We start from the raw sequence: 72,089 nt of genomic DNA on the forward strand, positions 1-72,089 counted from the left end.
CTAAGTGATCAGCACAGAGCCATAAAGACAACACATTAACTCTTTTTGATACAGCTGCCCCAGCGCAGCTCGAAGATATTTTGGTGCATTTATTTCAGGCATATGTTAGGTTAAAGACACTTATTACAATAGATCTGTCTGAGATCTGATTTTTGTAGATATTTTGCTTATAAAAACCACCCTAATTTACTGTTTAAAGGGTTGGTTGGTTAAAGCACTCCAAGAGAGACTCGCTCTGTATATCTGATATGCTTTCTTTAATCAAAGACTGCTGAAAGCTTGGAAAAAAGACTGCGTGCTGTGTATTAATGTTTGAAGGATGAATTATGGAATTCTTGTACTGCAACATAACTCAATAAGTGTCTCTTACCTCTGTTTTCATTGATATATGCTCATATTATACATGTATCACCATCTAAATAGCAGAAAGAAAGATTAGCTTAGAACTTGCTTGGCTGCACTCTATGCTCAATTTCTGCTGTTTCTTTATGTTTTCATCTGAATTGGTAATGAATATGATTTCCCTTTGGCTCATATTCCCCCTAATTCACTCATGTTTGACAGTTATCTATGGATTCTTGACTGCTCCTAGATAGAGCTCATTCACCTTCCCTATGTTAAGCTGAATGAGAAATTCTTAATTGCTTCTCATTCCTTAGCCCTCATTCCATCCTTTTAGCTTGAATCATTGTTTCATGTGCAACTAGCTTGCTCCATGTTCTTCTTGTGACCAAGAAAACGCACTAGCAGTCCTAATCCTTGACTCCATGCCCAATGGTTTGAAACTCTCACACTATACTTACCTCTCTACTTGGAAGCCTCATCCATCCCACCAAACTCAAACAAAACCCCTTGAACTCAATAACTAGACTAAAATCATCATCAACAAAGTTAACTTATAAAAAGAGAGCCCTCTCTAATTGCAGGTAGGCTAGGACCTGCAGTCCAAAGATTGGTTTGTGGTTACCTCGGCCGTATTCCCTTGGGCGTCAAAGGGAACAACCTGAGTGATAACAGGGCCTCCCACTCAAGTGAAGAAGCAAGAAAGACGAGCGAAGGGAATAGGGTTGTTCTAAAGCCTATTATAGTCACATGTGCGAAGAGAAGGAGGTTGTCTTTGCTATCATAACAACCCTCCCATTACAGTCATACACGTTCTTTGTTTGGTGAAAATAAGGAAGGGGTCATCATAAGGAAAGTGTCTCATCAAAGGTATCTCTTCTAGAGCAAGTGCAACAAGATCTATCAACAGTTGGAAGGAGGACGAAGTGCCAAGAAAAGAAGTGACAGAAGAAGGAAGTGTCGGGGAACAAAGTGAAAAAAGGAGGAAGGACTTGACTTGTGCTTGGAGGATATTATTGTCAAGGATCTAGGGCTTGTCATTGATCAATAAGAAGCTTTTGTTAGAGTCGGTCTGGTCAGCCCTCCGTCAGAGATCAAAACTCTTTGTGCATTTCAATTTTAGGTGTCCCGCTTCATTCACTCAGCTGCATTCTGCTAGGGGCATGCCATGATCTGACGGAGAAAGTCATGCTAATCATTTCCCCTCATGTCTGGCTCCTGCTGGCTCAGGTCTTTTGTCAATAATCACCAAAGTCCATGACAGTCAAGGTCTGGTCCTTTAAAGGAAAAAAGTCATTTTCTACGTTTAGATCTAGGAATTCATCAATTTGGTCTTTGAAACATGTCCCTTACACAGCTATGGTTCAGAGAGTTTCATCGTCATGTGGATAGACTTCGACTCTTCTTCAAAACTCTGTTTTGAAGAAAAGTCAAACAGTGTTATTTATGACAAAATTTTCCAAAAAAGTCGCCAGTTGATTTTTCAGATGCATTCATGGTTTCGTGGCCCAAATGTCCTGTCATACAGTCCCTGCAAAGAGTGCCGAAAATTTCATCATTTGAGCCAAAATTTCAAAGGGAAAGTGAAAATCAGTGTGTTTTAAAGTTAGTGAAAAAGGTGCAAAACACAACATTAGACAAATGGGTTTTCAAGGAAGCAAAAATTAAACACATCTCTTCCAAGGCTATATATACATGTTTTCATCCAAATCAGGGGCATTGTGCTATTACAAGCCTTGGAGAGACGTTGCAAAGGTGTGAGTGTGAAATTGTGAGCGTTTCAGTGAGTTGGAGGTGGTTTTAGAGGGTGTGGCGCTTATACCCAGGAGCGCGGCGCACACAGAGGGCGCGGTGCACACGCAGCCTGCCCACCATTGAAAATTACCACAGGCGCGGCGCATACCCAGCGCGCGGCGCACATAGACCAAGGGCCGAAAAACATTGCCAAATCACTCCAAATTTTTTGTGGAGCTCTGCTATTTGAAAGGTAGGCAACCTACCTCCACTTTTGCATCAAATTTGAAAGGAATAGCATGGTTTTATGATTATAAATCAAATGCAATTTTTTTTTTATAAAGCAAACAAAAGAAGACATCAAGAAAACCATGATGCTAGGGTTTGTGCTACAGTGACAGTGCTGCCAAGGTGTTTTTCCTACCCTACCCCTATTACTCATTCCCCTATGCTATTGTCCCCATAATCACTACCCTAACCCTACCAAAATCATACTCCCTTTCCCCTCTTCCTATTGCTCAAAAAACCCAAACCCTACCTTGCAAACAACACAAACCCTACCCTATCAAAATACCCCAAAACCCCTTGTATATCCCTAAATACAATTTTCCTATAAACCCCTATTCCCATTATATTGTCCCCCATCCTAATGCTCCCTCTTTAATTGTCCCCTTGGTGGCAGATTGTCAAAGCAAACTCCAGCTTCACTATAATCAAAGGGCAGCCTAAATTCAGTGTGCAAACAACAGTCATGGCATCCGAGGTTTCGTCAGAATATGAGGAGGAGACCCACAGTGATACAGCTTCAGGAGAACAGGCCCCCAAGAGACATCACCGGAGTGGCAAACATGTTAGAGATGAGCCAAACACCCTCATCGAGTTGCAGGCATGCCCTCTTGCTATGTCTTGTTTCCAACACTTAGCATGTTTTGAATTTTGTCAGAGGGTGGCAAATGTCAGAGTTCATCATGAGCTGGCCCGTCTTTTTGCACTTCACCTACACGGAGGACAGTCTATCTTGGCTGGGGTCACTTTCACATTGACACCCGAAACCATATCAGTGGCAACAGGCATACCGAACATTGGAGAACAGTGGCATAAGAAGAAGAAGGTGGAGAGGCATCATTATGAGCCTTACATTAAGGCCAGCTATTTGAGCCATCTCACGAGAGTTTTTCCATTCAGATTTTTGAGAGATGAGTATGCTCCGCTCATGAAATTGATCATGAAGTACTTCAGTTGTGAGGGGAGGTTTTCTCGCCTTTATGCCTATCACATCAGGTTGCTCATGCACTTTACCAGGGTGCGGATGATGAACCTCCCATTTTTCATATGCAGGAACATAGAGAGGATGAAGAATTTCATGCAACACAAGACCCCTCGACAGCAGCTCAATAGTGTTTATCACTTTGCTCTTATCCGGATTTTGGTTGACCACCAGTTGGGATTGCAGGGTATTGCTTGGGAGGACTTCATCTCCCGTGACTTCTTCAACGCTCCACAGGTAGTATCAGAGGCAGAGCATGAGATAGGTGGCCCATCTCATCAGTATGAGCGACATGAGACTGCTACTATACCAATATACATCACCTATCAGAAAGGCAGTAGACCTTTGTTTGTAGCAGCAAAGCGAGTGTTATCTCCACCCGGGGTGGAAGGGGCCTCGCTTCCGACATCAGCATCACAGGAGTAGGGCAGAGGTAAGGAGCCAGTGCATGATGAGGGGCCTTCAGGTGAGCCATCAGGTGAACGAGAGACAGAATTCGTTCTCCTTCAGGATGATGAGACAGATACAGAACCTACAAATGCAGAGCTTAGAGAGGTCATCCAGGAGCAGCAGTCAGAGATTGAGGACTTGTCCCTTGACTTGGAGAGGGCCAAGTGGAACATGAAGTACCTGGAGCAGAGAAACAAGCAGCTTGAGGATCATCAAATGATCATGGAGCTACAAAACATTCGTGAACATCGCCAAGCTGCACAAAGGAGAGGAGTTGAGCTCACACCATTGGAGCAAGAAATCAATGAGGACCAGTGTTATAGTCATTTTTGTGCCTTACAACTCCAAGCATGAAATGTCCATAAACCAAGGGCTCCTAAGTCCCTAAAAGTGTTGTTCTAACCCCTAAAGGAACAAGGTCAACAGATTACAGCTTCTCCCAGAAGTTCTCCACCTGAAACTGCTCAGAATAAGTCAAAACAGGATCATTTCAGCTGCTCCACTGGCTAGGTGCGTTGCATTGCACCTAAATACACTGGCTAGGTGCGTTGCAACGCACCTAAATACACTGTGAGGGTGTGTTGGGCGAGAAATGACAAATGGCAGTGTCATTCCGCGAGGTGGAGAGACAATGGAAGCTTCCAGAATATTCTCCTATGACACTTGCCTCACTGAATTCGACCAAGGATGAGTAAGAGGCCTTCAGTCTCCAAGTGGAAGCAAGAACTGACAGAGAGAAGACACTAATCAAATCACAAGCTGACTCATCCTCCTTACACATATCTATATATGGATCCCTCATCCCAGAGATCCAGAGGCTGGAATTTTGCACATTGTAAGGAATTGCTGTTGGTTTTGAGACAAACATCAGAGTATTGGGTGATTTATGCTTTGTTGGAGGTGAAGAGGGGCTTCTTTGCTGGGAGGTTGGTGCTGGGTCAGGAACCATCGGTTGTAACTCCTCCTGGATCTTCTTGTTTATCAATAAAAACTATTTGAGTTTTTCCTCCATGCTTTTGTATCATTGATGCTTGTTACATTTGTATGGTTAACTTAAATCTGATCCTAAGTTGTTTATGAATATAGATCCATGTCTTTGTATAGTGTTCTTCTTCTGTGATCTTACAGGTACTTGGTGAAGCTGGGCAAGTAAGGGAGCAGGTAGCTGGAAGCTATCAAAGAAGAGAGTGATTGGATCAAAGGATTAGCGCAAGACACACGTTGGTTCTTTCTATTCCTCTCTATCTATAGTTCATAAAGGAAATACAAAAGTAGTTTTTCTATGTTTGTTTCTAAGGCAGCTGTCACACCTTAGTGGGATAGAGCAGTTCTAAATAGACACTTTTCCTGGTAACAAAATGGCGACTCCACTGGGGAATGTCTAATTAGTTTGTTTGTGTATCTTTTTGTTGTTTGTTTCATAAACTCATAAGTATCATTCGAAATGCATTTGCCATAACAAATGCAAAGTAGACATCTGCTGCTTCAATCCATTCACTGGATTTGTTTATTATTTGAACAGCTGATTCAAAAACTATCTGATTGCCCTTGTGATAGCTCTTAGACCCTCCTTAGATCTACCCCTGATTGTGCATTACTGATTGCTTTTACTCGGCCAAAAACCAAAGACTGAACTGCAAACTGTGACCCAGAACCCGGACAGATTCTCGTTTCTGGCCCAGCGCAGGTACTGTTAAGAGATCCTGCATTTCAGCGCACTTCCCGAAAGGGAAACCTGCGCTGCATTGCAGTTTCTCTGTGTTACAGGTGCGCTGATCAGACTAGCCCTGTGCAGCTGTGGTTCTTGTGCTTCATTCTTTCCAGTTCTGTCTCTGAATTTTGCTGCCTGTGATCAGTATATGTCTGTTTAAAACCCCTTTTCCTTGCTGTTATTCTGCCTCCTTTGTACAAAAGAACTGTAGATGTTTTTGTGTGTTTGTTGAGTCGTTTACAGTTTTCCATTGCAAAAGTAGAATAGTCGTACTGTCGTCCTTTGATTTGGATCTGTCGCAAGTGTCGATTTCGATCATAGGAGAAAGTTTGATTGCTGTTGATGGTCGATTATACTGTTACTATTGCCTTTGGTCTGAATTTGTGATTTTCTAGTGTCAAAACGAGTATTCATTTCAAAATCGTAAAGTGTCGTAATCGTCTCTATCTTTTGATTTCGAAAAGAAGCTTGTTTGTGTTTGTCGCTTGAAAACAAATTTAGATTTGTACATCAACTTTCTTTTTAGCATCAATACTAAGAAAGTCGAAAACAAATACATGCATGTGCATTTGCATATAGACAGTCTGTTTGGCTTGATTTAGGAAAGTGCATTTACAGTGTGCTCTTTGCTCTTTGTGAAAAGATTGTGTCTTTCTTTTCCTCTAGTAGCTAGGATTTTCATTGCGCAAAAGAGATAAAAGTTTGTTTATCATCTTTAGATTGCATTTTAGGAATTACATCTACATCTCGTGGTGAACCCAAAAGGAAAACTTCATAAGCAAGATCAACTTAAAATAAATTCAATGAATCTAACAACGCTTTGGAACTTAACGCACAACATTTAGAGGTCTAGGCTAGAGACGTATTCCGGCGTCGTAAAGCCTGGTAACTGTTGTCCTCACTGATGGTTGGGTGATTCCTCCACTTTGAGACGATAAGTGCCAGTATGGACTTGTGCTCCCACGTACCGTTGAGTATATTTTGGGAGACCCCTATAGGCTTAAATCCTTTATCCATAGGAAGCCGTGTCTGCCACCCTACCGATCGCAATGCACTGAACACAACATTCGGGAAGATTGACTGCCGTACCGTAAAAAGTATTCTGCAGTTTTGCGATTGGTTTGGTACTCCCTCTACCTAGATCTCCAGAGCGGTCCCTTTCGTTCCTTTTCAGACTCCTTAACGGAAAAGGTCCATCTGAGCACTTATCACTTCAGGCTCATTAAAAATCGAAGGAGACTAGAGTCATCTTTTGTTTTTTCTCGACTCTTAAAAACTGAAAAAACAAGTTGTGTCAAAGCGTATAAAATTTATTTTAAACGGAATATTCATTACCCTTTCCTACGTTGATCTTGGGTTGAGAAAATGGAGTCTACCAACCAAGGAATTCCCCTTGGAGGAAATCCTAGTCCCTTCTCCTCTTGCGGAGATGTTGGTGCACCCCATATGGCTACATTGTCGCTTCCAGGGCTGACAATTGGTTTGCCTGTATGGCTCTTCTCAACCTCTGTCGTTCAGAACACCACTATTCCTGAATAATCAAATCAGCAATTAGACGAGTCCAGAGTTGCCCACCATCCTTCTACTTCCTCTAATTCTTCCTCTCCTCCTTCCTCTTCGCTTGATGGGGCTGGTAAAGCCAAAAGTAAAGTTCCTAAGGAGAAGAAGGAAAAGAAGAAGAAAGAGAAGAAGAAGAAGGAGCCAAAGGCGAATGGGGGAAAACGAGTGTCGTCTAACGAAAATCCACACACTGCATCGACCACGCCTAAATCGCCATGTGTCATTTGCAAAGGAGACCACTTTCACAGAGATTGTCCTTGCATCCCTCGGATATTAAGGGACTGGTCTCCTCATTTTCACAAATCGGTGTCGTCAACCTCTGATGATCATGTTGAAAGCACACCATCAACTAGTGAAAGTGAAGCCCCAGGACAAAAAGGGAAATGTAGATTTCCTTGTAAACTGTGCGAAGGCGATCATGCCGTCCACCGTTGTCCCTTCTTAGACGAAGCTAAAAGAGTTTTGGATGATCGTTCGGTTTCACCGTTACGACTTCCTCTTGGATATAAAAAACTCTTGCTGAGTCCATCACTAGTTGAAAATCCGGCTGGCCCGCTCAGGTGGTCGGCTGAAGCACCTATCATTGAAGATAAACCATCTGGATCCATACCAGACGAAAGTCAAAAGGTCGAGGCGGCAGTTGACCCGGTCTTGCCTTCAGAGGTTTCATCTTCAGATGATACAGTCTCTGAAGAGAACAAGGATGACATCGTCCAAATTCTCTTCATAAACACAGACTTCGACGAACAAGGGGGCAATTTACCCGTTCCTTTACCGCAGGAAGGAAGTTCGTCAGAGCCGTACCCGGCCGTTTATTCGGTCCCACCTCCAAGCAACCTAGTTGTCTCCTTCGACTGGAATCAACTAGGCAGATCCTGTTTACCAGCAAGTGTACCATTCCGAATTATCGTTCAAATATATAGAATGGTTATGGCTGGTACCATCATAGATGAGGGGGCTTCTGTGAGTATCCTTTCCTCAACTGCTTGGAAAGCACTTGGTTCACCATCGCTTTTGCCTGAGATGAGAAATCTGACAGGCTTTGATAAAGGAACTGGTCGAACTTTAGGGATCCTTCCCGATGTGCCCATAACATTGAGAAGGAAAACAATTCGCATGAACGTAATGGTAGTTCAAGGACCCCTGGATTACAATCTACTCCTTGGACGAGACTATATTTATTGCATGGGAGCAATTGTCTCCTCACTCTTTAGAGTAATGTGTTTTCCGCACGAAGGAAGAGTGGTCAAGCTCGTGGACCAACTTTCATTTCCCGGATCACGCATAGCAAATAGTCATATACCATCCCTGAATGGTCTTTTCATGCAAGAAATGTCTCAATCTCCAGTCCGTCCTCCCGATGAGCGCGAGTAATTCGGAGGGATATGACTGAAACCCAGGGGGCATGCATCTTGGTCTGCTTCGGCAGGAAAACTTCGGGTATAAGGTAGGTTTCCGTGAGAGAATATGACCTCCGTACTCCCATCCATGAGTGGAAGAGGGAGTTGGACTGTAACAAGATTCTCTTGTCAAAGTTATGTGAGTGGATTGTCTCACCTTTGTCTATTTCGGTAGACATCGCCGGAGAAATGTTTTGTTTGCGCTGTGAATAGAACAATCTTTGGTAACCTGTAAGAGGTAGGCCTCTCTCGGTAAAACAAATGTTTTGGCGGAGAGAAGTAGAGGTAACCTTGAAACTCTGTTTTATACCTGGGGGCATGCAAACCTTTTGGAATGCAAGCAAAGAGCGATTATTTATCTGTTTTTTTGGATTAGTCGTTTCCTAACTTGCATAAAGAAAGGATGTGGGGCAAAACTCTAAAAGTTGCCGTTTTTATATGAGACATTCTTATCATACGACTGGATTAATCGAGCAGTTTTAGCACATAGTTCAAGCTCGTTAAAAAATAAACATAAGACATGAGCAAATTTTTCCACCCGCATTTAAGCTCATTAAAAAATGAACTATTCCCCGGTAAATAACCACCGAATGTAGTACTTCAGCCATTAAAGCCTTGGTCGTGTTTGCACCATCACCTCCACTTTTTCATTGGCCGATCATTCACCTCCATTTGATTGTTTACCCATTTTGAGGAACAGCTGTGAAGAGTGATTTCACTAGCCATCCTTGTGACACTGTCGTGATTGGAAAATTCCAAACCTTACCTGGAATCAGCTGCTACCCGTTTTATCACTCGTTCCTCAAAAGACGAGTCTTCTTTAAGCTCTTTTCAACTGACTTGTAAAATATGAAAAGATTGTCGAGTCCTTGGCCTTCCAGCTCGTTAAAGGGACATGAAGTGCTATCCCTCATCTAGATTTTAATCTTTTTGGACCTGAGGGATTATTGCACAAAAAGATCAAGCGCTTGTTTTGTTCGGCTCGTTAAAACTATCAAAAATTCATCCCTTCTGTATTGTTTTATACTTTTTCAGACTTAAGGGATTAGATGACGAAAAAGGAATTTTGGAGTTACCTTTACGTACCTTTTCAGACTCTCTAAAATTGAAAAGGACCGAGTTATCTTTGTCGTTAAACTCGTTAAAAAGATTAATAGCGACAAACTTGTCTTTAGACGAGAACGAGTTTCACTATCGCTAGGCTCGTTAAAACATAGCGATGGGTTTGCCCAAAAGGCAAATTATAGAACAAGCATATGTTATCCTCCTCAAGCTTGACAAAAATAAAGAGGTATTGGTCAGCAATGACTGGGGAAAAATTGGGAAGAAAACTCAAATAATCTTTATTGGTAGCAAGTCGCTCTTGAACATGACACTTCCACTCCGTGTCCGAGTCGGGTTGGGTTGTTTCATTCACCGGTCACATCGCCATGGTCACACCATACCATCCACATTTGGGGTTAATGCTACCAATCCATCACATCAGTGTCGCCGACATGTTCAAGAGAAGTCATCCAGAGAAGCCACCTGTGTCTCACCCACTACCATACATTATACTCCATTCTTTCATCACCGCCACCCTGAACCGTATATCATCAAATCGTTTTCACCTCCATCAAAATCATTTGCTCCGTTCCGTGTCATTGATGTGGGATTCATTAAGGCCCTCCTGTGACGGATCACTTCTTGTCGACATCAGCTCATTATCTAAGAAGTTGGTCTAGGAACACCCCATTCAGTACTTTGAAGCTTGCATGCCTCAATGGCAAGTTTCTCACTTCCGGCGACAGGTTTACATCAATGACCTTCGACTGAAAGATTTTGCGTGGTGTTCGACGCCAAGTCCTTTATTCACACCACGTGAATTGTACTGCAGTACCTTGAGGATCATTATCATTATTGGTGATTCCTCTTGCGCTTGTTAACAGTTTACATCATTGACTGGTAATCAAGCGATGTCTTTCCATGTTCGACTTCAGGACATTTCTCACATGGATCGACTTGTACTTCGAGTGAAGATCGGACGAGATTGAAGACCCCGGATCTAGTTTCATCCATCCGGGCTGCGATATATATTCAGGGAAATAAAGACATTAAATGTACAAGCATTGCAGCACAGATAATCATCCTACCAAAAGGATGATGGCTCTATCAGAATCATCAGTCTACATTCAGACGATTGTCTGTCCTATGTACATAAAAATGAATTTATAAAGCTGAGCATGGGAATGCCCGCCTCAGCTAGATCATGAAAACAGTATGAAGATAATGTATTGTATTGTATCTTATTACAGGTCTCCTCCCAGCATTGAAAGAACTTCGGATCCTCATAATAAAGCATTTCACCTGACACTAAAAGGTTAACGGCCTCATACTTTAGGGGGCAACTGTTATAGACATTTTTGTGCCTTACAACTCCAAGCATGAAATGTCCATAAACCAAGGGCTCCTAAGTCCCTAAAAGTGTTGTTCTAACCCCTAAAGGAACAAGGTCAACAGATTACAGCTTCTCCCAGAAGTTCTCCACCTGAAACTGCTCAGAATAAGTCAAAACAGGATCATTTCAGCTGCTCCACTGGCTAGGTGCGTTGCATTGCACCTAAATACACTGGCTAGGTGCATTGCAACGCACCTAAATACACTGTGAGGGTGCGTTGGGCGAGAAATGACAAATGGCAGTGTCATTCCGCGAGGTGGAGAGACAATGGAAGCTTCCAGAATCTTCTCCTATGACACTTGCCTCACTGAATTCGACCAAGGATGAGTAAGAGGCCTTCAGTCTCCAAGTGGAAGCAAGAACTGACAGAGAGAAGACACTAATCAAATCACAAGCTGACTCATCCTCCTTACACATATCTATATATGGATCCCTCATCCCAGAGATCCAGAGGCTGGAATTTTGCACATTGTAAGGAATTGCTGTTGGTTTTGAGACAAACATCAGAGTATTGGGTGATTTATGCTTTGTTGGAGGTGAAGAGGGGCTTCTTTGCTGGGAGGTTGGTGCTGGGTCAGGAACCATCGGTTGTAACTCCTCCTGGATCTTCTTGTTTATCAATAAAAACTATTTGAGTTTTTCCTCCATGCTTTTGTATCATTGATGCTTGTTACATTTGTATGATTAACTTAAATCTGATCCTAAGTTGTTTATGAATATAGATCCATGTCTTTGTATAGTGTTCTTCTTCTGTGATCTTACAGGTACTTGGTGAAGCTGGGCAAGTAAGGGAGCAGGTAGTTGGAAGCTGTCAAAGAAGAGAGTGATTGGATCAAAGGATTAGCGCAAGACACAGGTTGGTTCTTTCTATTCCTCTCTATCTATAGTTCATAAAGGAAATACAAAAGTAGTTTTTCTCTGTTTGTTTCTAAGGCAACTGTCACACCTTAGTGGGATAGAGCAGTTCTAAATAGACACTTTTTCCGGTAACAACCAGGAGGCCAATCTCGAGAGAGTCAACATCCACCTGGAGGGACTATTGGAGAAGGCCAACAGAGACAAAACCATACTGAGGAGGATGGTTTATCATTACTCGGCACGAAACATGAGTGCAAAGGCCCGGATAAGGAGTTTGAAAGCGACATTGAGGAAAGCAACAAGAAAGGCAAAAGAGGAAAAGAGCAAGATCGGCTTCGAATCTTGTCTGAGGCTTCCTTGGCCATCATAACACCCCATAGGGAACCTCCAGCCCAAATTTCAAGAAATTTGGGGAATTTTTTGTCACATGGTAATTTTTTGGGCAAAAAACAGGGATTTTCTCCCTGTGGCGCGGCGCTAAAATTCTAGAGCTCCAAATGAGGAATGGCTTGCATTTTTGGATTTAGCATGGAAAATCACGACTACTGGTGTCCAGGCAAGAAATTTTGGCAAGGTATGAGTCTCCAAAAGGTCAAAAAACACCCAAAAATGGCCTCTCTGCCACTTTTTTGACACATAGGAAGCAGTCTTGGGAGAATGAAGATTTGGAGGGGCAAATGAGCACCAAATTCAAAAATTCTAGTGGGGTTAGAAAGTAGACAGGACAGGCTTTCCAACAAGCCCACTTGGGTACATTTTGGACACCTGCAAGTGCCCCAAAACAGGCCCCAAAGTAGCACGGCGCACAGAGAAAATGGCACGGCGCATAGAGGAAAAATTGCCCAATTTGCTTCCGTTTCGCGAAATTTCGGTTCGCGACTTCTCCAAGTGGGCCCGCTCATCTACACTTCGGTTTTTTGGCACCAAATGTGGCATTTAAAGTGTTTTTTCTCCAGATTGGCTTCTATCCAAGTGGCAAAGGAAGGTAAACGGTCACCTAAAGCCAAATGTCATGTTTGTAGCGCTACACCTGTAGCTGATGGTTGGCTCTCCATCTCCATTTTGCAATGATTCAAGTAACTCCCGAACCCTTGGGCATTCTATATCTTCCTTACACATTCTATATATTGTATGCAAGTTGTTTGCAAAGGGTTGGTTGGCTTGTAACTTCTGGGAGACTGTGGGAAAGAAACTCTATTTCTTCGCTGTGTATTTTTGACAAAGAATTAATGAAAGGCAGCGGCTCTGTTTCATGAGATTCTTGTGGTTGTGAGTGTAGCAAATGTGCCTCTTATGTTTTCATATGTATTTAGTTATGTTTCATAATTCAATTCATGTTCATTTCCAGTGAAATTTTCTGAGTGAGATTAGGTAGAATTCAATTTTATTGCTCCGCCTATGGGAAAATTTCATGTTCAGTGTTTTTCTTCTGTTGAAAAGGATTCATATAACTATGCCCTTTTCACTTTCTTCAGCAATCTATTCATGTCGCGTTGCCTCAAACTAAATTGTTACATTTTCCACCTACCTTGCCTCATGGAATAATCTGTGCCTTTGTATTAAATTCTCTGCTCCTTGCTGACCGTTGGTCCCATACCATCCCAGAAGCTCGGTCATTCATGAAAATTGTTTCCCAAATCCCTATTCACTTATTAGCCTAAGGTAAATATTTCATTGTAAGTCATCTCAGAAAGTTTTCGATTATCTATTCACTGAGCGTGACTCGGAGAGAGCCCTCTCCTGTTCTGGTAGGGCTAGCTACCAGAATGAGCGTGGTTTGTGGTTACCCTAATTTTTGCCTTCCTTCAGCCTAATGCAAATTTAGGTACTAACATAGTGGCGACTCCGCTGGGGACAAACTAAAATCAAATCCCCTTGTTTCATAATAATTCTAAGCTTCCGGATGATGAGCTTAGGATTGGAAAGGCTGAGTAAGTTGGTTGTGTCCTGTGATTTTTCTCAATAGCACGCTGGCTTCGAGACGATATACCAGAGCCAATCCAGACCCGGATCCTCCTCATATCTACGAAAACCCCAATTTGATCCCGAGACTCCATCAAGAAAGCACCATAACTCCCGTGTTCAAATCCCATTCATGTCCCGACATTTTTGAGTATCTTGAAGAGCTTGAGTTTGACGAATGGTTTGAGATATCATTGTTTGAGTCTAAATCCGAAAGGGCTGTTGATTATACTGTCCCCAATCCGCAATTTCTTGTAGACCTCGAAACAGAAAGAGCTAATAGGTTAATTGATAATTATATTGCAACACAGCCCCAAACTCCAGTTGCAAGCCCCTTACAAACTGTTCACACTCCTCCAACACCTCCAAGGCCAAATCCACCGAGAATGATGGCTGCCCGTTTCGCACCCCTTGTTCTGCCCCAAGTTCTAGATGATATGCCAACAGATTATCAAAGTAAAATCCCATTTTTTGATGGCACTCCTAATAGCATTACTGCTCAGCAACATGTAGACAAAATGGCAGACTTCTATGAACTCCATGAGATCGATGTGGAGAACGTGGCAATGAGACTCTTTGTACAGACATTTGCAGGTGATGTGAGGAAATGGTTCAGAGGTTTGCCGGCAGCAAGTATCACTACCTTGGCTGAACTACAAAGACAATTTTTAAACCGGTGGGAAGTGAAAAAGAATCCCCTTCAAATTCTGGCCGAATATGAACAAATCAAACGAAACGCTGGTGAGTCGGTCCAAGATTATTGTGTTAGATTTAATGTAGTCTATACCGAAATTCCAGATCATCTCAAGCCACTTGTAGGACTAGCTCTAATGAAGTTTCCAGATGGTTTTGATGCTGACATGGCCTACCAATTAAGAGAGAGAGAACTGGCCACCATGGAAGACATGCAGAAAATTGCGGTCAGCGTTGAAGCAAATGTGCTGTCCAAAAGAGCTAGAGCAAAAGCAGAAAAGAAAATCACTGTGAAAGAAGAATCTTCTTCAACGGATCAACTACTAAAAAAGGTAGAGCAGATGCTTGAAAGGGTGAAGCTCGACAAGCCTGAGCCACAAGTTAGGAATCCTAACTTCCGTGGCCAACAGCAGCCACAATATAGAATAAGACAGAGAGATCAGCGAACCCAAGAGCAGACAGCACAACAACCGGTACAAACACCTTTGCAGCAGAATTTTGTGCATGGACCAGAGTTAGATGAGGACGGGAATGTAATAGGCGAAGAAAACCACCTCTTTACTCCAGATGAGCTGCCTACTTACATTACCGAAGAAGAAGAGTGTGCGGTGAGTTCAGCTGCACACCAAGACACAGATTTTATTCTAGCTAGCGACACTATTTTGGAAGAAGAATTAGAAGAATATCAAAGGGGATATATGAATGCTTTGTCCGCACAACAGCAACGATATTCACTTAGAAACAGAGATGTGCCGGCCAAACCAATTCAGAAAAAGAAGGAGGTTGAAGCAGCAAAGAACGATTCATCAGCTACACAAAGAAAAGGAAAGGAGGCAGTTGGTCCGGAGAGCAGCAAATCAAAATCAGCAGAACAATCACAGTAGCAAGCTACATCAAAAGAAAAAGAAAAGAAAGAGATCCCAGTCAAAGAGGTAGAAAAGACTCCCGCTTTTAGCTTAGAGAATGAGATTTCTAAGTTAAAGGTATCCATCCCCTTGACTGAAATAATGAAGAACAACAGTTATAGAGGACAGATTTCTAAAATGTTGAATTTGGACCCAATGTCCGACATGGTAAATGTAGAAGATGATCAGCCCGAAATTATTTTTGGACCAGCATCGAATGGTGAGTCTCCTGATAGCGATGTGCCACCCTTCTATATCAGTTTACAATTGCATGATTTTGTGTTACACAATGCCATGTTCAATTCCGGAGCTTCTCACAATCTCATGCCCAAGGCTATCATGGATAAGCTTGGTCTGGACATCACCCGGCAATATCATGATCTCTATTCATTCGATTCCAGCAGAGTAAGATGTATAGGACTCATCAAAGACTTGGTTGTGAGTTTGGATCAGCTTCCCATGAAAAATGTTTTGATGGATGTGGTGGTAGCAGATATTCCTCCAAGGTTTGGCATGCTTCTTTCCAGGTCTTGGGTAGCGAAATTGAAAGGGACACTACAACTGGATTTCTCCTATGCAACAATCCTGGTGTTTGGACAAATGAGGAAGTTATATCGGGAACAAAAAATGAAATATATGATCACAAGCAAGGAGAAACCTATAAATCATCCTATTAACTATGTACATACAGATTTAGAGTCTTTTGTTTTGTTTTCAGATAGTTTAAATGATATAGATAGTCAGATAGTAGAAGCAGATGACATTCCGGAAATAACAAAAAATTTCAGAGAAATTTTGAAGAAAGAAGGACAAGAAAAGTAGGAAAATGTTGGGCAATCAGCTGAAAGTAATGGACAGCAAGCAGACAAGGCACAACAAACAGATTTCCAGCACTTACAAGAGGAGGAAGAAGGCTTGTGGACCATGGATTTTGATGGAGCAGTAGGAAATGATGGCGCTGGAATTGGAATTTGGGTACGCAGTCCTTTCTCCGCCCCAAACAAAGTGCCTAGCAGCGTGAGGGTTTGCTCTTACAAGCTGGCCTTTGAATGTTCAAACAATGAAGCTGAGTATGAAGCTCTGATTGTTGGCCTGAAGATTCTTAGAAATCTGAATGCAAAAAGGATTTCGGTATATGGTGACTCCGAATTGGTAATAAAGCAGGTCAGAGGTGAGTATCAAGCAAAACATCCTAGGATGCGGGCCTGTCGCAATGCAATTTTAGACATCTTAAAGTTATTTTCAGAATACACCTTGACATGTGTGCCTCGTATAAAAAATAGTATTGCTGATGCTCTTGCGAAGGTAGCAAGCAGTTTGAAGATCCCCATGAACTTTAGCAATAAATTTGAAATCCATGTCAAGCATTGTCCAACCATTCCAGACAATCAGCGATATTGGCAAGTGTTTCAAGAAGATGAGGAGATTAAGGATTTTCTGCTAAACAAAGGCAAGTTCAAAGAAACCTCAATTGATGTAGAAAACGATGAGGGCAAAGGGAATGGTACAGATGAAGTGCAAATCAATGAAATGGACGTGTTGCAGCTGAAGAATAACGTCATTCCTAAAGGCTTGATACCTCTAGAAGAACTTTTTGATCAGGATGATGTAGCCCGCAAGCCAACATTACAACCAACATAGAAGGGTGTAGAAGAGGTCAACATCGGAACAATTGCCAATCCTAAGTTGGTAAAATTGTCTAAAGCATTTTTGCCAAAGATCAAGGGCAAATACATCAGTTTGATGGCTTCATTTGCAGATGTGTTCTGATTTAAAAACCTATGACACCAATATTATTCAGCATAGAATACCCATCAAGCCCAATCAAAAACCATTTAGACAGAAGCTGAGAAGGATAAATCCAAAGTTGCTGCCATCTATCGAAAAGGAGGTAAACAGGCTGTACAAGTCAGGTATCATTGTGCCCATCAGATTTTCAGATTGGATCTCCAACTTAGTGCCTGTACGCAAGAAGACCGGTGAGATCCGCCTATGCATTGATTTCAGGAATCTAAATAAAGTCTCATTGAAGGACAACTATCCACTGCCCAAGATGGACCATATACTTCAGCGAGTAGTGGGGGCATCTCGTATGTCACTGCTTGATGGTTATTCCCGATATAACCAAATTTTTGTCCATGAGGATGACTGAGACAAGACGACATTCACCACTCCATGGGGAACCTTTCATTATGCTAAAATGCCTTTTGGTTTAAAGAATGCAGGTGCCACATTTCAGCGTGCAATGGACTTGGCTTTTGCGAATGAGAAGGATGTGTTTTTGGTGGTGTACCTGGATGATTTGACGGTATTTTCCAAATCTGATGAAGAGCACATGCATCACCTAAAAACTGTCTTTCAAAAGTGCAGAAAATATGGTCTATCGCTGAATCCTAAGAAGAGCTTGTTCGCCATGGAGGAAGGAAAATTACTTGGGCACATCATTTCAAAGGATGGCATTCGTATTGACCCAGCACGTGTGCAAGCAATTCAACAAATCGATCTGCCCCAGAATAAAAAAGAGATACAATCGTTCAATGGTAAGATGAATTTTCTGCGTCGCTTTGTACCTAATCTTGCTGAACACTTAAGAGAGATGACCAACATGCTCAAGAAGGACAACCAAGTGAAATGGACAGAGGAGGCTGTAAAATCTTTCAATTTGGTCAAATTGGCCCTTTCTTCAGCTCCAGTTCTAGTCAGCCCGGACTACACTCAGGATTTCATATTGTTTTCATTTGCTTCTGAACACACTATGGCAGCAGTATTATTGCAGAAAAGAGGTGATCACGAAAGACCCATTGCATTGTTTCGCATGGCTATAAGAGATGCAACTTTAAAGTACAACATCATTGAGAAGCAAGCCCTAGCATTGGTGAAGGCATTGAAGGATTTCCAGGTATATATCCTACATTCTCACATTTTGGCCTTTGTTCCTAATGCTGCTGTAAAAGATGTTTTAGTGCAGATCGATTCGGAAGGGAGAAGAGGCAAATGGATTGCGGCTTTGCTGGAATATGATGTGGAAATAAAGCCCACAAAGCTGGTCAAAGGACAGGGATTGGTGAAGTTAATGGCTGAATCAAATTTGCATGCTTTAGACATAAATCTGATCGCTGCCATGTCCGATGAGAATGAGGAAGGAACGTCAATTCAGGTATCTGAAATGTTTGCTTTGTCCCCATGGTATTCAGATATAATATATGTGCTGAAAAATCTGTCACCACCGCTCGGCATAACTAGAAACAAAGCGAGAACACTCAAATTGAAGGCTGCCAAGTTTTGCATTTTGAATTCTGCACTGTATTGGAAAGATCCCGGTGGCATTTTGTTAAATTTTTTGGTGGAAGAGGAGGCAAAGAAAGTCATGAAGGATTTCCACAGAGGAGAGTGTGGTGGTCACCTTTTTTGGAAGTCAACAACGAACAAAATTTTGAGAGCAGCGTACTACCGGCCTACTTTGTTTGCTGATGTGTATAAGATGGTCAAACGCTGTTATAAATGTCAGATTTTCAAAGGAAAACAGAAATTACAGCCTTTGCCACTTAAGCCTATTGAGGTGAGTGCTCATTTCCAGCAGTGGGGGTTGGATTTCATTGGGTAAATTCATCCCGCTTCTTCCGGACAGCATAGATGGATCCTTATAGCGACATACTATTTCACAAAATGGATCGAGGCAGCTCCCACCAGACAAGCTACAGATACGGTAATCATTTCATTTCTTGAAAATAACATCTTGTCTCGCTTGGTTGTCCAAATAAGTTAATCACCGATAATGCAGCAACTTTCAAATCAAAGAGGATGGTAGAATTTTGTCATAAGTATCACATCATTTTGGGTCATTCAACTGCCTATCATCCGCAAGGCAATGGATTGGCGGAATCTTCGAATAAATAATTGGTCAACGTCATCAAGAAGCTGCTGGAAATAAATAAAAAGAGCTGGAATAAGAGGTTGGTCCATGCGCTTTGGGCAGATAGGATCACTAAGAAAAAATCCATTGGTATGTCACTGTTTGAGCTTGTTTATGGAGTTGACACAATATTTCCTGCCTCTCTTGCTGCCCCGGTAGTCAGAATTCTTCAGGAGGCCGGAAGTGAAGAAGATCCCATGCAGAGAAGGTTGAATCAAATGAACCACTTGCAGCAAACAAGAGAAGAAGTTTTCAAGAACACATCCAAATTGCAGGAGAAAATAAAGAAAATCTATGACAGAAAAGCAAAGGCAGAGGAGAAAATAAAGAAAATATATGACAGAAAAGAAAAGGCAGATAAATTTCGGTTGGATGATGTGGTGCTGAAGTGGAATGCAAGGAATGAAGAGAAAGGTAAGCATGGAAAGTTCGAAAATCTTTGGAAAGGTCCTTTCAAAATTGCAGCATATAGGGGTCAGAATGCCTTTCTTCTGAAGGAAATGAACGGGGAAGATTGTCTAGGAGGGCTGATCAATGGTCGGCTGATCAAGCGGTACCACTGCTGATTTATTAACGCTGCTTCCACTATCATTGTAAATACCATTTTTATTTCAGTTTGGTTTCAGTCTGTCAAGTTAGTTTTGAGTTATTTCAATGTCAAGTTTGAGTCAATTTCTTAGTCATTTCAGTTTCATAAATAAGTTAGAGTCCTGTGCTGTTTATCGAAATGATGACTCCATAGCCTAATGGACAAAAAGGCACTGTCTAGCTCCTCAAGATATTTGTTGTTCTTGGCACCTCCAAGGAGCTACCGTCCCCCATTGGAGCCAATGTTAGAGTCAGTCTGGTCAGCCCTCTGTTAGAGATAAAAACTCTTTGTGCATTTCAATTTTAGGTGTCCCGCTCCATTCACTCAGCTACATTTCACTAGGGGCATGCCATGATCTGACGGAGAACGTCATGCTAATCATTTCCCCTCATGTTTGGCTCCTATTGGCTCAGGTCTTTTGTCAATAATCACCAAAGTCCATGACAGTCAAGGTCTGGTCCTTTAAAGGACAAAAGTCATTTTCTACGTTTAGATCTAGGAATTCATCAATTTGGTCTTTGAAACATGTCCAGTAAAGCCATGCAGGCCAGAGGGAGGCGCTTACACAGCTATGGTTTAGAGAGCTTCATAGTCATGTGGATAGACTTCGACTCTTCTTCAAAACTTTGTTTTGAAGAAAAGTCAAACAGTGTCATTTATGACAAAATTTTCCAAAAAAGTCGCCAGTTGAATTTTCAGATGCAGTCATGGTTTCGTGGCCCAAATGTCCTGTCATACAGTCCCTGCAAAGAGTGCCGAAAATTTCATCATTTGAGCCAAAATTTCAAAGGGAAAGTGAAAATCAGTGTGTTTTAAAGTCAGTGAAAAAAGTGCAAAACACAACATTATAAAAATGGGTTTTCAAGGAAGCAAAAATTAAATAGATCTCTTCCAAGGCTATATATACATGTTTTCATCCAAATCAGGGGCATTGTGGTATTACAAGCCTTGGAGAGACGTTGCAAAGGTGTGAGTGTGAAATTGTGAGCGTTTGAGTGAGTTGGAGGTGGTTTTAGAGGGTGCGACGCATATACCCAGGAGCGCGGCGCACACGCAGCCTGCCCACTGTTGAAAATTACCACAGGCGCGGCGCACTGGGTTTTGCGCGTGGCGCACACAGACCAAGGGCCGAAAAACATTGCCAAATCACTCCAAATTTTTGTGGAGCTCTGCTATTTGAAAGGTAGGCAACCTACCTCCACTTTTGCATCAAATTTGAAAGGAATAGCATGGTTTTATGATTATAAATCAAATGCAATTTTTTTTTTTTATAAAGCAAACAAAAGAAGACATCAAGAAAACCATGATGCTAGGGTTTGTGCTACAGTGACAGTGCTGCCAAGGTGTTTTTCCTACCCTACCCCTATTACTCATTCCCCTATGCTATTGTCCCCATAATCACTACCCTAAACCTACCAAAATCATACTCCCTTTCCCCTCTTCCTATTGCTCAAAAAACCCAAACCCTACCTTGCAAACAACACAAACCCTACCCTATCAAAATACCCCAAAACCCCTTGTATATCCCTAAATACAATTTTCCTATAAACCCCTATTCCCATTATATTGCCCCCCATCCTAATGCTCCCTCTTTAATTGTCCCCTTGGTGGCAGATTGTCAAAGCAAACTCCAGCTTCACTATAATCAAAGGGCAGCCTAAATTCAGTGTGCAAACAACAGTCATAGCATCCGAGGTTTCGTCAGAATATGAGGAGGAGACCCACAATGATACAACTTCAGGAGAACATGCCCCTAGGAGACATCACCGGAGTGGCAAACATGTTAGAGATGAGCCAAACACCCTCACCGAGTTGCAGGCATGCCCTCTTGCTATGTCTTGTTTCCAGCACTTAGCATGTTTTGAATTTTGTCAGAGGGTGGCAAATGTCAGAGTTCATCATGAGCTGGCCCGTTTTTTTGCACTTCACCTACACGGAGGACAGTCTATCTTGGCTGGGGTCACTTTCACATTGACACCCGAAACCATATCAGTGGCAACAAGCATACCGAACATTGGAGAACAGTGGCATAAGAAGAAGAAGGTGGAGAGGCATCATTATGAGCCTTACATTAAGGCCAGCTATTTGAGCCATCTCACGAGAGTTTTTCCATTCAGATTTTTGAGAGATGAGTATGCTCCGCTCATGAAATTGATCATGAAGTACTTCAGTTGTGAGGGGAGGTTTTCTCGCCTTTATGCCTATCACATCAAGTTTCTCATGCACTTTACCAGGGTGCGGATGATGAACCTCCCATTTTTCATCTGCGGGAACATAGAGAGGATGAAGAATTTCATGCAGCACAAGACCCCTCGACAACAGCTCAACAGTGTTTATCACTTTGCTCTTATCCGGATTTTGGTGGACCATTAGTTGGGATTGCAGGGTATTGCTTGGGAGGACTTCATCTCCTGTGACTTGTTCAATGCTCCACAGGTAGTATCAGAGGCAGAGCATGAGATAGGTGGCCCATCTCATCAGTATGAGCAACATGAGACTGCTACTATGCCAGTATACATCACCTATCAGAAAGGCAGTAGACCTTTGTTTGTAGCAGCAAAGCGAGTGTTATCTCCACCCGGGGTGGAAGGGGCCTCGCTTCTGACATCAGCATCACAGGAGTAGGGCAGAGGTAAGGAGCCAGTGTATGATGAGGGGCCTTCAGGTGAGCCATCAGGTGAATGAGAGACAAAATTCGTTCTCCTTCAGGATGATGAGACAGATACAGAACCTACAAATGCAGAGCTTAGAGAGGTCATCCAGGAGCAGCAGTCAGAGATTGAGGACTTGTCCCTTGACTTGGAGAGGGCCAAGTGGAACATGAAGTACCTGGAGTAGAGAAACAAGCAGCTTGAGGATCAGCGAACGATCATGGAGCTACAAAACATTCGTGAACATCGCCAAGCTGCACAAAGGAGAGGAGTTGAGCTCACGCCATTGGAGCAAGAAATCAATGAGGACCGGGAGGCCAATCTCGAGAGAGTCAACATCCACCTGGAGAGACTGCTGGAGAAGGCCAACAGAGACAAAACCATACTGAGGAGGATGGTTTATCATTACAGGGCACGAAACATGAGTGCAAAGGCCCGGATAAGGAGTTTGAAAGCAAAATTGAGGAAAGCAACAAGAAAGGCAAAAGAGGCAAAAGAGCAAGATCGGCTTCGAATCTTGGCTGAGGCTTCCTTGGCCCATCATAACACCCCATAGGGAACCTCTAGCCCAAATTTCAAGAAATTTGGGGAATTTTTGGTCACATGGTAATTTTTTGGGCAAAAAACAGGGATTTTCTCCCTGTGCCGCGGCGCTAAAATTCTAGAGCTCCAAATGAGGAATGGCTTGCATTTTTGGATTCAGCATGGAAAATCACGACTACTGGTGTCCGGGCAAGAAATTTTGGCAAGGTATGAGTCTCCAAAAGGTCAAAAAACACCCAAAAATGGCCTCTCTGCCACTTTTTTGACACACAGGAAGCAATCTTGGGAGAATGAAGATTTGGAGGGGCAAATGAGCACCAAATTAAAAAATTCCAGTGGGGTTAGAAAGTAGACAGGACATGCTTTCCAACAAGCCTACTTGGGCACATTTTGGACACCTACAAGTTCCCCAAAATAGGCCCCAAAGTAGCACGGCGCACAGAGGAAAAATTGCCCAATTTGCTTCCGTTTCGTGAAATTTCGGTTCGCGACTTCTCCAAGTGGGCCCGCTCATCTACACTTCGGTTTTTTGGCACCAAAGGCGGAATTTGAAGTGTTTTTTCTCCAGATTGGCTTCTATCCAAGTGGCGAAGGAAGGCAAACAGTTACCCAAAGCCAAATGTCATGTTTGTAGCGCTGCACCTGTAGCTGATGGTTGGCTCTCCATCTCCATTTTGCGATGATTCGAGTAACTCCCCAACCCTTGGGCATTCTATCTCTTCCTTACACATTCTATATATTGTATGCAAGTTATTTTCAAAGGGTTGGTTGGCTTGTAACTTCTGGGAGACTGTGGGAAAGAAACTCTGTTTCTTCACTATGTATTTTTGACAGAGAATTAATGAAAGGCAGCGGCTTTGTTTCATGAGATTCTTGTGGTTGTGAGTGTAGAAAATGTGTCTCTTATGTTTTCATATGTATTTAGTTATGTTTCATAATTCAATTCATGTTCATTTCCAGTGAAATTTTCTGAGTGAGATTAGGTAGAATTCAATTTTATTGCTCTGCCTGTGGGAAAATTTCATGTTCAGTGTTTTTCTTCTCTTGAAAAGGATTCATATAACTATGCCCTTTTCACTTTCTTCAACAATCTATTCATGCCGCGTTGCCTCAAACTAAATTGTTACATTTTCTGCCTACCTTGCCTCACGGAATAATCTGTGCCTTTGTATTAAATTCTCTGCTCCTTGTTGACTGTTGGTCCCATACCATCCCAGAAGCTCGGTCATTCATGAAAATTGTTTCCCAAATCCCTATTCACTTACTAGCCTAAGGTAGATATTTCATTGTAAGTCATCTCAGACCATTTTCGATTATCTATTCACTGAGCGTGACTCGGAGAGAGCCCTCCCCTGTTCTAGTAGGGCTAGCTACCAGACTGAGCGTGGTTTGTGGTTACCCTAATTTTTTCCTTCCTTTAGCCTAAGGCAGATTTAGGTGCTAACAGCTTCAATAAGAGAAACTTACTAAAGGGTTTTCTTCTCAAGAGAAGAGAGGTTTTGGCCCTGACAGAGAGCCAACATCTTGTATTCTTGTTCTTATGTTTTTGGTAACAGTTTGATGAAGTACACATACATGCATTAATAATAAGAAGAAGAAGATTAAGCTAACAAGAAAAGTAAAAGGACTCCACAAATTATTATCAGGTCAATAATAATCACATTATACCTAATTGCCCTTGATTCTTAAACATTTTATCGGAGCTAAGGTGACACATCAAGGAAAGGGCATCTCAAGAACACTCATCAAGGAAGGACATCTACAATAGTTGAAGCATCTAGCCAAAAGTCTCAATCACTTCAAGGACAAGAAGGTCTACCATCCAGGAAGACTACAAAGAAAGAAGAAGGGCCTTACATGAAGGCACCTACAAGAAGAGAAAATCAAGGAAGGACCTACATCAAGCTACAATTCATCAAGCAAATCTCATCATCAAGCAAGTCCACTTGCAGAAAGAAACTTGAAGAATATTAAAATTTAAGAAGGCAAGCCATCAAGTCTTCAAGGAGAAAACAAGTCCACTACATCTCAAAATCTATCAAGTAAGTATACGCCCCCTTTTGAATATACATCAGTATTTTTTCAAGGAAAGCAACAAATTGGTAGGTACCAATGACTTTCTTGCATGGAAGAAGAGGACTGATTTACTTCTCAAGGAGAATGAACTTCTAAACACATCAAAGGGAATATCACTATTACTGCTAAGGAACAAACTCAAGCCTTAGCCAAGTATAATAAGGATGAGACAAGAGCTCAAAGAATTCTAATAGAATCTATCAAAGACTCTCTCATTCCTTATGTCTCAAAACTTGAAACATCAAAAGAAATCTATGATAAAATAGTAGAGATATTCTCAGTAAGCACAACTACATAAGTGATATCTCTTCGAAATAAGTTGTACAAGATGAAGATGTCAAAGGAAGGAATAGCTCCATATTTCATGAAGATCTCTGAGATGAGGAATCAACTTCAAGAGCTAGGGGAAGTCATGTCTGATAGAGAAATTACAACCGTAGTACTCAATTGTCTACCCGAGGATTAGGGAAACTTCACCTCAAGCATATATGCAAAGAAGGAAGCCACCCCACTAAGTGAAATGTGGTCTCTATGCAAGATAGAGGAAACAAGACCCAAAGCAAAGGAAGATTTGGGATCAAAGGAGCAAGCTTTTGCTACCATGGCTAAGAGAAAGGGAAAATTTGGCAAATTTGGTCCACGAAGAACAAACAACAAAGATATGTCCAAAATCCAATGCTATGGATGCCAAGAATATGGACAATACAAAAGGAATTGTCCTAAATTGAAGAAGGACAACAACAACAAAAGAAAAAAGGAAGAAACTCATGTGACTCAAGAAATGAAAGAAGAAGACAAGAAGCAAAAGAAGGAAGATCCTTTGGATCTCTACTGTGATTAAGTCTACTTATTTACTTAAAGTCTTCTTTCAAATTTTTGAGTAGTAGGATCATGTAGGAATACAATAAAAATACATGGCTAGTAAAATCTTCTAGAATCTAGAAGCATGATGTACATAGAGTTCAAAATACTCATGTAGAAGGAGCATTTATAAATAGAACAAAATGCATGGTTAGAAATATCTTCTAGAATATAGGAGCATGTTAGATATAGCTCAAGATATTCATGTAGAAGGAGCATACCTAGTATAGGACCTCATCCACAATAAAATAAAATTGATCATGATTAAAAATATTAGAAGACCTCCATCATCAAAACAAAGAAACATTTGTAGTGTAAGGCTCTTCAATATCCTATGATGGAAGATTCGAAAGAAGATTCGTAAACAAAAGCAGATGTCTCATTTGGAGTCCCATTCATGGGATTCAAGAAAAGGATGATATCCAGTAAAGCTACGATGAAGCGAGAAGGGCCACATCATGGACAATCAATTGAAGATAAGATGATCAAAGGAGAATCAAGATGAGATATGTATGCATCAAAGTTTAGTCATGTTATCTTATGTATATTATTGGTTCATGGAAATAGTTCTATGACATGATCAAGTATGAAAGAATATCTTTCACCAATGACATGCTCGAAGGCATGTAATACAATGCAATGAAGGTCAACAAAAGGAAAATAAGGAGTATACGATTTATGACTAAGAAGCAAGAAGAAATGTTGACTAGTCCAAGATGAATAAGTGCTCCCACAAGGAGTAGAAGGTGGTTGACCAATCTATCCATGAAGAAGCAAATGAAGAAAGAGATCAAGCATGTGAAGAACACCATGATCACAAAGAATCACTATCTGACAAAGATCCATTGAAGACATCCCCTGAAAGAAGACATGACAACCCTTACTAAGAAAGGAAAAGATCAAAAGACCCTTGACACCTATGAAGGTCTTGGAGATATCAAACGTGTAGATAAATTATTCTACTCTACGAAGATGTCATGATGAAGAAGCCATCCAACAAAAGCACCATTTAATGTTGAAGCAATATCAGGATGAAGTCATGAAGGGCTACTAGATCGAAGCATGTAAACAAGCAAGTACAATGAAGCATCCATGAGAAGAGTATTCTGAAGCATGGAAAAATGACAAAGGAGTAGCTAGATGACAAGACAACCTGATATATGACAAGAAGGCTACTTTCCACGAAGGAAGCAATGACATGACAAACCAGGAAGGAAAGTGATCAATGGATGGTGCCCTACTAGGAAGAAGTTCGAACAAAGACTTCATGACATCAAAGAAAAGAAGGAGATCAAGCAGTTGGAGGATCCACAAAGAAGAAGTTGTTGATGAATGGACAAGTTCCTAGCTAAGAGGGATTTATAACAAGTTCCCAATTACAAAAGAACTTGGACAAGCACCTTGTTAGAGGATACTTGGGCATGTCTTCCTCAGTTAAGAGGGAGAGATAGACACAACATTCTTGTCTTCACTTGGGAAGAAAGAATGGGATGATTGGGTAATCATCTGGCATCTGATCCTCTTTGAGGATGTGTAGGGCATCCAAGACAAAAGTAGGCAAGAGGACCTTTGAGGGATGGGAACCCAAGATAAGAATAGTCCTAGAAGGTCATACTCAGTGAATACCAACATGGGTATGTACCTTGAGAGACAATGACTAAGGTGTCTATAATTCATTGGTCTTGCCAAAATTGTGCTTTGACCTATTGAGAGATAAAGAAGTCAGTCAAGGCCTTGGTGTGGAAACAATGTTGGTTACTATGATGCTATAACATATGGATTGCCAATCTGATTTCTCTTATGTGAATTCTTCAAGATTGAAAAATAGCCAAACACCTTGTAATGTTGTATGAATACCTCCCTAGTTAATAGGGAGTGTTCAAGGAAATGTAACTAGGTTCGGTCTTTATTAACTTACTTTTGATATTCGTATTTATTCAAGAAAAGAAATATTATTTTTATAATATATGTCAATGAGTTTCTTGCTCATTGAAATAGGTATAGCACATGTTAAAGTGCTATAGGTGAATCAAAGAGTCAAAAGAATTATCTTGAATACCTTAAGGGCATGTTACTATATGTATACTTATGTATTATAGTCAAATAAGTCACCTCCAAGCAAAGTCAAGTCTCCTCCAAGCATGTGACACCACCGAAGAAGCAATCTGAGCTATATATGTCAAGTCGGCCAGTAGTCTTCTAGTTGGCCTAAAGGAGGGATAGTCCTCTATATATAGAGGTTGTCCACTCCATCATAATGTCAAGCAATCACCTCTGAAATCAGCGAAGGTAGGAAGCCGAGAAAAAGGGTAAAGAAGGACACAAAAAGGGTCTCCAAGTGCAGCAAAGGAGGAGGAAGAAATATCGAGCCTTGGAAATCTATTTTAGGGCTAAAAGACAATCACATGTGCGAAGGAGAGGGTCTCTTTGCTATTAGAGCAGCCCTCTATCACAGTCACATAAACCTCATGATTTGGGCTAAGAATATAGGCATAAAGGACCTCCCACTCAAGCGAAGAAGCAATGAAGAAGAGCGAAGGTAATAGGGTTTTTCTAAAGCCTATTACAGTCACACGTGCGAAGAGAAGGAGGTTGTCTCTACTGTCATAACAACCCTTCCATTACAGTCATACACATTCTTTGTTTGGTGAAAAGAAGGAAGGGGTCATCATAAGGAAAGGGTCTCATCAAAGGTATCTCTTCTAGAGCAAGTGCAATAAGATCTAACAACAGCTGGAAGGAGGACGAAGTGTTGGGAAACGAAGTGCTGGAAGAAGGAAGTACCAGGGAACAAAGTGTAGAAAGGAGGAAGGACTTGACTTGTGCTTGGGGGATATTCTTATCAAGGGTCTAGGGTTTGGCATTGATCGGTAAGAAGCTTCAATAAGAGAAACTTACCAAAGGATTTTCCTCTTAAGAGAAGAGATATTTTAGCCCTGGCAGAGAGCCAATATCTTGTGTTCTCATTCTTATGTTTTTGGTATCAGTTTGATGAAGTACACACATGAATTAATAACAATAAGAAGAAGATTAAGCTAACAAGAAAAGTAAAACGACTCCACAAATTGTTATCAGGTCAAGAAGAATCACACTACACCTAATTGCCCTTGATGCTTCAACATCATCGTTCATTAAATAGACCAAAAAATGGAAAGGGTTCCGCATGCACACATTCCATGTGTCAACATGCAACTTTTATCTCTTTATTTAAAGTTTTACTTAATATAATATTTCTCTTAATTTAACTCTTTCTTATTTTATTCCTTTTTACTTTTTGTTAACTTTACTTATTTTTACTATTTTTATAGCTCTTTTAACTCTTTCTTATTTTATTCATTTTTACTTTTTGTCAACTTTAATTAATTTTATAGTTTACTTTTATATATATTTATTTAGAACTCCACTTTATTATTTACTATTTTATTTATTTATTATGATTATATTTTATTTATTATTTATTATTTGTTTACTATTATTATCTTTTATTTATTTATTTACTATTTATTTACCATTATTATATTTTCTTTATTGTTTATTATTTTTTACTTATATTTTAATATTTATATTATATTATTTATTATTATTAGGGGGCATTACAACAAGTGGTACCAAACTTCTTTGAAGGCATTGGTTACATACCCTCTTTCTAGAGACTTTTGGTTGACCATATCAGCCAAGGGAGACCTGAATTCTCATAGTGGGAGAGTGCATTCTATCAAGAAAATAATTATGAGAAGTTGGTGAATAGAGAGGAGAGTAGGAGAGGAAAAAGTCACAAGTGCATATGGGTGAGTCAAGAACTCACACAATAGATCATAATAGAACAAACAGGGAAGAAAAGCGAGAGAGAGGAGAGAAAAGAGCAAAACCGCGAATCATGTACGTTAAGGAGAGTGAATTTCACATTTTATACCATAAATTGAATCTCATAAATCTTTGAGAGAATCTTAAGCATCATATCTAACTTGGGGGTGGCCAATTGCAAGAAAGACTGTAATGTAGTTAAGCCTACGATTGGGTGTAGGGTGGCTCTCCCTTCTTTAGTTTCCACCAAGCTTTTGTAAACTAGATAAGTGTATCTAAATCTTTAATAGTGAAATGAAATTGTTATTCCATGTTTCATAATTATGGCTATGCTAGATTTTTGTGGATGTGTGTAATGATAATTGTGGTGAATGAATTTGCCAATAGTTGTAGATTCTTTATTACATAATACTATATGCAAAGATAAACTTCCATATAGGCTATGTGTGATAAATATGGGTTGCTTGTTAATGAAATGGTAGATTTGGTTGTATTATTAAGAGTTTCATGAGATTTGTCATGTTGAAATATTTTGTTTATTGGTAATTTTAAGCTAGAGATTGATTATAATGGTTCTTGAATATGTAAAAGTGATGAGTGAAATGTATATTACTTCTTCCATGAAAGTTTGAGGCTTCCCCTAATCTGTCCTCATATCTGACATTGGTTGCCATCATAACCCTATTTGCTCCACTGAACAATAACACCACTGATATGAATACTTGTTTCATGTGTTGGTTTCTTTCTCATAGTTTTAGTGCATTAATACCATGTTAATTTCTTGAAGGTTTTGTAGTTGATTTAATTTTCATTAAGTGTTCACACATGCATGTAATTAAAAATTAAATACACAAAACCTTTAACCAAATTTGCAGTGGAAAATTTAACAGAACCTGTTGGCTTGTTGGGACCTAACCCAGGTTCGGAGTTGATTTAGCCAAACAAATCCCGGCACTACTGGCCCTTTCAACAACAGTCTGTGGAGCGCAGACTGAGGTCTCACCCAAAGTAGTATGGGAGGGTGCTAGAACAAGGTTTCCGCACCCTAGAGATGTCTGGTGGTTTCAAGTGGTCCGCGTTTCAACCCTGCGCGCACGTCACTACGTGCAGTCACTCATCCCTGACGGCATGAGATGTTGCTTCACACAGCCCTACTTGGGGGCCAAATGCTGTTATTACCCAATGTCGTACTAGTATTCCATGGTTAGTTGATTAACTTAGCTTATTTGCATGTGTAAAGCATACTTAGCAATATAATTCATTCATACAAGTGCGCGCAGTAAATAAATAATATAATTGCAATTCATATCAATAGACAATAACCCAAGAATATATACACGGATTTAAGATAAAACTTCTCTTTATTATTATCTTCCTTTGGTCATAGACTCAACTCTGCCCTGCGCACTCAACTGCGGACAACTAGGTCTCTATGCGCTCAGCTGCAGAGCCTTCTCCTACCCTACGACCCAAGACACACTTTACACTTGCTCTGTGCTTCTAATTTCTATCTCATGCTTCCTTAGATGTCTCTTTACCACTCAGAGCCTCGCTCTATTTATACAATCCCATGGTCCACGGACCATGGGTAGGTCGACATTATATTACAAGATTAGGGCGGACAACCCTATGACTCTAACATACTTTCGCGTCCACAATTCGTGGAGATTTACAACCATATTAGACCAAAAATTGGGCTCTAAGCCCCAAAACATGTCGTGGGGGGGATTCCATGCCCAACAGGCCCCTAACACAAACATAGTGACTTGCCCTCGAGTCACTCTGCTGGTGTGGTGAACTTGGCACGAAGTTCCTCCAACTGCCCTCGCACTGTGATGATGTCAACAGTGCACTGAGCCGCTGCTTGCTATTTTGAAAATGCAACAAGATGATGGAGCTTAGTGAAAAGAAGTCGCCTTCACTAAGTGGGCCCGCAGGCTATTTTTGGCGCAAAGTCTATTTTTAGACTATGTCTATTTTTAGACGGATCATGGTCTATGAGTTGTAGGATGTTATTTATGGATGATTGGTCATGTTGGTAAAAATAGATAGACCTCTATTTTTAGACATATGGGCGGAGTCTATTTTTAGACTGCCAGTCAAAAAAATAGAACAGTCGAATATTATTAGCTCTTAATAATATTTGGACTATAAACATTATCTTATCCTCTTGCAGCACTTCAGTTCGAGCTACGGATGTGGCACATGCAACTGCCAGAAGGGAATACACTTTTCCTATGGGTTAGTTGAGCTATTGCATGATGGACTTTAGTTAGAACTCAAGTGATTGAGTTTGGTGGAGTTGATTGAGGAGTTGATGGAGTTGTGTTCAGTTTGACTTAGTTGAACTAGTTGTATTTAGTCTAATTGCGAAATACACTGGTGATGAGTGATGTGAATTAATTATTAATTAATTCACTAATTATTAACTCATAAATCAACTAAAGAATACATCAGTTAACTCAGTGCATGGACAATTCAGTGGAGACAAGTGTTAGAGGTGGGTGAAAGGGTGAGACTACTATCAGTTGTGACTATAGCTATGCATGAGATTTGCACAATCATTGATTCAGATTGCCAATGAGGATTGCGCAGCACAAGCCAAGGGAATTGAACTTGGATCTGATCTAATTCTCAACTTGGATTGCGCAGTAGAGGCAGGCAAACAGTGGAGGAGATTTGAACTCGTGACTTGTTCAGATCTGAGCTAGTTTGTGTGTAGCATGTGGAGATAATACTGAGTACTTGCGAGGAGTATTGTACTATGTATTGTTACATGTTCTCTATCATTATAATATACAGATAGTTGGGGGTTTTCAGCTGTATGCTTTCCCCATTACATACTGTGTTGATATGTGTGATTGATGTTTCAATGTGTGCATGCGATTTTTTTTTAATTCCACAAATTGATGATCAATGGTGGAGGAGGTTATGTATTATGCATGCATTCCGCAAATAGTGTATAATCAAGATAATCTTTGTGAATAAGTGTTATATTATTCAAATTTCTACATGTTGGATATGTTGCATCCTCTATTCTGAGAGCTCCGTGTCTAGGGTGCTTCTCTGCATTAACATGCATCCCCTGTATGTGTGCCAACTTTCCTTCGATGTTGGCTGTGATAATGAAAGCCTCATCGATCCATGGTTGGATGTGCACTTTGAGAACTGCCTCCTTATGGTGCGTCACATCCATCTGTTCCTTTAGTTCCATGGCTTGCTACATCCTTGCAAGCTGCTGAGTGAATTAGTGTTTGTGCAGTTCCTCTGACACTGTTGTATTGCTGCTGCAGTTCGCGCACCTCTGTCTCCAGACATTGGATGTTGGGGTCCTCCTACAGAGTTGTGAGGACCTCAAGTGCTTGCTCCAACAAAGTGGTACAATCTTGTACTGCACCTCCAATTTCTTCCAATCCTGTTGTGATAGTGCTAGCGCACTGTTCTTGGGCCTCCGGGGGAGTGGAAGGTTGCGCCTTTAATGCCAGCTCGAAAATCTGAAGATTCAGCTCCAGCTGAACCTTGGTCATTTCTTCTCTAGCCTCGCGTAATCCTGTTGCCAATCTATGGATCTGTATCTCTACTAGTAGATCTGCTGGGATGGCCAGCACCGAGACACATGTGCAAGCGTCAGCTACCACCTGCACCAACTATTGGTTCTGTGACACCAATTCGTCGCGTTGCAAACTGAGCTCTGTTGTGATGTGGATAGGCTCCTCCAGCCATAGATAGCCATCATGCACCAGGCAGAGTAGCTGCCTGATGACGAAAATTGTGATTGGTGCGTGGTGGAAATGTGGCATCCATAATATATTCAGCAGCCTGGCCTTCTCCACATCGCGCAGTTGATGAGCCCCAGAAATGGGTAACTTTATGGGCTCATTTTGCCTATTATTCTCATTTAATCCACCATTCTTCATAGTTTTATGCATGCTTTTGAATATATTTATGTTAATTGAGTGAATGGGAATAGTCACTTGACCACAAAGTCTAATACGTGCTTGTTGCAGATTTTTGGACATTTTTTGGACCAAGATCAGGCATTTATGAGCAAATTGGTAGCCAAATACGAAGGAACAAGGCTGAGGATTTATAGGAGGGGTGTCTCCTGCACTAAATGACCCCTTCCTCGAGTTCTCCACCATCAGCTTAGAGTTCAACAACCCACCAAAGATGATTTCCAGGGGCAGCCGAGCAGGTCTAGTGAAGTGGCTGATTAACTGCAGTTTTGGGCAACTAAGCTCCTAAAATTAAGGAGGATTGTTGGGAGTCCTTGTTTGCATAAGTAGGAAGGCTTCAAGCCTTAGTAGTTTAGCCAATGAACAATTTATTTTCGCACTTTAGTGCAGCCCTGTATCAACACATTTTCGAGTTCTTCTTGCATATAGTTTTTTTTGTGATGTAACGGTTATTTTTTTATTAATGAAGATGAATCCTGCTTTGCACCATCTTTGAGCTTTCTTAGGAGGCTGCAGCTCTTGGGGTTGGGCCCAACCCAAGTGCCAGTACCTCTTTTGTGTACTTTTATGTGTTTTTCTTGCATTCATAGAATAATTTCTGTTATTTAGGTTAAAATCTTGCTCTGTTACATAGGTTGTTTTTGATGATTAAGATAGTTGTTCATGCTTTAGGTTGATTTGATAGTTTGGTACCAGAAAAGATCCGCAAAAAGGCTATCAAGTAGTTCTTGATCTCATTTCTCCCTCCTTGGGACAATGAACTGAGACCAAGGCACACTTGCTGCCACAAAAACATTGTTTTTGCCTTCCAATGCAATTGCTAGTGTTAGATTTTAAGTTGGAAAAGTTGATATCAGTTGTGCTTTCATGTTTAGATCTGATATTGCTTAGTTTCCATATCTTTCTTGCATAATTTCCTACCTATAATTTTTTGTTCATCACATTTCTAGTTTTCTAGGTCAGTATTAGGTCAAAATAGATAAATCTCTGTTTTTTTGTCTTTGCTTGGATCAATTTTGAATAGGAGTGTGCAGAGAACTTGTAAGACACTCAAACCTATCCTTCCTTCACCATGCAACCTGTTCCAGTCTCTTTCTCAAGGTTTTCTTCACTCATTTGCCACACTTTCCCAAACAGCCCTAATTTCTACGTTTTTGTGTAAAATCGCTTCCTTCACCTTTGAAAAACTCCAACCATATTCTTCACTCCTGAGCTTCATCTACCTGATTCTGGACCCCTTAATATCATTATCCATCCTTCATTTCCACTTTCCCACCATTTTTCCACCATCAACCCTCTAAAAGCCACTTTCTGCTTGTGCCTGTAGATCCCCTGCAGAAGTTCACGCGAGCAGTTTTTCGAGATCTGATCGCTATGGAATTCTCCAGAAGGGTGCTAGGGACCCCTTAGGCCCTCTTCTCACCTTCCCAACCTCCTGCAAGCGCCCACTCCATTTATTTTCGCCAATAAACCTCTGCACAGTAAAAAATAGTTAAAACACATGCATAATAATTCTACATAAGATTAATCAAAAACACAAAAAGATGATTTTTCCATATTTTCCTTCAGAAGTAGCTTAATCACATGAATCTTACCTTCTCAAGAGTCAATGGCATCCATTTCAGCAGCTTTCATCTCTTTTCTTGCATAAGTAGGGTTAGTTGGTAAAACTAAGGTTTTCTAGGGTTTGCATTTCCTTTCAGCTTTCATCTTCTTTTTGCAAGTAGACTAGCCTCTTTTGAGTTAGCTTTCATCCGTCATAGTTAAAAGCTTCTTCTAAGAACTCATAAAAGTTGGCTTAAGCTCCTAGCGAACTTGTGCCAGCTGATCAAGTGACAGCCTGCAGTAAGAGCTAGTACTTGTTCATATAGCACCGTCGCTTCCAAGTTTGTTACGAACTATCGGGTTGATAAAAGTAAAGTAGGGAGTCCCAGGAGTTGCAACATAATTGCTGCAATATTGGAGCTCACCATATTTTTGGCGCCGTTGCTGGGGAAGCGTCAGAGTATTTGTGATTACTGCTTTTCTTCTATTTTCTACTGCAACATTCTGCTAAGTAGTTTATTTCAGCAAGAGTAGAATAGTTGTTTCATTTCAATTCTGTAAGCGTAGATTAGCATTTCAATTCCGTAATTTCAATTCTGCAAGCATAGATTAGCATTTCAATTATGCAATTTCATTTCAGCAAGCGTAAATTAGTCATTTCCTGCTTTCATTTCAATTCTGCAATTTTCATTTCAGCAAGGTTTATTGTAGTTAGTTGCAATTGGTTGTTTAGTCCATTTCAGTTTTTGCAGGTACAAGCAGAGAAAAACACAAAAAAAAACCAAAAAGATTTCCTTTCATGCCTCATAGCAATAGAGACAATTCAGGAAAATTCCTACCCAACACCCCCACCACATCACTGAGTCACCCTTCTCTCTTCTTCGGTGGCAGTGATCCAGAAGAACCTATAGGTGAACCTCCAGAGATATACGAAGATCCTATAACATAAGAAGAGCAAGAAAACATTCTTCCTGAGACCATGGCCAAACACAGAAACAATATAGGAAATGAGGAGAGAATAGAAGACACCTTTCCCATTCGAGAGACCAATGGAGACACAAAAATGAAAAACATAAGTCCCTCAGCCTTACCTCACTTCCATGGATTGACCACTGAAGACCCTGGTACCTTCTTGTTTGAGTTTGATGTCCTTTGTCGAACCTATGACTATGCAGAAGACGAGCAAAAGTTGAAACTCTTTCCCTCTACCCTCAAGGATGCAGCACTCCGCTGGTTCATGGGGTTACCTGGAAATAGTATCACAACTTGGGCTTAGAGGCAGCAAGCCTTTAACAACAAATACCGGGATTACTGTAGGTCAAAGGAAACAAAGGTAGAAATCTTTCGGATGACCATGGGAAGTGATGAATCTTTAGAAGACTATGAAGAAAGGTTCCAACTCAGTTATAAAAGGGTCAGGTGCACACTTGACCCCGAATCTCTGAAGCTAGTTCTGCTCCGAGGAGTCCCTGAAGACCTTCTAGATACCCTCCATTTGTTTGCTGGGGGAGACATCTACTAGCTACCTTATGATGACATAAATACTGTGTTTAGAAACCATTCTAGGGCAGCCCGGAAAAGAGGTAGGGGGAGTCAACTTTCAGCCAGTGCCACCTTATCCAAACACGAGTTTGCAAATCAGATGGAAGACCTCAAAAGTGAGGTGAGACAAACCATTGCCATGCAAATGGATACCTTCCGAATCCAACAGAAGAAAGAGGAAGATGAGAGGGCTTTGGCCATCTTTTGTCCTATATGCACGAGGAAGCATATAGGAACAAGTGTCCATTGCACTTCGTAGAGGTGTGCTTCATTTGTGAGGTAGACCACCCTACAAACCAGTGCCCAACCTTACCTGGATTTAAAGCTATGTACCAAGGGGCTGAAGGAGCCACTGAACCACTCTACTTCATGAACCAAAGGAGGCCACATGGACCTAGACCTTACCAGCAGGGGATGCAAGGGACATCCCAGACTTATTACAACCCCAACCAATCCACTCACATACCTTCTTGGCGTCCCCCCTGCTCATCCTTCTTGGTCCGCACCCCCTCCTTGGTCATATCCATCTCAATACCATGCTCAACCTACTGCTCATTCGTTTCATTCTCATGTTCAGCCACAACCTCAATGGAATGCACCTCATTAGGGGTGGAGGCCCCAATACAACTCTCCTCCTGCTATTTTTCCTCCACCACCTTCTCAACCACAACCATTACCTCCTGCTCCTCCAAGACAACCCCAGATACCTGCTCAACTGAACCTGAACCCCAATAACAGACAGGCCCAGCAGGTATACACTGGAGAGACAACATGCCCTACCTATGTTGTGGAGATTCAGGAGATCAACCTATGATCTGGGAAGGTTCTCCCAGATAGCCAACCTCCTCCTAAGGAGGATGAGGAAGAAAAACAGGGAAGTGAACCCAAAGCCATTCCACCCTTTCTTGAGAGACTAACCGGAACCACGCAACCAAACCCAGAAGAGACTGAACTTCTCGGAGAGCTTAAACAGTTATGTGTAAAAATACCACTTCTCCAGGCCATAAAAGATGTACTAATCTACAACAAATTGATCAAAGAGAAGTGTTTCTGGCACCCAAGCAGGCGCAAGAGAGATGCCCCAACTATCAATGTCATAGGACAATTGTCTGATTTGATGTTGGGATAAGTAATCTGTCTAAAATATCTGGACCCTGAGAGTCCTGTAGTCGATGTCCACATCAATGGTACCATAATCCCCCACACATTGATTGATCTAGGGGCTGCCATTAACTTAATGACCAGGGACACTATGCTCAAACTCAATGTTTAGAGTTCCCTAAGAAAGACCTCAACAGTACTATAGTTGGCAGACCGCTCCATGGTGACTCCCGAGGGGATTGTGGAAGATGTCATGGTCTCCATTGATTCTTGGGAGTACCCTGCTGACTTCTTGGTCCTTCAGCCAAAGGAACAACTCACTGGATACCCCCCATCTTGGGAAGGCCTTGGATAGCTACTGCAGATGCTTACACAGTTGTCGAGCTGGGAACATGACCATTAAGAATGGGCATATGTCCAAACAGCTAGTCCTATATCCTCCTGCCCAACCTCTGCTAGAACATGACTTACCTCTCTAGTTGGAGGAGGGAGATGAGGATGAAGTCTACTCTGCACCATTGTGCATGGTGGAAGCCACCAGGGGAGGTCCTCAAACCGAGGATGATCTTATTGAGAATTTGATTCAAAATCCACCTCCCAGTGCGCTGCCATTAGAAGAGTTGGTAGAAGAAACCCAAGCCAGTGCTTTAGTGGATCTCTGTGTGGCTGATCTGACCTCTCTCTGAGTTAAGAAAGTGGAATTTGGCCTTGAAAGAACCTTGAAGATCAACTCATCCCTATCCCCCTCTCGGGAGAAAGCGTAGTATAGCTTATTGAACAACCATTTGGATGCTTTTGCTTGGAGCTACAAGGAGATGAAAGGAGTCCACCCTTCAGTCTGTACCCATCACATTTACATCAAAGAGGATTTTAAACCAGTCAGGTAGCCTCAGAGGAGGATGAATCCAGCCCTTAAGTACAATGTCAAAGAAGAACTGCAAAAGTTGCTGGATGCAGGTATCATCTACCCCATCTCTGACAGCAAGTGGGTTTCTCCTTTGGTGCTTGTGCCCAAGAAAAACGGGAAGTGGAGAATCTGTGTAGACTATCAAGAATTTAACGAAGCTACCAAGAAGGACCATTTCCCTTTGCCTTTCATACATCAAGTGTTAGATGGCATGGCAGGGAAGAAGTTCTTTTCCTTCCTAGTTGGGTTTAGCAGGTATAATCAGATCTAAATCAGCCCGGAAGACCAAGATAAGACCACTTTCACTTTTCCATGGTACCTTTGCCTATCGGGTCCTTCCCTTTGGGTTATGCAACACTCTTGCCACTTTCCAGAGAGCGGTACTGAGTATATTCACTGAGCTGGTTCATGATTTAGTGGAAATCTATATGGATGACCTTATCCCTTATGGTTCTAACTTCCAAGAAGCTCTGACTAACCTGAGGAAAGTTTTAGACAAGTGTATTGAAATGAACCTGTCCCTCAGTCCTGATAAATGTGAATTCCTAATGACTGAAGGGACCGTGCTAGGTCATACAATTTCTCAGCAAGGTTTACAGGTGGATCCCAACAAGATTGCTCTCATTCAAAGGGTTTTGCCTCCTCAAAGAGTAAGAGATGTTCAGAGTTTTCTAGGCTTAGCAGGATATTATAGAAGATTCATTAAAGATTTCAGTAAGGTAGCCTCTCCATTGTTTGGTCTTTTGGGAAAAGCTGTTGAGTTCATATGAACTGAAAACTGTCAAGAGGCTCTGGATGCTTGAAAGGTAGGCTAATAACTGCCCCAATCTTGAGAGGTCCAAACTGGGCCCTACCTTTCCACATTCACACAGATGCCTCAAACAATGCCATAGGAGCAGCCTTAGGACAAGTTGAAGAGAAGCTACCATATGCCATATATTTTGTCAGTAAAAACCTGTCCAAGGCAGAACTAAACTATACTGTAACCGAGAAAGAGCTCCTAGTTGTAGTCCATTCCCTAAGAAAGTTCAGACACTACATCACTGGCTATCAAACATTTGTGCATACTGATCATGTTGCAATTAGGTATTTGATGAACAAACTTGATGTAAACACTCGTATCATTAGATGGTTACTTTTATTGCAGCAATTTGATTTGACCATTATTGATAAGCTAGGTAAAGAAAATGTTGTTGCTGATTTTCTGTCTAGACTAGATTTGCCTACAAGTGAAGAAGGGATGGTGGATGATCAAATGCCAGATGAACACCTGTTTTTTATTTCAGTGCTCTCTCCATGGTTTTTTGATATAGCAAATTATTTGGTTTCAGCTCAGTTCCCGCCATACCTGTCCTCCAAAGAGAAGAGCAAGATCGTGAGGAAAAGTGCCCCATTCACTTGGATTGGAGGCAATCTTTTTAAACTTGGCCCAGATCAGATTTTGAGGTGGTGTGTCAGGGAGGAAGAAGTTTTTGACATCCTCCTAACCTGTCATGATGGGCCCTGTGGAGGCCACTTTGCAGCAAAAAGAACCGCATTCAAAATTCTACAGGCATGGTACTATTGGCCCACTCTTCATCAAGATGTCAGAAGATACATCCACCAATGTGACAGATGTCAAAGGATGGGGAAACCTACTCCAAAGGTTGAGATGCCCTTGCAGTCTCAGGTGACTTTCGAGCCATTTGATAAGTGGGGCATGGACTTTGTGGGTACTATCAACTCTCCTTCAAAACAGAAGTCCTACATCATTGTGTGCATGAACTACCTGACAAAGTGGGCAGAAACAAAGGCAATCAAAGCAGCAACAGAAGAAAAAGTAGCTGAGTTCTTGAGGGAAAATATCTTCTACAAGTTTGGTTACCCAAGAGAATTAGTCACAGATCAAGGAAGTTAGTTCACCTCTAACTTGATTGAATACCTGCTCACTCATCACAAGATTAAGCACAAAACTTCCACCCCTTATCATCCACAAGCAAATGGATAGGTGGAAGTTACTAATAGGGCTTTGGAAAGGATTTTGACTAAGGTAGTGAGCAGCAGTAGGAAAGCTTGGGCAGATCGTTTGGTTGAGGCCACCTGGGCCTATAACATTACTTGGAAAACTACAACAGGGTTCACACCCTATGAGCTGGTCTACGGGAAGAAGGCTTTGCTGTCCACAGAATTTGAATATAACACGTTGAGGTTGGTAGCGCTTCTGGACCTAGATCTCAGCCATGCACAACAAGAAATATTACTTGAGCTAAATGGATTATATGAACAGATAATTCAGGCCCTTCTCCACTCATAGATATTCCAACTTCAACAAAGATATGGCATGACCGACACCTCCAAGAAAAGAAATTTCAGCCAGGAGATTGGACGCTGTTATATGATTCAAGATACAAGGATTTCAAAGGAAAGCTAAGGACAAGATGGCTGGGACCATATGCAGTGGAGAAATGCAATGACAATGGTTCAGTCCTTATCAGGACCATTGATGAAGAAGCTATCCCCATGCTCGTCAATGGGCATCGATTGAAAATCTACATAAAGCCCCTTTCTAAGCAAGAGTTCATTGGAACCCTGGGTAAATCAGTGCTGGTAGTGGAGCAGGTCCCTGTCTCCACTCCACCCACACCTTGAGCAAAAAAAAAAAACACAGAAAAAAGAAAAAAAGGAATAAAAGATCCTTGGGTGAAAACCTCTTGGAGGCACCTAGGGCAGACAGTGAGGGTGAAAACCTCCTGGAGGCGCCCCAGCTATCTCAAACTAAAAAAAAAAATGAAAAAAGAGAAAAAGAAAAAGAAGAAAAAAAGAAAAATGAACCTAATTTCTGTTGAATAAATTGCAGGTTGCAGGAAGGTCATTACAGGTTTTAGGAGGATCGCACAAGACAAAGACAGAGGTCATAACCAGGTTGCAAGTATCCCTCACAATCCATTCCTCCATGACCATTACCCTTTCCCAAGATTTGGTCTCATTCGGTCTGAAATTTCACCTCCTATAGGAAACTCTGTATCTTCTACAGGAGGATCCTGTAGAATCTACAAAAAAGCCAAAATCGATCTCAGAAGAGGACCTGAGGGTTGGGAATCTGTCTATGAGGCCTGTAAACCTCCCTGCTTCCATCCATCACCATATGTCGCCCTTTTTCCATCTCTGTACACCTCCATTGCACTCATTTTTATGTCCCTGCACAGTCACACACAGAAATCTTGTTTCCTTCATACTGCAAGCAAACAATTTTAATGACAAATCAAAGTAGCAATTTTTCACTCACCATACCTGATACACTCCATCTAGATTCCTTATCAGCCAAGACCCTCATCAGCAGTTGTAGCCCTACTCATTCTAGCTTGCATTCCAGGAGGAGAAGCAACTACAGGAAATCCTACAGGATTCCTGTAGCAGCTGATCCCTCTTAAAGACATACTCCAGAGATAGGGATAGCAAAGTATGGCATATGAAACATGCATGGAGCTTTACTTGAACGTGTGAACATCAGTAACAGCCCGAGGCCAAGCATGCACAGCACAAGCAGCAACATTAATGAAGAAATGGGTTCCAAAATCCGAAATATGCATAACATGACCGCAACTGCGCAGGTAAGTGCCTAAACCTATTCCTCAATTGCATAAATCATATTTCAAGGCTGCGTGACAATGGGAATGGTTTGGATTGAGTAGAATCGGTGGCTAGTTAATTGGCCACCCTCGGTCAGTTACACATCCTCGTGGAATCCAAACAAGGTCCATTAAATTCAAAACTGCCAATCAGATACGCAGCCAGCACGTGTGGAATGTCCGTTTAGGAAGAAATATTTGGGACTGGTAGTGGTGGCGGTGGATAACGGGAGAAAGGGAGGTGATGGCGGTCAGACAACATGTAGAAACATTATGGTTGTGACGTAGGATCAACGGTTCGGTCCGGCCACCTCATCTCCTCACCACGAATCATGCTCGCAGTTAAAATACAGCTCAGTTGAAACATTCACCACCCTTTGTTCATTCTACACTCACGACGTTCTCGACTGGAGTACGCATCCACCGCTTCCAGAGCAGCTAACCAGTCGTCCTCCACTAGTTTTCTGCCTATTTTTTTGAAAATCTCCCGCCTATCGAGCTCTACAAGAAGCACAGTTTCATTCTACAGGAGCCGGGAGATTTCTACAGGAAGGGTTCTATAGGAAAGGCAAAGAACAGCTCTGCAGGAAGGAGACCCGGGATTTTTGTTGAAATTCAAGCTCAAAACGAGGTAGGCTCGAGAAAACTTCTCTATGCATGATTTGTTTGAGTAAAGTGGTGAATTGAACATGGTAGTAGATTGAAAAAGAGAGTGAAAGTCTGTCTGTACATTGAAAAAAGATGAAAGCCTGCCTGCATATTTCCCTGAGTCTACACAGTTTCTTTTTCTCTCTGCATCCAAAATTTCCTCATCCTTTTTCAAATTCTCCTGTAAGGAAGATCCATGCAGCAATAAAGACCATTCTGTGTGCGTGTGTGTGTGAAAAAATGAATGTGCATATCTATCTAAGTGACAATAGTTTAAAAAAGGGGCATTATTGCCATTTGATGTTGTGAAATAGCACACGGGAAATTCCTTTTTGGGCTAAAAAAAAATCGGATTCAACTATCCTCTATTTCAGTGATTGACTGTTTTTTTCCCACCTAAGCATTTTCTTTTCTGGTTAAACACAGAAAAGCACTCAACACCATGCCAGGAGGATTCATAAGGAAAGAACGCTTAAACTGTAGCAAATTGCACGAGCACCCTGAGGTGGTGGACCTTTTCACTAGGTCAAACTGGATATCCTTCTTTGATAGAATTCAGGGTTATGATGAGGAGGTGACTAAAGAGTTTTTGATGTCCCTAAGACCACATTCGAAGACACATGCCACAGTTAGTTTTAGGGGTTTGACCCTAGAACTTACCCCTGATTTCATTAGTAGAATTACGGTCTACCATTGGGGCTCCTTGGAGCAAAGAGGAGAAATCATTGGGACAAGTTTCTAAGAAAGCATTTTTTTTGCCTGAGGAGCATCCTGTAGAAGATAAAAACGGGGTTATAAGGACAAGCTTGCCTCCTCTCTGGAGTGAATTCAGTTATCAAATAATGAAGTATATCACATGTGAGGGGAGGTTCAACATCATTTACGGATATCATTTCAGATTGTTACATGAATTGAGGTATGGGATAGACTTGCCTCCAGCTAGAAAACTGAGCATCCCAGATCAGTTGGCCCACCATGGGCTCATCAAACTGTTGGTGGAAGATGCTTTACACACCTATACTCTCCCCATAGCTCGGGAAATCTTCAGAAATATGTCCAGGGATGATGACATTAGAACTTTGGCTGAGAGCATCAACCCATCTAGCAGTGATGAGGGGGAGAAAACGGAAGAAATTGAGAAGAACAATGATGAGGGAGCACAAGACATTCAAGCAAAGGGCAAAACAGAGGAAGAACAGAAAGAAAAAGAAGAATTTGATAAGAATGCTGAGCCCAAAACAGAGAAGGAGACAACAACAAGAACAACGAAGGGAAAAAGGACACCGATTGGAAAGAAAAAGGCCAAGGAAGCCCAAAAGAAGGTTGCCATAGCCAAAGCAGGCACCCAGAAAGAGAAGGAAAAGACACACCCTGAGATATCAGTAACACAGGAAAAAACAATGGACATAGAGATTTCTACAGGAAGTGAGGGAAAATAACAGTAGAAAGAGAAATCCCCTGAGATGTTGGCAAGGGAAGCAGCAGTCATGCTCACTCCATTAAGCACACCTACAAAACAAAAAGGAAAGAGAAAAAGGAAAACCTCCATGTACTTTAAAGCTAGAAAAAGCACCCGGATAAAGGTGGTCAAGTCCCAGCCTTCATCAAAGGAACCTATCATAATCATAGATGCACCTACTGAACAAAAGGAGGAATCCCCCTCCAAGATCTCTATCACTTATGAAAGAGGAAGTCCCAAGACTTCCACCTGGAGGGAGAAAATCAAACTAATGGACACCAAAACAGTTCTACATGAAGCTGAGACTTCTCTACAAGAAACATTGTCCAAGTTAAAGGAGACCAAAAAATTGGAAGAGGAGGCAATGAAACAATCACAAGAAGAAGACAGGACCGAGGAGATACCTGAACCAAGCCCTCAGCCTAGTTTGGGCTCATATTACAACTTGTTAGACAGTGGGAAGATCATCCCACAAAAGTTTGTTGTACCACTTTTCTTTGCATTGGAACAGGAACGGGTTAGGACTCACACTTGGATGAGAATTGTTAAATCCAAGGGAGTTGCAGACATAGGCCACCTAGAAGAACAACTGAAAGAATTGAGAAGAGAGTTGGCCATGGTGAGGCACACTGAAAGTAGTAAAAGAGTCCAGTTGCAGGAGGAAAATGCACTGCTGAAAAAGCAGTTACAGCAGCGACAAGCTCAAAAGGCAGACATGCTACAAACTTTTGAAGAACAACAGTTGAAGGAAGGTCCCTTGGCAGGATAGGAAATAGCACAGGAACAACAACCAAGGGAAGAGGCATAACCTGATATGGAAATGTTGATAAAGCAACAATAGGAGAGGGAGTCTCAGGCAGCAGCTGAAATACTGATGCTGAAACAGCAGCTGTAGGAAAGAGAAGGCCAGATGGCCTACATGGCCAGTTGGGCAATGGAAGCCTTACAATGTAGACAACCAGCCAAATCTTATGCATTGTATCTTAAAGACCAATGGCTTTAGTTTCAAATCAAAACATTGGCCCAAAGGGGCACCATCCCTTTCCAACATTATGGTCAATTTATGCATATGGACACTAGTCCGGCTAAGGATAAGGCCAAATTAGCAGAGTTTTATTTACATAATATGGCACTCTCAGATATGAACTTTTGGGACCCCAATGCCGCATTGGGAGATGTACAACTCATGGCTATGGCTTCCTGGATGAGCCATGAGGAAAAAAAGGCAGTAGAAGTTCAACAAATCATGGCCAAAGAACTGAATGAGCCCCTGCTAATCAGAGCAAAGCCAGAAGACCCCTCAGCCCTAGTATATGCTCACCAACACCTTGCCAACAACCCTCAAGCTCTCCCAGATTATGTCGAAAGGAAAGCGCAAGCCATCGCCCACTTTGAGGACATGGAAAGACTATTTGGGTATGATTGTCTTCATGCTTGTATGAGGAGATGGAATACACTATCCTATACCTTGAAGATCAGGGAGTATCACTCCCCAACCAGAATGAGAGAGGCTCTGGCAAGTGTGCCCCTTTATAAATAGTCAATGCAAAACCTGAAGACCAACTAGATTGGCCTAAAGTTCAGTCCTCCATTACTCTTAGGACTACTGGAAGGGGTCAAGGAAGAAGAAGAACACAGGCAATGGGAGGAAGTAGAGAGAAAGGCAAGGTTTCATGACAGAGAAGAGGACATCACCTCAGAAGCATGGGATGTCAGGGAAGCAGTTAAGGCCATCAAGGATGAAGAGCTGGATTAGTTGCTCAGAGGATGAGCAACCCATTCAGCAGGGGGGTGATGATGAGCCCCAAAAATGGGTAACTTTATGGGCTCATTTTGCCTATTATTCTCATTTAATCCACCATTCTTCATAGTTTTATGCATGATTTTGAATATATTTATGTTAATTGAGTGAATGGGAATAGTCACTTGACCACAAAGTCTAATACGTGCTTGTTGCAGATTTTTGGACATTTTTTGGACCAAGATCAGGCATTTATGAGCAAATTCATAGCCAATACGAAGGAAAAATGCTAAGGATTTCTAGTAGGGGTGTCTTCTGCACTAAATGACCCCTTCCTCGAGTTCTCCACCATCAGCTCGGAGTTCAACAACCCACCAAAGATGATTTCTAGGGGCAGCCGAGTAGGTCTAGTGAAGTGGCTGATTAACTGCAGTTTTGGGCAGCCAAGCTCCTAAAGTTAAGGAGGACTGTTGGGAGTCCTCGTTTGCATAAGTAGGAAGGCTTCAAGCCTTAGTAGTTTAGCCAATGAACAATTTATTTTCGCACTTTAATGCAGCCCTGTATCAGCACATTTTTGAGTTCTTCTTGCAGACAGTTTTTGTGATGTAATGGTTATTTTTTATTAATAAATATGAATCCCGATTTGCACTAGCTCTGAGCTTTCTTAGGAGGTTGTAGCTCTTGGGGTTGGGCCCAACCCAAGTGCTAGTACCTCCTTTGTGTACTTTTATGTGTTTTTCTTGCATTCATAGAATAATTTCTGTTATTTAGGTTAAAATCTTGCTTTGTTACTTAGGTTGTTTTTGATGATTAAGATAGTTGTTCATGCTTCAGGTTGATTTGACAGTTTGGTAACAGAAAAGATCCACAAAAAGGCTATCAAGCAGTCCTTGATCTCATTTCTCCCTCCTTGGGACCATGAACTGAGACCAAGGCACACTTGTTGCCACAAAAACATTGTTTTTGCCTTCCAATGCAATTGCTAGTGTTAGATTTTAAGTTGGAAAAGTTGATATCAGTTGTGTTTTCATGTTTAGATCTGTTCTTGCTCAGTTTCCATATCTTTCTTGCATGATTTCCTGTCTATAAATTTTTGTTCATCACGTTTCTGGTTTTCTAGGTCAGAATTAGGTCAAAATAGATAAATCTCTGTTTTTTGTCTTTGCTTGGATCAGTTTTGAATAGAAGTGTGCAGAGCACCTGTAAGACACTCCAACCTATCCTTCCTTCACCATGCAACCTGTTCCAATCTCTTTCTCAAGGTTTTCTTCACTCATTTGCCACACTTTCCCAAACAGCCCTAATTTCTATGTTTTTGTGCAAAATCGCTTCCTTCACCTTTGAACAACTCCAACCATCTTCTTCACTCTTGAGCTTCATCTACCTAATTCTAGACCCCTTAATATCGTTATCCATCCTTCGTTTCCACTTTCCCACTGTTTTTCCACCATCAACCCTCTAAAAACCACTTTTGGCCTGTGCTTGTAGAACTTCCTATAGATCCCCTGCAGACTTCCTGTAGAAGTTCACGCGAGTAGTTTTTCGAGATATGATCACTGTGGAATTCTCCAGAAGGGTGCTAGGGACCCCTTAGGCCCTCTTCTCACCTTCCCAACCTCTTGCAAGTGCCCACTCCATTTCCTTTCACTAATAAACCTCTGCACATCCAAAAATAGTTAAAACACATGCATAATAATTTTGCATAAGATTAATAAAAAACACAAAAAGATGATTTTTCCATATTTTCCTTCAGAAGTATCTTAACCACATGCATCTTACATTCTCAAGAGTCAATGGCATCCATTTCAGCAGCTTTCATATCTTTTCTTGCATAAGTAGGGTTAGTCGGTAAAACTAGGGTTTGCTAAGGTTTGCATTTCCTTTCAGCTTTCATCTTCTTTTTGCAAGTAGACTAGCCTCTTTTGAGTTAGCTTTCGTCCATCACAGTCAAAATCTTCTTATAAGAACTCATAAAAGTTGGCTTAAGCTCCTAGTGAACTTGTGCCAGCTGATCAAGTGACAACCTACATTAAGAGCTAGTACTTGTGCATATAGCACCGTCACTTCCAAGTTTGTTATGAAGTACTGGGTTGATAAAAGTAAAGTAGGGAGTCCCAGGAGTTGCAGCATCATTGCTACAACACTGGAGCTCACCAACAGCCACTTCCATGGCTCTAACGTTATCACTGCCCCCTTAGTGTTTTGCTTCATTAGGTTCCCGGTCTCTAGGTGCGGGAACTTCTCGTGATCAGCGAGGTCCCAGTCTTCAAACTTCATGGTTTGTATGCCACCTGGGTGCATGCCCTCAAACACAATGTCATCTGGGAGGAGCAGGGTCTCGAGCGAACTCTTGGTTTCGTCTAGGTCCTTCAACACTTTGGTTTTCCCTTTCCTCAGAGGGATATACACGGGAAGTTTTGTGGCAAAGCGTATAGGTTTAATATCCTCCTCCATATCTTCGTCTTCTTCTGCTATGATGATAAGAGCTTGTAAATCTTCTTCTTCCTCATCTGTGTCGACCATGACATATTTTCCTTTATCTACCATTGATAGCTTACTGCGTAGTGGGTTCCTCGGGGATACGCGTATGATGGCTTTCTTGGGCCTCAACGTTCGTGGTGATTTTGGGATTTCTGCCACAACCCGGACACCTTCTAGTACACCCTCTACTGTGGGGGTCTGCACAGCCTCTTCGCCTATTACCTCTTCAATTCCCAAACCATCCTTAGTGGTTGTCATCATATCTAGGTTGTAGTCTATCACTTGCGAATTCAAGGGCTCAAACTATATGCTCTGCCACAAAACTATATTTTATAGGGTGGTGGTCACAACTTTTAAGGAATCCATCCACAAGTTTTTAAAGGTATGTTTTGATGATTGGAAAGTATTTGTATTGTTGGGAAAATATGTTGGAAGTTTAAGACTTATGCTCGACACATGTAGACAATATCATATCTTTAAACTGAGAAAATAAGGTTTCTCCTAGTACAATCCCTAGCCGTTGGGAGAAAGGCTTAAGGGTGTGGTTATAAGCTTACGAACAACACAAAAAAGGGTTCATGGGTGCGGTTGAGCCTGTAGGATACTAAAACTAAATCATTATGCAAGAAATCATGAGTGCACCAGGGGTATGACAGTCCCATAGATATGGAGCAGATAATAGAGAGTTCTATGAGCAGGGAATTTTGAATGTTTGACTTATTACAAATATTGTGAATGTCCTAACTAATTTTGTGTTTACAGGGGACTAGAATATGCATATTAGCATGTTATCATTGGCACTAGTATATGAAAATATTTGGTAATAGTTGCAAGGGTTTGAAAAAAATTGGCTTATTGGCTTGACTTAATATAGATGAGCGGTATTGGAATTTTGATATGATGCTTGATAATTCATAGATATATTTTGGCTTATGGATTGATTGAATTCACAGTAATAATAGGTTAGGGTTTTGATCAGATTTGGTACTTGACAATGGTAATTTTCCTTGATTTGATAGGAAAATATGGGCATAATTATTAATATTGATATTCAGTATTGATTCTGCATTGACATTGGCACATTGGTTGAAGTGTAAACAATTGTGATTCAATATACAGTAATCTCATAATTAATGGGTGGAACTTATACGTTTTATCCTTGATGTATAATGATAGAAATAATTCATATAAAGATTATGTGGATGGCTCGATGAAGTTTGATATTGCTTGATGACAGTTGTTACAAGACAAATAGATAAGGTTGTAACCTGGTATTTGGGTGTGAGCTCTTCCTGGCACCTGGTTTGAAGATTTTGTCAATCATATTGGAAAAAAATGCATAGCTTTGATATTGGTTTTAAGGCTTGATAAGAAGACTTGGTTGATTTGATTGCACAATATTGACTTGTTTGAAGCTTGGGATATTGGTTTGGTTAGTGTTGTGTTTGCAGAACCCATTGTATGGTTTGAAGCAAGGTCCCCAAGCCTAGTATGTCCACATTGATAGCTACCTGGTGAAGCTTGGAAGTTGTGTTGATCTAAACCTCTACTTCAAAGTGGTCCAAGGTATGCCTTTGATTTTGGTTTAATACACTGACGATCTATTCTTGATAGCTAATGAGCCTCTGATGATCAGAAAAAGAGGGAGTTGGCCTCCGAAGTTTGATATGAAGGATCTTGGATGATGAATTAATTTATGAAGTTTGGAAAATAAAATTATATCATGAATCTATTGAAGAGATTTTGGAAAGTGGAAATGCAAACCTTTGGACACCTTGATGGAATTGAATTTCCAGAAGTTATACAGAGATATTGTTGAACCTAACTTGGAAACCGACAGTTGATTGAGGCATTGATGTTCCGTGTAAAATCCATCCAGATATATGTTTTGCATAAAATAACCTGAGTCAACTCGTGATTGAGTTGCTTCATATACGTTGGGTTGCCACAAAGCACATTGTTTTGAGATATTTGCATGGGACGATCAATCTTGGTCTGAGATATACTTGCAGGGATGTATGAGTGCATATATACACTAATCTTGTTTGGGCTAGAAAATGTTTATGATAGAAAGGGGACATTTGTGTGTTGCTTTGGCTTCGGATGTGCCATGACATTTTGATGAGCAAGTAATAGAAGTCTGTAAATTTAAGCACGACTGAGGTTGAGTACATTATTGCTAGCATGGCTAGTTATGGGGAAGTTTAGTTGAGGAAGATCTTTGGATATTTTTTTGAGCAGGTTTTGGATATGATGTATAAATTATGTGTAGATTTCAAACTTCCCATGAAATTTACTAAATCACAAGACTCAAATCTACTCGATTTCTTTGTGGAATTCAATTCACAATTTAGAGCAATAGTCTTGCAAACATACATCAATCACATACATGAGAACATAGATGTAACTAAGGGTAAAGAAACTGCTAAAAACCACTTCAGCCTTATTTTCATTATTCAAGTGAGTAAGATAAGTTATTACAATTGTGAGTTCATGATCTGAAAATGGGGCACTTAGGCTTCTTGTCTAACTTACAAGAACCTCTCCCACTTCCAAAGCTTTAAATATTCCCAAGTCTTCATGATTAACCAATGCAGAATTAAAAATGCTTGAAAATATAGGTGTATGCTTGTATTTGTTTTAAACTATTCATGTGTTATAAATTAATATTGCTTATGCTGATATTTTAAATACAAAGAACAGTAAATAATGTAGCAATTAAGGCACACACATAACAACAATTTGATTAGGAGTTCACCCACAACTCTTAGGCTACATCTCCGTGAGCTCTAGTCAACTCAACTAGGCTCTCTGGGATTATGGTCTGATTTCTTTTTACAAGCTCTTTGGCTCAAATCCACTGGTTCACATAGACTTCAGTGGGCTTAGAACACCATCTTCTCCCTGGCTCTGAAGCTCTTAGCTTTCTGGCTTTGGCTCTGGCTTTGGCTCTTGGCTCTAGCTCTGGCTCTGGCTCTGGCTCTAGCTCTTGGCTCTAACTTTGGCTTTGGCTCTTTAGCTCTGGCTCTAGTTTTGGCTCTCGGCTCTGGATCTGGCTCTTTGGATCTGGCTGTGGCTCAAGGCTCTCTGCTCTGGCTTCTCTGAGCTCTTTCCCTCAACCTCTACGTGCCTATGTGAGTCACTTAACCTCCAAGAAACTCTAGCAACCTTCAACAACAATACGCTGCTGTCAATTGAGCTCTCTGGCTTTTCACTCAACCTCCGAGTGACTCCAAAGACTCTGCGCGCTCAACTCTTGCTCGTTGTTTGCTCAGCCTGCTCTCCTCCTCCATCAATTAAGCTCTTTTTCTTCTTTGAGGCAGTCTTCCGGCTCTGCGGCTTCTGTTAGAGCCTAGATTTACCTCAGGCTGAAAAGGTAAGATTCTAGGTCCACATCAAACCACGCTCAGCCTCGTAGCTAGCCCTACGAGGACAGGAGAGGGCTCTCTCCGGGTCAATCTCAGCAAAAGATAATCAGAGGGGGCTTGAGATGACTGATTTAACAACTAATCTTAGGCTAGGTATGAAGTGCAAGGTTTTGATTTGATTTTTTGGGAGTTTTGTTGGAATCAAGGGAAAGGCAAATTTGGGTCCGGGGATGAGGCCAAATTTTTGCAGAGTTCCGGTTGGGGCAAGGTAGGCAGTAGTTTTGATGCTTTAGATTAAGTGAATGAATGGAAAAGACCGCTGAGGAGCTGAAGAGGGCAAGAGGCTGCAAGAATCCTCTCCAAACTGATGAAAACATATAAAACTAAACAAATTTTAAGGCAGAGCACAACAAACTCATGAATTCTACCTTTGTCACTCAATTTGTTTAATTTCAGAAGCAAAGAGAAGGGAAATGGCATACATAAAACATCAATGAACTTACGATTACATGAAGAAACACACCATCAAAACACAGAGCCACAAGGATCCCAACAAGTGCTGCAAAACCCTGGTCTTTCCTTTGCCAAAAATGCAGAAATCAGATGTACAATGGAATGCCAAGCAATCCCAAGTGTCCAACCCTAAAAATGACTGAGAAATTACATGATATAGACAAGCCTAACTCCTTCCCATGCCTCTAGGGGTCGAGCTCATCATTCTAGGAGCTATTTCAACCATATCTAAACAAGGAACTGAAAAATAGGTAAAGAAACAACTTGCCTCTATATGCTAGGAAACTGATTCATTCACTCACATTTCACCTTTTGGTGAATGAATCTACTAAAACAAGTAAAAATGTGCCAAAATTACACCATGGTCATGCAATTATATCAAATTAGATCAAGAGTAACATCAAAAAGTGAAACTAGTCAAAACTGGCCGAAATTCTGAGCTGGAGAGTGAAAAATAGGCCAAAATTCTCTATGTGTCGCGCCCAAAATCTCTATGCATAACGCAACTTTGGAGCTGATTTTGAGGCCCTTCCCGAAGTCCAAATTGAGCTCATGATGGCTCGTTGGAAAGCCTTGCCTGTCTAATTTCCAACCCAAGTGGAATTTCTGTATTTGGTGTCCATTTTCCCCTCCAAATATCCAATCTCCCAAGACTGATTCTTGTGTGTCAAAATAGGGGCAGTGAGGTCATTTTTTGAGTGTTTTTTGACCTTTTGAGGGCTCAAAACCTGCCCAAATTTCTTGGCCATAGGTAGGAAAACGTAATTTATCATGAAAAATCCATAAATGCAATTTTTTTTGGATTTTTAGCCCTCTAGCGAAAGCGAGTGCCACGTGGCGCGGTGCATAGGGAGGAAAACCTTGTTTTTTAGTGCAAAAAATTTTCAAAATGAAAAAATTCCTCCAAATTTCTTGAAATTTGGGCTGGACCTTCTTCATCAAGAGATATGATGGGCTAAGGATGCCTCAGCCAATATCCGGAGTCAATCATGCTCTTTTTGCCTCTTTTTCCTTTTTGATGCCTTCCTTAGTTTTGCCTTTAAATTTCTTATTCGTGCCTTGCAAACCTTGTTCCGTGCCATGTAGTGGAAAGCCATGTGTCTCAACAATGCTTTGTCCCTATTAGCCTTGTCCAATAGTCTCTCTAAGTGGATGTTGACTCTCTCGAGCCAAGACTCCCGATCATCATTAACCTCTTGCTCCAATGAAGTGAATTCAATACTCCTCCTTTGGGCAGCTTGATGATTCTCCCTGATGTTTTGTAATTCCATAATCACCTGCTGATCTTCAAGCTACTTATTCCTTTGCTCCAAGTATTTTATAATCCACTTAGCCCTCTCCAAGTTGAGGGACAAGGATTTGATCTCTGTCTGCTGCTCCTGGATGATATCTCTAAGGTTGGCACTTTGCAGGCCCATGTCTATATCGTCATCCTGAATGAGAATGAAGTCGGTCTCTCGTTCACCTGAAGGCCCCTCATCCTGCATTGGCCTCTTGCCTTTGTCCTGTACCTGTGGTGCTGATGTCGGAAGCGAGGCCCCTTCCACCCCAGGTGGAGATAACACTCGCTTTGCTGCTGCAAATAACTGTCTAGCGCCCTTCTAATAAGTAATGAATACTGGCATAGTGGCATTATGTGTCTCATGACCTTCATGCTGATAATAAGGTCCACCTGTCCCATGTCCAGCCTCTAAAGATCCTTGTGAAGCTCTGAAAAACTCACGAGAGATAAAATCATCCCAAGTGATGCCCTGTAATCCGAGCTGATGAACCACCACAATCTTGATGAGAGAAAAATGATAAACATTGTTAAGCTGCTACTGAGGGTCTTGTGCTGCACAAGGGTGGTCATCCTTTCTATGTTTCGGCATATGAAATAAGGAATGTTCATCATCCGTACCTGAGTGAAATGCATCAGCAACCTGATGTGATAAGCATACAAGTGGGAGAACCAGCCCTCACCGCTGAAATACTTCATGATCAGTTTCATTAAAGGCGCATATTCATCTTTGAGGTACCAACATGGAAACACTCTCTTGATCTGTCTCAAAGAGCCGGGCTTGATGTACGATTCATAGTGTTTCCGGTCAATTTTCTGCCTCTTGTTCCATGGTTCTCCAATTTTTGGTATGCCGGTTGCTAATGAAATGGAAGCTGGTGTTAGTGTGAAAGTAACACCCGCTAGAGTGGCTTGGTCACCATGTAAATGTAGTACAAACAGACGAGCCAACTCATGATGAAATTGAACATTAGCAACCTTCTCAAAAAACTCATAACATGACTGATGCTGGAAACAAGAGATGGCAAGAGGGCAGGCCTGTAATTCAGTAAGGGTGGTTGGTTCTTCTCTGATATGTCTACCACCTCTATGAGGCCTCCGGGGCGCATGTCCTTCTGCAGGTGAGTCACTTTGGGTCTCCACTTCATAATTAGATGAAGGATTAGATGCCATGACTACTGGTGGAAAAATTGTCCTGAAGAGATGGGTGCTGATGTGTCAAACTGTGTTGGACTGTCTTTAATAATTGTGCAACCTCTGCTACTAAGGGAAAACAATGAAACAAGGGACTGTTAGGAGAGGGAAAAATAGTGGGAATTTTTGGGACTGTTGAGATAAATTTAGATAGGGAAAATATGGGATGTTTGGGAGGTTTTGTATAAGGTTAGGGTTTTGGATTTTATAATAGGAAATCTGGGAAAGGGAACTTAAGATAGGGGATTAGTGAGTTTAGGGGATAGGGGAACTTAAGGAACCATGTAAACAGGGAAAAATGGGGTAAGGGAATGATGGAAGGAAAATGAACTTGGTAGCAAAAAAGTTGATCAAACCCTAGGCAACAATTTTTGTTTGAGGAATTTGTAATGATAGGGTTTGATCATTTGTTAAAACATTCACCACATCAACCATCATAACATCAGCACCAAACTTGGATAAATAGCAGAAGTTAAGCTCAACCTACTTGGAACAAGGTGAACTCATGCGATTTTGGCAATTGGAGGTCGTTCTGGTGATTTTCGGGCTTCCTGGCTGTATGCACCGTGCAGCACGCCCAATGCGCCGCGCTTGTGTAAAATAAGACTGCGTATTCATGCCCAGTGCGCCGCACCTCCTGCTCAGTGCACCACGCAGGCTGATTTTCGCCCAAATTCACCCAATTTCTCACTTGCTCATCAAATTTGCTCTATATTTCTTCTCTTCTGCAAATGAGCTTATCAAAGGAAGGAATAGTTTATAGACCAAGAGCTTTTTAGATTTTAGCTCATAAAACCCACTTTTATAATGTTTTTGCTTTGGCACTTTTCACTTTCTAATACAAACTTTGTTTTCGTTGTTTCCTTTTGATTTTTTGACATAAATGATGAACCTCTTGGCAATTTTTTGCAGGGATGATGGCATGGATGTCGGCAAAGGATGACCAGGGCTGCATCTGAAATATCCAAGAACTGAAAATTTTGAAATTTACATGATAATTTATTACAAAAGATGAAATGTCGAATTTTCTTCAAAACAGAGTTTTGAAGAAAAGTCATAGTCCAGCAATATGATGATGAAATTTTTGAAATAAAAACTTGTTTAGAACCTCCCTCTGGCCTGCTATCATTATTGGACACTTTGAAGACTAAATTCACTAAACCCTAGACCTAATGACTAAAATGACCCTTTGCTGACCAAGAGACCAAATTTTGACTGTCATTAATTGGAAAATGATTTTTGATGGACCATGATGAAAAGACCTGAGCCAACAGGTACAAGACATGAGGGGAATGAGTGACAAGGCCCTTCCGTCATATTATGGCATGCCCCTAACATAATGCAGATGAATGAACTGTATGAGACACCTAAAAATGAAATGCAATGAGATAAATGATCTCTGACAGAGGGATGTAAAGACCGACTCTAACATTGACTCCAATGGATATGGTAGCTCCTGGGAGGTGCCAAGAATAGCAGATCTCTGGGAGAGATAGACAGTGCCTTTCATCCATTGGGCTATGGAGTCCATTATTTCGTGAAATCCACACAAGACTCTTGATTCATTTATTGACTAAAACTTGACTCAAACCGACTCAATTATGAAACCAAAATGACTGAAAAACTGACTCGACAAACTGATCCCAAAACTGAAATCTTTCTTCAGAATTATAGCCTTCACTTCGGGCCCCAAACTGAAGAAAATATCACAGCGCACACTTGCAATGAAACTGAAATAAAATGGTATTTACAGTGACAATGTAAATAGCATAAACAACTCAGAAATGATACCGCTTGAGCAGTCGACCATTGATCGGCCCTCCTAGACAATCTTCCCCGTTCATCTCCTTCAGAAGAAAGGCATTCTGACCCTGATACGCTGCAATCTTAAAGGGACCTTTCCAGAGGTTTTCAAACTTACCGTGCTTGCCCTTTTCCTCATTCCTTGCATCCCACTTCAGCACCACGTCATCCAACTGAAATTTGTCCGCCTTTGCTTTTCTGTCATAAATTTTCTTAATTCTCTCCTGCAGCTTGAACGTGTTTTGAAAAACTTCTTCTCTCGTCTGCTGCAAATGGATCATTTGATTTAGTCTTCTCTGCATAGGATCATCTTCACTACCAGCCTCCTGAAGAAGTTTGACTACCGGAGCTACGAGAGAGGTAGGAAACACTGTATCAACTCCATAAACTAGCTCAAAGGGGGACATACCAATGGATTTCTTCTGACTCACTCGATCTGCCCAAAGTGCATTGACCAACTTCTTATGCCAACTCTTCTTGTTTATTTCCAGCAACTTTTTAATGAGATTGCCCAAAGATTTGTTGGAAGACTCCGCCAATCCATTGCCTTGTGGATGATAAGCGGTTGAGTGCCCTAAAGTAATGTGATATTTATGAAAAAACTCAACCATCCTTTTTAATTTGAAAGCTACTGCGTTATCAGTGATTAACTTATTTGGGCAACCAAAACGAGACAAAATGTTATTCTCAAGGAATGAAATTATTACTACATCCGTAGCTTGTATGGTGGGAATTGCTTCGATCCATTTCGTGAAATAATCTGTCGCTGTGAGGATCCATCTATGCTGACCTGAAGAAGCAGGATGAATTTCACCAATGAAATCCAACCCCCACTATTGAAAAGGGGCACTCACCTCAATGGGCTTAAGTGGCAAGGGCTGTAATTTCTGCCTTCCTTAAAAAATCTGACAGTTATGACAGCTCTTGACAGTCTTATACACATCAGTAAACAATGTTGGCCAATAGTATCCGGCTCTCAAAATTTTATTTGCCATTGTTTTCCAAAAAAGGTGACCGCCACAATCTCCTTTATGGAAATCCTCCATGACCTGCTTCGCTTCTTCTTCCACCAAACAATTCAATAAAACACCACCGGGATCTTTCCAATAAAGTGCAGAATTCAAAACACAAAACTTAGCAGCCTTTAACTTGAGAGTTCTAGCTTTGTTTCTAGCCATACCAGGTGGTGGGGACAAATTCTAAAGCACATATATGATATCTGAATACCACGGAGAAAGAAAAAATATTTCAGATACCTGAATTGACGAACCTTCCTCATTCTCATCGGACATAGCAGCAATCAGATTTATGTCTAAGACATGCAAATTCGATTCAGCCATTAACTTTGCCAATCCCTGTCCTTTAACAAGCTTTGTGGGCTTTATCTCCACATCATACTCCAGCAAAGCTGCAATCCACTTGCCTCGTCTTCCTTCTGGATCTGTTTGTACCAAAATATCTTTGACAGCAGCGTTAGGAACATAAGCCAAAATATGAGAATGCAGAATATATACCCGAAAATCTTTCAATGCTTTTACAAGTGCAAGGGCTTGCTTCTCAATGATGTTGTACTTCAAGGCAACATCTCTTATAGTTCGGCTGAAGAAAGCAATTGGTCTTTCGTGCTCATCTTTTTTCTGCATTAATACAACTGCCATAGTATGCTCCGAAGCAAATGAAAACAGTATAAAATCCTGAGTGTAATTCAGGCTGATTATAACTGGAGCTGAAGAAAGAGCCAATTTTACTAGATTGAAAGATTTTACAGCTTCTTCTGTCCACTTCACTTGGTTGTCCTTCTTAAGCATGTTTTTAATCTCTCTTAGGTGTTCAGCAAGATTAGGCACAAAGTGGCATAAAAAATTCATCTTACCATTAAAATATTGAATCTCCTTCTTGTTCCAGGGAAGGTCAATTTGCTGAATCGCCTCAAAACGTGCTGGATCAATACGAATGCCATATTTTGAGATAATGTGTCCAAGTAGTTTTCCCTCATCCATGGTGAACAAGCTCTTCTTCGGATTCAGCAACACACCATATTTTCTGCACTTTTGAAAGACAATTTTCAAATGATACATGTGTTCTTCATTTGAATTGGAAAACACCGTCAAATCATCAAGGTACACAACCAAAAAGACATCCTTCTCATTTGCGAAAGCCATATCCATTGCCCATTGAAATGTGGCACTTGCATTCTTCAAACCAAAAGGCATTTTAGCGTAATGAAAAGTCCCCCACAGAGTGGTGAACGCTGTTTTGTCTCGGTCGTCTTCATGGACCAAAATTTGGTTATATCCAGAATAACCATCGAGTAGTGACATAGGAGATGCTCCAACTACTCGCTGAAGTATGTGATCCATTTTTGGCAACGGATAATTGTCCTTCAATGAAACTTTATTGAGATTCCTAAAATCAATGCACAAACGAATCTCACCTGTCTTCTTTCGTACGGGCACCAAATTAGAGATCCAATCAGAAAATCTAATGGGAACAATGATTCCTGATTTGTACAACCTGTTTACCTCCTTCTCAATTGATGGCAGCAATTTTGGATTTAGCCTTCTCAACTTCTGTCTGAAAGGTTTCTGATTAGGCTTAATAGGAATAGTGTGCTGAATTATATTAGTATCATATGTCTTCAAGTCGGAATAGTCCCAAGCAAACACATCAGCAAAGGATGACAACAAACTGATATATTTGGCCTTTACCTTTTGTGGCAATGCTTTGGACAGCTTTACCATCTTTGGATTTTCAGCTGTTCCAATATTCACCTCTTCAACTCCCTTCTCTGTTGGTTGCAATGTTGGTTTGCGGGCTACGTCATCATGATCAAAGAGTTCTTCTAAAAGTATCAAGCCTTTAGGAATAATATTATCCTTAAGCTGCAACACTTCCATTTGATTGATCTGCACATCATCTTTACCATCATCATGTTCTACATCAATTGAGGTATCTTTAAACTTACCTTTGTTTTGCAGAAAATCATTAATCTCCTCGTCATCTTGGAAAACTTGCCAATATCTCTGATTGTCCGGGAGAGTCAGACGATGTTTCACATGGATTTCGAATTTATTACTTGAGTTCATAGGAATCTTCAAATTTCTCATTGCCTTAGCAAGTGCATCTGCAATGCTATTTTGAATACGAGGCACACACGTCAAGGTATAATCTGAAAACAACTTCAGGATATCTAGGACTGCATTCCGGTAAGCCCGCATCCGAGGATGCTTTGCTTGATATTCGCCTTTGACTTGCTTAATCACCAATTCGGAGTCGCCATATACAACAATCCTCTTAGCATTCAACTTTCTTAGAATTTTTAGGCCAACAATCAAAGCTTCGTACTCAGCCTCATTGTTTGAACAATCAAAAGCTAGCTTGTAAGAACATACCCGCACATTACTAGGCACTTTGTTCGGAGCAGAAAAAGGACTGCGTACCCAAATACCAATTCCAGCACCATCATTTCCCACTGCTCCATCGAAATCCATGGTCCACAAACCTTCTTCCTCTTCTTCTAAGTGCTGAAACTCTGTTAGCTCTGTTTTTCTACTTGTTGTCCATTATCTTTATCTGATTGCTGAATGGTATTGTCCTATTCTTGTCTTTCTTTCTTCAAAACTTCTCTGAAATTCTCTGCTATTTCTGAAATATCATTTGCTACAACTAACTGACTATCGATATCATTGAAACTATCTGAATACAAAACAAAAGACTCTAAATCTGTATGTACATAATTAATCGGATGATTAATCGGTTTATCCTTGCTTGTAATCATGTATTTCATTTTTTGTTCCCGATACATTTTTCTCATTTGGCCAAACACATGAATCGTTGCATAGGAGAAATCTAGTTGTAACGTCCCTTGCAATTTTGCTCCCCAGGACCTAGAAAGAATCATTCCAAATCTGGGAGGAATATCTGCCATATCCACATCCATCAAAACATTCTTCGTTGGAATCTGATCCAAACTTACAACCAAGTCTTTAATGAGCCCAATACATCTCACCCTGCTAGAATCAAATGAATAAATATCATGGTATTTCCTAGTGATGTCCAAACCCAACTTCTCCATGATAGCCTTCGGCATAAGATTGTGAGAAGCGTCAAAGTCAAACATAGCATTATGCAACACATACTCATGCAATCTCAGATTGATATAAAAAGGTGGCACATCACTGTCTGGAGACTCACCATTTAATGTTGGTCCAAAAATCAGTTCAGGTTGATCATCTTCCACACTCACCATGTCAGACATTGGGTCAAAATTCCAAATTTTAGAGACTTGACCTCTATAACTATTGTTCTTCATTAGTTAAGTCAAGGGAATGGATACCTTCAATTTAGAAATTTCATTTTCTAAACTAAAAGCAGAAGTCTTTTCTACCTCTTTGGCTGGAACATCTTTTTTTTCAGCTTTATCTTTTGATACAATTGGCTGATTTACTCTTTCATTTGCTGGTGGAGACTTGCTAGTAGTAGGATCAACAATTTCTTTTCCTTTCTTCAGCACAACAGGTGGCTCATTCTTAGATGCTAGAACTTCTTTTCTTTTCTGGATTGGATTGATGGGGACATTTCTGTTTCTAAGTGAATACTGACGTTGCTGGGTGGACAAAGCATTCATATAACCTCTTTGATACTCATCTGACTCTTCTTCAAGAGCTGTGTCATTCGCCAAGATAAAATCTGCATCCTTCTGTACAGCTAAATTTTTTGCATACTCATCATCTTGAGTGATAAAGGTAGGCAAATCATCAGGAGTAAAGAAGTGATTTTCTTCTCCTATTACATTGTCTTCATCATCAGATTCGGGACCAACAAAATTCTGCTGAAGAGGTGTCTTTACTTGCTGTTGCTGTGATGCTAGTTCTTGTGCTCGCTGCTCATGTTGTTTGATCCTGAATTGTGGCTGCTGCTGGCCACGAAAATTGGGATTCCGAATCTGCGGTTCAGGCTTATCAAGTGTTAATCTTTCAATCATCTTTTCTACCTTGCGGAGCACTTGGTCTGAGGTAGAAGCTTCTTCCTTTATTGAGACTCTCTTCTCGACTTTCAATCTAGCTCTCTTGTCATTCAAATTTGCCTCGACACTAACAACAATTTTCTACATTTCTTCTAAGGTAGCCGGATCTCTCTCTCTTAATTGATATGCCATGTCCGGATCAAAACCATCCCGGAACTTAAACAAATCTGACTTTCTAGATGGCCTTAAATCATCAGGAATTGCTTTATAAACCGCATTGAATCTAATACAGTAGTCTTGCATGGACTCACCGACATTCCGCTTGATCTTGGTATATTCAGAAGTGATTTGAAGAGGATCTTTCTTCACTTCCCAGTGATCCAAGAACTATCTTTGAAGCTATTCTAATGTGGGAATACTTCTAGCTGCCAAAGCTCTGAACCATTTTCTTACCTCACCGCTGAAAGTTTGCACGAATAATCTCATGGTCACGTTTTCTACATCAATCTCATGAAGATCGAAGAAATCCATCATTCTGTCCACATGTTGCTGAGCTGTGGTACCATGAGGAGTGCCATCAAACAAACGAATTTTACTCTGATAATCTACGAGCATATCATCCAAAACTTGAGGCAGCGCAAGAGGTGCAAAACAAGCAGCCATTGCTCTTGGTGGATTTGCAATCGGTCTTGGTGATGTTGGGGGAGTGGGTGCAGCTGATGTGTGAGGTGTATGAGGAGGTGTATGCAGAGGTGAAACAATCTTGGGTATTTTAGGAGTAGAAGGAGTAGATGGAGGCGATACGACTACATATTTTTTATCAGAAATGGTAGGCTACAGGGGAAGGGTAGGAATGAAAGGAGGTTCGGTGGGAATTCTTGAACTAGACGCAATTGTGGATGACCCAAGGGTTGTAGAAGCAGTCTCTACGAAATCAACGATATTAGAAGCCATAATTGAAGTTTGGAGCTGGCTAAAAATGTAATCATCAATGGATTTATTGGCCCTTTCAGTTTCAAGATTTCGAACAAACTCAGGATTCTAGATAGTGGAAGCGACAGTGCTTTCGGATTTGGTTTCAAACAAAGACAACTCAAAATGCTCATCAAATTCTTGATCCTCAAGATACTCAAAATCAACAGGACACGACTGAGCTTTGAACATGGGAATGATAGAGCTTCCTTGGCAAACAATTCTTGGAATAAGATTGGGATTTTTGTAAACAGGAGGGGGATCAGGATCCGGATTTGCTCTGGTATGTCTTCTGGAAGCCAGTGTGTTATTATTTCAAGAAATCAAAGGGACATAAACAACTTGTTCAGCCTATCAAATTCTAAACTTATCATCCAAAAGCTTAGAATTCTCAGATATACTGGGGTGATCTGTAAGTTAGATACTCTATTTATAAGACTAGACCGGAGATTGACTGAAGTAGCGTTTATCTACTTGCGCTAATGCAAAGCAAAAGCGTTTCAAAGGCTACCTGGCTAATCTTTAGGCTCCATCTGTAGTTTATAAAATGAAGAATACCAACAAACAAATTATTATTTCCCCAGTATGGTCGCCACTATGTTAGAGCCTAGATTTACCTCAGACTGAAAGGTAAGATTCTAGGTCCACATTAAACCACGCTCAGCCTCGTAGCTAGCCCTACAAGGACAGGAGAGGGCTCTCTCCGGGTCAATCTCAGCAAAAGATAATCAGAGGGGGCTTGAGATGACTGATTTAACAACTAATATTAGGCTAGGTATGAAGTGCAAGGTTTTGATTTGATTTTCTAGGAGTTTTGTTGGAAAGGGAAAGGCAAATTTGGGTTCGGGGATGAGGCCAAATTTTTGCAGAGTTCTGGTTGTGGAAAGGTAGGCAGTAGTTTTGATGCTTTAGATTACGTGAATGAATGGAAAAGACCGTTGGGGAGCTGAAGAGGGCAAGAGGCTGCAAGAATCCTCTCCAAACTAATGAAAACATATAAAACTAAACAAATTTTAAGGCAGAGCACAACAAAATCATGAATTCTATCTTTGTCAGTCAATTTGTTTAATTTCAGAAGCAAAGAGAAGGGAAATGGCATACATAAAACATCAATGAACTTACAATTACATGAAGAAACACACCATAAAAACATAGATCCATAAGGATCCCAACAAGTGCTGCAAAACCCTGGTCTTTCCTTTGCCAAAAATGCAGAAATCAGATGTACAATGGAATGCCAAGCAATCCCAAGTGTCCAACCCTGAAAATGACTGAGAAAATACATGATATAGACAAACCTAACTCCTTCCCATGCCTCTAGGGGTCGATCTCATCATTCTAGGAGTTGTTTTAACCATATCTAAACAAGGAACTGAAAAATAGGTAAAGAAACAACTTGCCTCTATATGCTAGGAAACTGATTCATTCACTCACATTTCACCTTTTGGTGAATGAATCTACTAAAACAAGTAAAAATGTGCCAAAATTACATCATGGTCATGAAATTATATCAAGTTAGATCAAGAGTAACATCAAAAAGTGAAACTAGTCAAAACTGGCCGAAATTCTGAGCTGGAGAGTGAAAAATAGGCCAAAATTCTCTATGCGTCGCGCCCAAAATCTCTATGCGTAGCACAACTTTGGAGCTGATTTTGAGGCCCTTCCCAAAGTCCAAATTGAGCTCATGATAGCTCATTGGAAATCCCTACCTGTCTACTTTCCAACCCAAGTGGAATTTCTGGATTTGGTGTCCATTTGCCCCTCCAAATGTCCAATCTCCCAAGACTGCTTCCTGTGTGTCAAAATAGGGGCAGTGAGGTCATTTTTTGAGTGTTTTTTGACCTTTTGAGGGCTCAAAACCTGCCCAAATTTCTTGGCCATAGGTAGGAAAACATAATTTATCATGAAAAATCTAGAAATGCAAAGTTTTTTGGATTTGGAGCCCTCTAGAGAAAGAGAGCGCCACGTGGCGTGGCGCATAGGGAGGAAAACCCTGTTTTTTAGTGCAAAAAAATTTCAAAATGCAAAAATTGCTCCAAATTTCTTGAAATTTGGGCTGGAACTTCTTCATCAAGAGCTATGATGGGCCAAGGATGCCTCGGCCAATATGCAGAGTCGATCATGCTCTTTTTGCCTCTTTTTCCTTTTTGATGCCTTCCTTAGTTTTGCCTTTAAATTTCTTATTCGTGCCTTGCAAACCTTGTTCCGCGCCATGTAGTGGAAAGCCATGTGTCTCAGCAATGCTTTGTCCCTATTGGCCTTGTCTAGTAGTCTCTCTAAGTGGATGTTGACTCTCTTGAGCCAAGACTCTTGATCATCATTAATCTCTTGCTCCAATGAAGTGAATTCAATCCTCCTCCTTTGGGCAACTTGACGATTCTCCCTGATGTTTTGTAATTCCATAATCACCTGCTGATCTTCAAGCTGCTTATTCCTTTGCTCCAAGTATTTTATAATCCACTTAGCCCTCTCCAAGTTGAGGGACAAGGCTTTGATCTCTATCTGCTGCTCCTGGATGATATCTCTAAGGTTGGCACTTTGCGGGCCCATGTCTATATCGTCATCCTAAATGAGAATGAAGTCGGTCTCTCGTTCACCTGAAGGCCCCTCATCCTGCATTGGCCTCTTTCCTTTGTCCTGTACCTGTGGTGCTGATGTCGGAAGCGAGGCCCCTTCCACCCCAGGTGGAGATAACACTCGCTTTGCTGCTGCAAATAACTGTCTAGCGCCCTTCTGATAAGTAATGAATACTGGCATAGTAGCAGTATGTGTCTCATGACCTTCATGCTGATAAGAAGGTCCACCTGTCTCATGTCAAGCCTTTGAAGATCCCTGTGAAGCTCTGGAAAACTCACGAGAGATAAAATCATCCCAAGTGATGCCCTGTAATTCTAGCTGATGGGACACCACAATCTTGATGAGAGCAAAGTGATAAACACTGTTAAGTTGCTGCTGAGGGGTCTTTTGCTGCACAAGGGTGGTCATCCTTTCTATGTTTCGGCATATGAAATAAGGAATGTTCATCATCCGTACCCAAGTGAAATGCATCAGCAGCCTGATGTGATAAGCATACAAGCGGGAGAACCGGCCCTCACAGCTGAAATACTTCATGATCAGTTTCATTAAAGGCGCATATTCATCTTTGAGGTACCGAAATGGAAACACTCTCTTGAGCTGTCTCAAAAAGCCGGGCTTGATGTATGGTTCATAGTGCTGCCGGTCAATTTTCTGCCTCTTGTTCCATGGTTCTCCAATGTTTGGTATGCCGGTTGCTAATGAAATGGAATTTGGTGTTAGTGTGAAAGTAACACCCGCTAGAGTGGCTTGGTCACCATGTAAATGCAGTACAAATAGACGAGCCAACTCATGATGAAATTGAACATTAGCAACCTTCTCACAAAACTCATAACATGACTGATGCTGGAAACAAGAGATGGCAAGAGGGCAGGCCTGTAATTCAGTAAGGGTGGTTGGTTCTTCTCTGATATGTCTGCCACCTCTATGAGGCCTCCGGGGTGCATGTCCTTCTGCAGGTGAGTCACTTTGGGTCTCCACTTCATAATCAGATGAAGGATTAGATGCCATGACTACTGGTGGAAAAATTGTCCTGAAGAGATGGGTGTTGATGTGTCAAACTGTGTTGGACTGTCTTTAATAATTGTGCAACCTCTGCTACCAAGGGAAAACAATGAAACAAGGGACTGTTAGGAGAGGGAAAAATAGTGGGAATTTTTGGGACTGTTGGGATAAATTTAGATAGGGAAAATATGGGATGTTTGGGAGGTTTTGTATAAGGTTAGGGTTTGGGATTTTATAATAGGAAATTTGGGAAAGGGAACTTGGGATAGGGGATTAGTGAGTTTAGGGGGTAGGGGAACTTAGGGAACCATGTAAACAGGGAAAAATGGGGTAAGGGAATGATGGAAGGAAAATGAACTTGGTAGCAAAAAATTTGATCAAACCCTACGCAGAAATTTTTGTTTGAGGAATTTGTAATGATAGGATTTGATCATTTGTTAAAACATTCACCACATCAACCATCATAACATCGACACCAAACTTGGATAAACAATAGAAGTTAAGCTCAACCTACTTGGAACAAGGTGAACTCATGCGATTTTGGCGATTGGAGGTCGTTCTGGTGATTTTCGGGGTTCCTGGCTGTATGCGCCACGCAGCATGCCCAATGCGCTGCGCCTCTCCAGTGTGCCGTGCCTGTGTAAAATAACACTACGTATTCACGCCCAGTGCACCGCGCCTCCTGCTCAGTGCGCCGTGCCGGCCGATTTTCGCCCAAATTCACCCAATTTCTCACTTGCTCATCAAATTTGCTCTATCTTGCTTCTCTTTTGCAAATGAGCTTATCAAAGGAAGGAATAGCTTATAGACCAAGAGCTTTTGAGATTTTAGCTCATGAAACCCACTTTTATAATGTTTTTGCTTTGGCACTTTTCACTTTCTAATACAAACTCTGTTTTCGTTGTTTCCTTTTGATTTTTTGACTTAAATGATGAACCTCTTGGCAATTTTTTGCAGGGATGATGGCTTGGATGTCGGCAAAGGATGACCAGGGCTGCATCTGAAATATCCAAGAACTGAAAATTTTGAAATTTACATGATAATTTATTACAAAAGATGAAATGTCGAATTTTCTTCAAAACAGAGTTTTGAAGAAAAGTCATAGTCCAGCAATATGACGATGAAATTTTTGAAATAAAAACTTGTTTAGAACCTCCCTCTAGCTTGCTGGCATTATTGGACACTTTGAAGACTAAATTCACTAAACCCTAGACCTTATGACTAAAATGACCCTTTGCTGACCAAGAGACCAAATTTTGACTGTCATTAATTGGAAAATGGTTTTGATGGACCTTGATGAAAAGACCTGAGCCAACAGGTACAAGACATGAGGGGAATGAGTGACAAGGCCCTTCCGTCATATTATGGCATGCCCCTAATGGAATGCAGATGAATGAACTGTATGAGACACCTAAAAATGAAATTCAATGAGAGAAATGATCTCTGACAGAGGGATGTAAAGACCGACTCTAACAACTTCCACAACCGTTTTGTTTTTGCATAATCATTCTCTACGACCCTCTGGCTTCGCCTGCTCCCTGTCTCTTCATCTGGCCATCTAGCTTTGTGGCTCTCTTGGCCTTACAAACGCATCAATGAAATGCCCGCTTGCAGCATGGCACAATGATCAGGGGTAGTTACAGAGGAATCAGGACCTTCCTGTGCAGAAATCCCGCAAACGGAACATTTTTCCTAATACACAGAGATAGCCGAAAAATACACTATCGGGCGCTGATTTCTGGACTTGAAATTCCATCAAATCGCCCCTATAACCCTATAAGGTTCGCCTTCCACCACATATTGCATGTCACAATCGCTTCGGTGGCATGGCCAATGGCCAAAAATCCATTAAACGAGAAATGCAAAGGAAAATCCAAATTCCCGGATTTGAAACTTTATGAAATCAGGCTTTTAAACCTCATCGGGTCCGGTCCTGATCGCAATCGCAAGTCACAACAACCCAGGGGCTTCCCCTTTAGGGATCACCGACAACTATCTGCCGATATTGGCGATCACAGTCGCACTATCGCATTAGCCCGGGGCCTTTGCCTTATGGGTGCATATGCCTGCCTCCGACTCGATCTGCTGATCTGATCATCAAAGATCACTGATCGAGGGTCCCTTCTGCCCGACCTTAAGTTCTAGCCTCATGCGATGCGATTTTCCCTTATAAGGGTCTTTTTCCCATTTTTAAAGGATTTTTGCCTCTTTTCCCAAAGACTAAGGGGAGCTTCTCTTTGTGATAACTTCTCCATCTGAAGTCTGTTTTCGCCCATTTAAGTTGCGTTGGATTCAGAATGAAGGGATCTCTGCAATGAGACTATTTCTAAGAGTAGCCTGCGACTTTCATTTTCCTCTGATTTACAAAGGATGTGGGCCGTTTGGCACCTTTGACCTCTTATATGAAGTCTTTTAGACTTAGAGGTTTATCCATGATCCATTTTTGGATCACACCTTCCCACTAAAAGAACTTTTAGTATCAAAAAGACTGATATACTGATCTGAACAGTAAATGAGAGTGACTCACCCACTTCTTTTAGCCTCCCTAACTTGTTTTGCATAGTGCCTCCAACCAAAGTCTATGACCACTTCCCTTCTTGGATGGGCTGGTCTTCCCTGGAATAACTATCTTCCTCCTTGCCTTCCTACAGAACTTTTGTTGAAATGGTCATAGAAGGTGGTTTGAACTTCTTTGCCTTGATCATTGATCCAAGGTGGCTCAAACAAATGTGAAGTACATTTGCTCCACAAAACTTTCATTTGTATCTGTTAGACAAGTTGTCAACACAACTGTTAACAACAACAAAAATACAAACAACAACTAGATGGACCAAACTCCTGCTTCAACAAAAGAAACAGATTTCACAGCTTGTGAAAACCTCCATATCTTACATCTACATACAAATGATGGACTAGATAACAAGCCCACAAAACATGCCTTTAAACAAATGACCCTTCAATTCAAGCATGTAGAAAAAGACCATTAGGACTCTTTTTCAAAAGATGAAACACTTCATCATTATCTCCATTTGGAGACCAAGTTAACTTCTTCCAAGTCAACATGGCATCACATGCATGTTAAAGCAATAAACCCTGCAAGTTAATTACACACACATGTTCAAAAACAAGGAAATCATTGACATCCCTATGTTCATGCATCTCAAGCTCATGCATGCATTTCATCCCTCAGCTTTTTCTTAAGCACACTGTACTTTTGAAGCTGAAATGAAATATAATGTTTCATCCTTCAACTTTCGCTTAAGTACACTGTACTTTCGAAGCTAAAATGAATATAATGTAGATGCATCAATAGACATGCAATCTTAATCGAATAATAACTCTACTCGTTTCTTACCAATCCCTTTCAAAGGTACTACCTTTGTCTGCCCATCAGCATCATCATGTGAATCATTCTGAGACACATCATTCATGCAATCTCCCTTTCCATTTCTTCCATCTTCTCTTTCCACTTTCTTCAGTTTTCGTGGAAGCATTGTTGGATTTGTTGGCATTATGATACAAGTGTTGTCCTTGATGGCAACTCACACAGATGATAGATCATAGTGCAGTAGATCAGTAGCAAAGGTTTGATGATCAGACTACAAAGAATGAAGAAAGAAGAGTAGATATGCAGGTTCAGAGTATATCTGCAGGTTCACTATATACCAAGTAGGGTATACGCACAGGCTATACGCAGGTTCACTATGTACCAAGTCGCGTATATACGCAGGTTCACTATATACCAAGTAGGGTATACATGCAGGTTATACACGCAGCTTCACTATATACAAAGGCACGTATACACGCGGTATTGCTGATCAAAAGTCATGTATGCGTATGCACGCACTTTCATGCATGGAAAAGCGTGTACGTGGGAAAGCTTATTTTTGGGTCCGTGGTATTTAGAACTATGGTTTTGGTCCTTGGTATTGTGTCCGAAGTGTTGATCCCAAGTATTGGGTCCATGGTATTGATTTGTTATGGTTTTGGACCATGGTATTGAGTAAGGCCTAAGACTATAAAAGGTGAAGAAGATCATTAGGCAAGTGTATTGAGAATGTCTTGAATATCTGATGAAGTATGAGATCCAGTATGCAGGTTATGGGTTTATGATGCATTGCTTGATCTGAGCTAAGGAGGAATCTCACCGGTTGATGGAGAACAAGATCTAAGGATAGATCGGGATCAAATGGTTTGAAATGAACTATTTCTATATGGTTGATTATGCTTATTGTGGATCTCTATACTGACGCATGTAATGTTCTGAATTGAGTATAATTTAAGTTTGAGATAGCCGCAAGTCATGATTGAATATTTATAGATCTATACGCGGGTTGGCTTTGGTGAAAGCGCGTACGTACGCGGGTTTGGCTCATCGTAGTAGCGTATACATTATCAAGTATGATATTTGAAGTTGCAGTTGGGTCTGATTGTTATTGTAGAGTTCTGTTTTCTGCTCTGTGTTCTGGTGATTGTGTTGTTGATAGGGTTTCAGTGTTTCAGTGATTCAGAAATTGATGATGCTAGTATTGATTGTTTTGTGCTTCAATGATATTGATGGGTCCAGTATGAAAATTGGATGAAACGTGGCCTTCAGATTATAGTGTTGTGCTTCAGGAGTATCCAGTATGAAAATGTATGAAATTTGGTCCCTGGAGGATGAAAGGAGATTGTAGGTCGGCGCCTACGTACTAGTACATCAGCTAGTACAAGAGCTAAATGGGAAGATATTGTAGGCCGCCACCTACGTACTAGTACATCAACTAGTATAAGAGCTAAAGGGGTGGTAGCTCCCTTCCAGTAGCAGCTGGAGAACAAGTGAAGATTGGAGCATTCAGTAGGAAGGCACCTACATACTAGTAAATGGATCGGCTAGTATAAGAGCTAAGAGGGTTGTAGCCCTCTGTAGGTTGTAGCCTGCATACTGGTAAAGGACTGCACTAGTACAGAATCATTATAAAGAGAAGTTTCTAATTGAAAGAAGATAGAGACATATTGCAGCAAGTGGTTTTCACCCACATTGGGTTTCCACCTTACATCATGGTGTTCATGTGTGCTTCTTGTGTGTGATGATCTATTCTATTTTTACTGCACCTACTTACTGTTCATATGGTTAATTAAGTTATGATGCACTAACTAAAGATCAAGATTTAATGGAGTAACTGAATCATAAGTATTCTGGATATACGCTAGTTGCATTAGACACAGTCGCGTATACACGTGGGTTCTATTAACTGAAGTAGCGTATATGTATCTTAGTATGGAAATGAAAAAGTTTTATTGATTTGATAATACTGATTCACCCCCCTCTCAGTATTATTTCCAACAATTGGTATCAGAGAAGGTCCTTTGGTAGAAGCTTGATCGCTTGAAGGAGATCCGTAGATCAATGGGAAATAAGCTTAAGAAGAAAGAGCCTAAGAAGAAGAAGACATCTCAGAAGAACTATGACAGTGGGAGCATCGATTGGGGATTATGTGGAAGAAGCACTTCAGATTCAGAATCACTTCAGAATGAAGATGAACAAGATCTATCAAGTATGAATTTGTTATGCTCTGGTGATAAATTTATCCATCCATGTGAAGATGATGAAAGCGAGAGAGAAACAACTGAATTTGCTCTTATTGGTGAGCAAGAAAGATATCAAATAGAGGCAGAATTTAAAAGGCTA

Source organism: Pinus tabuliformis, chromosome 5_2, assembly GCF_031772625.1.
Source record: "Pinus tabuliformis cultivar Carrire ecotype Pingquan chromosome 5_2, CPIR1, whole genome shotgun sequence".
NCBI lineage: Eukaryota > Viridiplantae > Streptophyta > Pinopsida > Pinales > Pinaceae > Pinus > Pinus tabuliformis.